General features: G+C 40.5%; 8 protein-coding genes and 1 pseudogene across 9 annotated transcripts in view; 3 read left to right on the top strand and 6 right to left on the bottom strand.

Moving 5' to 3' along the window:
- The window catches only part of LOC110537944 (ferritin, middle subunit), a 7924-nt gene extending 1220 nt beyond the window's left edge, over positions 1-6704 (top strand). Inside the window, exons 4-8 of one of the 2 annotated variants that reach the window (XR_005035067.1) lie at positions 402-658; positions 3501-5063; positions 5446-5564; positions 5793-5918; positions 6339-6704. Coding sequence is in view for 1 of the 2 variants with exons in the window: in XM_021624421.2 (XP_021480096.2) it covers positions 402-557 (156 nt within the window). In the remaining variant the exon portion in view is untranslated. Of the gene's footprint in view, positions 1-401; positions 704-3500; positions 5064-5445; positions 5565-5792; positions 5919-6338 lie in introns of those variants that run through there. The other variant, XM_021624421.2, reaches the window with a different exon arrangement.
- On the top strand, positions 4935-6880 carry LOC118937702 (annotated as a pseudogene).
- A 12066-nt stretch (positions 6881-18946) lies between these two features.
- On the top strand, positions 18947-21079 carry LOC110537954 (ferritin, middle subunit-like). Its single transcript, XM_021624438.2, has 4 exons — positions 18947-19396; positions 19761-19907; positions 20139-20264; positions 20718-21079. Exons 1-4 carry the CDS (start codon positions 19295-19297, stop codon positions 20871-20873), a joined length of 531 nt encoding a protein of 176 aa, XP_021480113.1. The 5' UTR covers positions 18947-19294; the 3' UTR covers positions 20874-21079.
- A 7210-nt stretch (positions 21080-28289) lies between these two features.
- LOC118937700 (ferritin, middle subunit-like) lies at positions 28290-30398 on the bottom strand. Its single transcript, XM_036938015.1, has 4 exons — positions 29947-30398; positions 29421-29567; positions 29065-29190; positions 28290-28651 (listed from the first exon to the last, which is right to left on the bottom strand). Exons 1-4 carry the CDS (start codon positions 30046-30048, stop codon positions 28496-28498), a joined length of 531 nt encoding a protein of 176 aa, XP_036793910.1. The 5' UTR covers positions 30049-30398; the 3' UTR covers positions 28290-28495.
- A 4223-nt stretch (positions 30399-34621) lies between these two features.
- On the bottom strand, positions 34622-36716 carry LOC118937699 (ferritin, middle subunit-like). Its single transcript, XM_036938014.1, has 4 exons — positions 36276-36716; positions 35750-35896; positions 35394-35519; positions 34622-34983 (listed from the first exon to the last, which is right to left on the bottom strand). Exons 1-4 carry the CDS (start codon positions 36375-36377, stop codon positions 34828-34830), a joined length of 531 nt encoding a protein of 176 aa, XP_036793909.1. The 5' UTR covers positions 36378-36716; the 3' UTR covers positions 34622-34827.
- Positions 36717-40940: 4224 nt separating this feature from the next.
- LOC110537949 (ferritin, middle subunit-like) lies at positions 40941-43039 on the bottom strand. Its single transcript, XM_036938013.1, has 4 exons — positions 42599-43039; positions 42073-42219; positions 41717-41842; positions 40941-41304 (listed from the first exon to the last, which is right to left on the bottom strand). The coding sequence occupies exons 1-4, from the start codon at positions 42698-42700 to the stop codon at positions 41149-41151; spliced, it is 531 nt and encodes a 176-aa protein (XP_036793908.1). The 5' UTR covers positions 42701-43039; the 3' UTR covers positions 40941-41148.
- Positions 43040-47269: 4230 nt separating this feature from the next.
- On the bottom strand, positions 47270-49317 carry LOC118937701 (ferritin, middle subunit-like). Its single transcript, XM_036938017.1, has 4 exons — positions 48928-49317; positions 48402-48548; positions 48046-48171; positions 47270-47633 (listed from the first exon to the last, which is right to left on the bottom strand). The coding sequence occupies exons 1-4, from the start codon at positions 49027-49029 to the stop codon at positions 47478-47480; spliced, it is 531 nt and encodes a 176-aa protein (XP_036793912.1). The 5' UTR covers positions 49030-49317; the 3' UTR covers positions 47270-47477.
- Positions 49318-53604: 4287 nt separating this feature from the next.
- Positions 53605-55491, bottom strand: LOC100136295 (ferritin H-3). The gene is given in 4 exon segments (NM_001124549.1): positions 53605-53963; positions 54376-54501; positions 54732-54878; positions 55258-55491. Coding segments are annotated over 4 exon segments (531 nt in total). The 5' UTR covers positions 55360-55491; the 3' UTR covers positions 53605-53807.
- Positions 55492-59928: 4437 nt separating this feature from the next.
- LOC110515900 (ferritin, middle subunit) lies at positions 59929-62038 on the bottom strand. The gene is made up of 4 exons (XM_036938018.1): positions 61587-62038; positions 61061-61207; positions 60705-60830; positions 59929-60292 (listed from the first exon to the last, which is right to left on the bottom strand). Exons 1-4 carry the CDS (start codon positions 61686-61688, stop codon positions 60137-60139), a joined length of 531 nt encoding a protein of 176 aa, XP_036793913.1. The 5' UTR covers positions 61689-62038; the 3' UTR covers positions 59929-60136.
- Between the last annotated feature and the right edge of the window lie 8173 nt (positions 62039-70211).

Here is a 70211-nt window from a genome sequence, read left to right as displayed (position 1 = left end):
AGGTACTGTACCAGGAGATGATCAGGTTGTAAGTCTGCTAATTAATGACATGATTGTGACTTGCTTCACGCAATAGTCCACAGATGCGCACTATGCTGCAAAAAGTGCAGCAGATTGTCTAGTGGTTAGAGCTTTGGGCCGGTAACAAAGGTTGCTGGTTTGAATCCCGGCGCTGAGAAAGTAAAAATATGTTCCGCCCCTGAACAAGGCAGTTAACCCACTGTTCCACATTAGGATGCCAATGTAAATAAGTATTTGTTCTTAACGGACTTGCCTTGTTAAATAATAAACTGCAGACACCTCATTATCTTCGCTTATTCCATTACCACCAGGCTCTTGTGTGTTACTGTATCTACAATGTTCTGTAGTCATTCTCTTTTCTGACCTGTTTCCCTCTTTAGCTGTGTGACTTCCTGGAGACCCATTACCTGAATGAGCAGGTGGACGCCATTAAGAAGCTGGGTGACCACATCACGAACCTCACCAAGATGGATGCTGTCAAAAACAAGATGGCAGAGTACCTGTTTGACAAGCACACCCTGGGAGGCCAGAGCTGAACCACTTTCATCCCCAGGCTACGGCCTCCAGCCTCAGACCAGGACTACTGGCTTCTGAGATCCTCCTGGCTTTCTGTTGACAACACTACTGTATTTTGGAGGCAAGGCTTCTTGTAAAACAATAAAAAAATATCACTGAAGGTTGTTTTCTAAGTGTTGACCTGTAGTAATGGATGTTGTATCAGTCTATTCAGGTTCTTTGCTCTGTCTTACTGAGCATCTTCATACCAGTGACAACCGTAGACCTACTAGTGGCTGAGGGTCATAACAATAGAAGTTAAACATGAGGTTTATAAAGGATCTTACCTCTGACCACAGAGGGTGTCCTTTACTGTATCTTGTAGTAGTGCCATGTCACTTTAGGGACCAACTGTCAACACAAGCGCCATAGGCTTGAAATGGTTAACAACAGTTGATGTAGACCTTGACTCTGTGCATCACAAGCTTATTAGACAGCCTAGAGGTCACTCAAACCTGTTAGCCAGCTGTGATGGTGCATTTCTCTAGTGATGGGAAGTTCGGCTTTCACTGACACCAAATCTACTCATTTTGTTTATTTCAGTTGATAATGCCCAATTGTTCCCCTACAGCAAATTATGAACTGAGTCTTCAAGCCTCTCGTTCACCATAAGGGGCTAATTGTAGCTGTCATATGGTTGCAGAGCTACTGGTAATTTACTGAAGACTATCATTTCGGTAATTGACAGGCAAGCTCAACTTAAACTTTAACTGGAAAAAATATTGGTACACATTGTTAGTGTCCATATGGTACATGAGTTCCTTTTGGATAGACCACCTGGTTAAAGGGGAAAATAGCCTAATCAGCAATTGCATTTTCAATAATTGCTGCTATATTCTTTCCACAACTGCCACCAACATGTACAACCAAGAAGTATTGAGCTATCGCAACAGCAAATGGGGATCCTAATAAAATACCAATTACCATATTGGGACAATTTGGCAGCAGAATGAAGGAAAAGCAGCCAACAAATGCTCAGCATATGTGGGAACTCCAAGACTGTTAAAGCATTCCAGATGAAGCTGGTTGAGAATGCCAAGAGTGTGCAAAGTGTGGCTACTTTGAATCTAAAATGTAAAATATTTTATCTAACACTTTGGTTACTTCATGGTTCTGTTTGTTTTTTCATAGTTTGTTTTCACTGTTACTCTACATTGTGGAAACAAGTAAAATAAAGAAAAGTTGAATGAGTGGGTGTGTCAACTTTTGATTGGTACTGTATATGCTTCAATAGTCTGTGCGAAGGGAGGGGGGGAGGGAGAGGGATGTCAGGACCTGAGCCCTATGACCATGCCTCAGAACTACCTGGCATGAGGGGCCTCGCACAATTGGCCTAGCGTCGTCCGGGTTAGGGATGTCCTTGTCTCATCGCGCACCAGCGACTCCTGTGGCGGGCCGGGCGCAGTGCGCGCTAACCAAGGTTGCCGGGTGCACGGTGTAGCCTCCGACACATTGGTGCGGCTGGCTTCCGGGTTGGATGAGCGCTGTGTTAAGAAGCAGTACGGCTGGTTGGGTTGTGTATCGGAGGACGCATGACATTCAGCCTTCGTCTCTCCCGAGCCCGTACGGGAGTTGTAGCAATGGGACAAAATAGTAGCTACTACAACAATTGGATACCACGAAATTGGGGAGAAAAAGGGGTAAAATTATTTTTAAAAATTTTAAAAAAGAACTACCTGGCATGAAGACTCTCCAGTCCACCTGGTTGTGCTGCTGCTCCAGTTTCTGCTGTTCTGCCTGCAGCTATGGAACCTGTTCACCAGACATGCTACCTTATCCCGGGACCTGTGTTTCGTTTCTCCATCTACCTCTCAATCTCTGAATGCTGGGCTATGAAAAGTTAACTGACATTTACTCCTGAGGTGCTGATCTGTTGTGTCCTCTATAACCACTGTGATTATTATTTGCCCCTGCTTGTCACCTATGAACGTCTGAACATCTTGAAGAACGATCTGGCCTTAATAGTCATATACAGTACATTCAGAAAGTACTGTATTTAGACCCATTGACTTTTTCCACATTTTGTGACGTTAAAGCCTTATTCTTAAACTGATTCATTGTTTTTTCCCCCTCATCAGTATACACACAATATCCCATAATGACACAGCAAAAACAGGTTTTCAGACATTTTTGGAAATCTATATAAAAAAATACAGAAATATAACATTTACATAAGTATTCAGGCCCTTTGCTCAGTACTTTGTTGAAGAACCTTTGGCCTTACAGCCTCAAGTGTTCTTGGGTATGATGCTACAAGCTTGGCACACTTGTATTTGTGGAGTTTCTATTATTCTTCTCTGCAGATCCTCTCAAGCTCTCAGGTTGGATGGGGAGCGTCGCTACACAGCTATTTTCAGTTCTCTCCAGAGATGATCGATCAGGTTCATGTCCGGGCTCTGGCTGGGCCACTCAAGGACATTCAGAGACTTGTCCCAAAGCTGTATGCTTAGGGTCGTTGTCCTGTTGGAAGGTGCACCTTCGCCCCCAGTCTGAGGTCCTGAATGCTCTGGAGCAGGTTTTCATCAAGGATCTCTTTGTACTTTTCTTTGTTCATCTTTCCCTCGATCCTCACTAGTCTCCCAGTCCCTGCCACTGAAAAACATTCCAACGGCATGATGCTGCCATCACCATGATTCACCGTAGGGATTGTGCCAGGTTTCCTCCAGACGTGACACTTGGCATTCAGGCCAAAGAGTTCAGTATTGGTTTCATCAGAACATATAATCTTGTTTCTCATGGTCTAAGTCTCACGCCATGATCTGTTTCACCTGTTCTTGTGATTTTCTCTACCCCCTTCATGTGTCAATTATTTTCCCCGGTGTATTTATCCCTGCGTTTCCTGTTTCCCTGTGCCAGTTCCTAATGTCAAGTCAACCAGCGTGTATTTCCCGTGCCCCTGATTTTTCTTATCTCTCTTTTGCCAGTCCTCCCGGTTTTGACCCTTGCCTGCCCTGGCTCTGAACCTGCCTGCCGCTCTGTACCTCCTGGATTCTGACCTTGTTATGATCTTTTTGCCTGTCCATGACCATTCTCTTGCCTGCTCCTTGGATACTAATAAATATCAGAGACTCAAACCCTCTGCCTCCCGTGTCTGCATATGGGTTTTGCCCTGTGCCCTTATACTAAGAGGCCTTTAGGTGCCTTTTGGCAAACTTTATAGGCTAATGTAATCATCTGACATACCATTTGTCAACCTCAATATGTAATTTGAAACCGAAAGGTGTATTATCAAATACTATTTCTACAAAAGCCAGTCTTTCTTTCTCTGTCCACTACTGTATTCCCATACCTCATATTGAAAAATGAGCTGATTTAAAAATAAAAAAAACTGTGATAAACCCTACAGTTTTTCTTTTGACTGCATTGTGGAAAAGGTAAACAATTAAGCTACATATGCTATTGAAACATGTGCTCATAGAGAATGAAACAGAAGTTTACAGAACTGCGTCTCAAAGTTCAATTCCTTTTATATCCTAAATCAAACGTAAACATAGACTATTTCTAAATTAGCCTAATATTAGAATGAGTGTTCAAATTCTTCCTATTTTCTTCTAAGGATATAACACACATACAATTTTCAACAATAACTTCTGTAGTTAGACCTGTACTGTAGGATTGCTTAAGCTTTTAGCTGATACTACTGCTTTAGTTGTTTCCAATAGAATGTTACTTTGCAATAAACAAAGTAAAAAAAAAATTAACAGTCCGAGATGAAGAGGTCAAGGCGAGAGCATTTACTCTGCTAAAAATCTTTCCGCGTGTGATAAGCCCGTTTTTTTCAAAGTACTTGAGGATTATGATCGAATCGAAGTTTCGTAATGTTTAAGCTTTTACAAATGTACTGATATATGTGGATGCATGTGGTATTCCGGAAACTTTGAGAAAAATGAAGTTTATTTGTGCGTGGTGTTCACACGCGTACCTGCCCAATCATTGGCTAGAATGGTCCCACCTGATCTTGCCTGTCTTCATTCCTTGAGCACATGTATTTCCAGTGTTAGAGTGGTCACTCGGCTTTCTTGTCAATATAATAAATAATCTTTGCTTTAGGGCATGTGCATGAGTGGGATGGTCATCAAATGATCCGCCTAGTTCCTGTTGAAATTCTAAAGGTGATTGGCCACGCTCTGTGAGGGGGGATTTCACTGACGCATTCCGTTTGGAACAATAAATAGAGCGACCAAGGATCCTTCCAGTTCACAAGTCTGAGAAGACGCATGAAGAAGTTCTTGCTTCAACAGTGATTGAACGGAACTCCTCTGCCTTCGTCCCGCATCATAGAACATTACGGATTGATGACAGAACTTTTTTGAACTGTAAATGCAAAATAGTCTGAGAAACTTTTTATTTGTACTTTTCATTTCGATATAAAATAATCTGCTGAGATGGAGTCTCAGATCCGCCAGAACTATCACCACGATTGCGAAACTGCCATCAACCGGATGATCAACTTGGAGATGTTTGCCTCCTACACCTACACTTCCATGGTAAGGAGTCTACCAAGATGACTGTTTTGTTGATCTAACTGTGTATTATTATGCCTGGGCCTAAATGGCGTTTTTTCACTTGACTTTTATGTAGTCCTAGACAATTTAATAGCCAAGGATCTCAACATTTGAGTTTTACTTTGCAAGGCTATTAAGACCCTCCAGGTTGGTATAGCATTCAAATGAAGCCGGGAATCTATCCTACCTTGGACAGAGCGCGTAACAACTCCTTGACAGGTTAATTGTCAGGTTACCAAGTAGACCACAGACTAGACTGAGTCATCCCTATCATCAAGCTTAGTTGCCACAACCTGAACAGAATATCTAGTCACGTTTGGCATGCTTTTTTCCTAACTACAATGTTTTATGTTTATCCACCCAGGCTTTCTATTTCTCCCGTGGTGATGTGGCTCTGCCTGGCTTAGCGCATTTCTTCAAGGAGAGCAGCTACTCTCCTTTCAGAACAAGCGAGGTGGACGCATTTTACTCCAGGACATCAAGGTGAGCTCCTGAGCTTCGAAAAACACATTTAGATTGTAGCATGATAATGTCTTTACCACTTGTACACACACTCCTCCATGGAGTAAGTTGATATAGAGAACCTGTAGTCCTGAACATACTGCCTCTAACCACTGAACTGAAAGTGTAAGGGAACTCTGTTCACTTTATCCTAACCTTAACATCTGCTAGTAGTCATTAACACTTCTGTGTTCACTCTGTCCTGTGTAGAAGCCAGAACGTGATGAGTGGGGCAATGGGCTGGAGGCCATGCAGTGTGCTCTGCAGCTGGAGAAGAATGTGAACCAGGCCCTGCTGGACCTGCACAAGATTGCCTCTGACAAGGTTGACCCCCATGTAAGTTATGGTGGAACCACATGTATGTATCACATAGAACACAGGTACTGTCTCTGGAGATGATCAGGTTGTTGTAGCTCTGATAACTAATGACACAGGATGTTGACCTGCTTCACGCGCACACAATGCAGCTAATGCATAAGGGGCGGCAGGTTGTCTAGTGGTTGGAGCTTTGGGCCTCTAACAAAGGATTGAATCCCCTAGCTGACGAGAACTATTCTGCCCCTGAACAAGAGAACCCACTGTTCCACGTTAGGATGTCATTGTAAATAAGGATTTGTTCTTAACTGACTTGCCTAGTTAAAAAAATAAAAGCTAGAAACACTCTGTCCTTATGCCATTACCACCAGGCTCTTGTGTGTTACTGTATCTACAATAGTCTGTATTCATTCTGTTTTCTGACCTGTTTTCCCTCTTTAGCTGTGTCACTTCCTGGAGACCCATTACCTGAATGAGCAGGTGGAGGCCATTAAGAAGCTGGGAGACCACATCACCAACCTCACCAAGATGGATGCTGTCAACAACAAGATGGCAGAGTACCTGTTTGACAAGCACACCCTGGGAGGCCAGAGCTAAACCACTTCCATCCCCAGGCTACGGTCTCCAGCCTCAGACCAGGACTCCTGACTTCTCTGCTAGAACCTACTGGCTTTGCATTTATAGGGAGGGGAGAGTGTTGAACTGGTTTAGTGCAACACAGCTGTAACATTGGTGTTTCTGTTGACCCCAATACTGCATTTTGGAGGCAAGGCTTCTTGTAAAACGATTAAAAGAACACTAAAGTTTGTTGCTGTTTTCTAAGTGTTGACCTTTAGTAATGGATGTATCAGTCTATTGAGGTTATTTGCTCTTTTACTGAGCATCTTCAAACCAGTGATAAATACTGACAATTGTAGACCTACTAGTGGCTGAGGGTCATAACAATAGGATAAGTTTAATAAAGGCTGTTACGTCTGACCACAGAGGGTGTCCTTTACTGTATCTGGTTATAGTGCCATGTAAATTAAGGACCCAACTGTCAACTCTAGGTCCATAGGAGTGAAATGGTTACCTACAGTTGCTGTAGACCTTTACTGGGCATCACAAGTTTATTAGACAGCCTAGAGGTCAATTAAAACTGTTAGCCAGCTGTTATGGCACATTTCTCTAGTGATGGGAAGTTTGACCTTTACTGATACAAAACAAATCAGTACTCATTCTGTTTATTTCAGTTGAATGCCCAATTGTTCCCCTAAAGCAAATTATGAACTATGCTCCAAATAGTAATGAGTCTTCAAGCCTCTCGTTCACCATAAGGGGATTATTGGCGCTGTCATATACTGAAGACTTTCATTTTGATAATTGATAGGCAGACTTAAACTGGAAAATATTTTGATCGACATTGTTAATGTGTCCATATAGTATGAGTGTCTAGACCACTTGGTTAATAGGGAAAATAGCCTAATGAGAAGTGTCTAATCAGCAATTGCATTTTCAATAATGGCTACCTTTCACAGCGTCCACCATTTACAACTAAGTATTGACGTGGTAAAATTGAGTACATTTCTATGGTAATGGTATTCACCTAGTTGGTTATTTAAGGCAAAATTTCATAACTGTCATTCTATTTGAAAACATATTTAACATGTGAAAAGGCCATACGGAGGGCCAGAGTTTTGTGATAATCTGACGTACCCAAAAAGGCCACTAGTTGGCATCTGATTAAATTGCATAATCCTTAATTTACCAACATCTGTATTTATGGATCCTTTTAGCTGATGTCAAGGCAGCTTCATGGGGTCTGGCAAATTAAAGGCACTTCTATACAATAAAACTAACCTTACATTACAAAACAGATTTCACAACACATTAAGGGTTTGCCCTCAGGCCACTACTCTACTACCATATCTACAACACAAAATCCATGTGTGTGTCTATAGTGCACATGTGTCTCTTCACAGTCCCCGCTGTCCCATAAGTTGTATTTTTATTTAATTTCAAATTATTTTACTGCTTGCATGAGTTACTTGATGTGGAATGGCTCTCTGTAGTACTGTGCACCTCCCATAGTCTGTCCTGGACTTGGGGACTGTGAAGAGACCTGGTGGCATGTCTTGTGGGGTATGCATTGGTGTCTGAGTTGTGTGCTAGTAGTTTAAACTGACAGCTGGGTGCATTCAACATGTCAATAATTCTCACAAATACAAGTAGTGAGGAAGTACATCTCTCTACTTTGAGCCATGAGAGATTGACATTCATAATATTAATGTTAGCTCTCTGTGTACATTTAAGGGTGAGCCGTGCTGCCCATTTCTGGGCCAATTGTAATTTTCCTAAGTCCTTCTTTTTGGCACCTGACCACATGACTGGACAGTAGTCCAGGTGCGACAAAACAAGGGCCTGTAGAACCTACCTTGTTGATAGTGTTGTTAAGAAGGCAGAGCAGTGCTTTATTATGGACATATCTATCCCCATCTTAGCTACTGTTGTATCAATATGTTTTGACCATGACAAAAGTTTATTCTCAACTTGTTACATTTCCACATTATCCATTACAAGATTTAGTTGAGGTTCAGTGTTTTAATTTTAGGTCCCAAATACAATGCCTTTAGGTTTTGAAATTCATGTATTTAGGACTAACTTATTTCTTGCCACCCATTCTGAAACTGACTGCAACTATTAAGTGTTGCAGTGATATCACCTGCTGTGGTAGCTGATGTGTATAGTGTTGAGTCATCAGCATCCATAGACACACAGGCTTCACTCAGCGCCAGTGGCAAGTCATTAGTAAAGATTGAAAAAGTAAGGGACCTAGACAGCTGCTCTGGGGAATGCCTGACTCTTCCTAGATTATGTTGGAGAGGATTACCTTAAAGAACACCCTCTGTGTTCTGTTAGACAGGTAACTCTAGATCCACAATATATTAGGGGATGTAAAGCCATAACACTTACACTATTTCCAGCAGCAGATTTTGATCAATAATGTCAAACGCTGCAGAGAAGTGCTTTATTTATTTTTCTCTTTATTTAACTAGGCAAGTCAGTTAAGAACATATTCTTATTTACAATGACACCTACCCCAGACAACACTGTGCCAATTGTGCAGCACCCTATGGGACTCCCATTCACAGGATGTAATACAGTCTGGATTTGATCCAGGGACTGTAGTGACACCTCTTGCACTGAGATGCAGTGCCTCAGACCCCTGCGCCACTTGGGAGCCCTAACAGAACATCTCCCACAATCTTTTAATTATAAATTTTTCTCAGCCAATCATCAGTAATTAGTGTAAGTGCGTACATGTTGAATGCCCTTCCCTTTAAGCGTGCTGAAAATCTATTGTTAATTTATTTACTGTGAAATAGCATTGTATCTGGTCAATCACTATTTTTTTTCAAAAGTTTACTAAGGGTTGGTAACAGCCTGATTGGTCGGCTGTTTGAGCCAGTAAAGGGTGCTTTGCTATTCTTGGGTAATGGAATGATTTTTGCTTCCCTTCAGGGCTGAGGGTGCACACTTTCCTGTAGGCTTAGGTTGAAGAGAGGGCAAATAGGAGTTGCAATATCGTACGTCCACTGTCAGCTTCAGTCATCTTCCATCCAAGTTGTCAGACCCAGGTGGCTTGTCATTGATGATAGACCATTTTTTTCACCTCTTCCACACTCACTTTACGGAATTCAAAATAACAATGCTTGTGTTTTATAATTCGGTCAGTTATGCATGGATGTGTAAGTTCAGAATTTGTTGTTGGCATGTCATACCCAAGTTTTCTAATCTTGCCAATGAAAAAAACATTACAGTTGTTGGCAATATCAGTGGGTTTTGTGGTGAATGAGCCATCTGATTCAATGAATGATGGAGCCGAGTTTGCCTTTTTACCCAACATTTCATTTATGGTGCTCCAAAGATTTTTTACTATCATTCTTCATATTATTTATCTTTGTTTCATAGTACATTTTCTCCTTATTTTTATTCACTTTAGTCACATGATTTCTCAATTTACTGTACAGTACATGTGCAAGTCAGCTGTGCAGCCAAGCTTATTTGCCATTCCTTTGCCTCATCCTTCTCAACCATACCATTTTCCAACTCCTCATCAATCCATGGGGATTAAACCATTTTTTGCAGTCATTTTCTTAATGGCTGCATGCTTATTAATAACTGGAATAAGTCATTTCATAAATGCGTCAAGTGCAGCATCTGGTTGGTCCTCATTACACACCACAGAACAGCAAATATTCTTTACATCTTCATCATAGAACTCACTACCTTTGCGACCCTAAGCTGTCATTTATGACTGAGACTGTAAAAGCATGCTTTAAGCCATGTACATTTGTTGATTGCTAGGCGTACAAATACCATTATTTCTTGGTATACAGTATTTGAAATAAGGTCTTGTTTGGCTTCAACCGGACTAGATTGTGAACAACTCTTGGCAGAATGCATTACTTTACTACCGTGAAGGTGATCAGCACAATATTGTTTGAACTGCAGCACCCCAAACGATTCGTTCTCCAGTTTGTTGAGCAGAGGCTGTTTATGTTTTGGTTCTACAAAGCTGTGTCCATCATAACATTCAATAATCAATTAATTGCATTCAATATAGTTTTCTTCTCCATGCTGCCTGCAGAATGATCTATTTTGCCTACGCCCATACGACAGACATTTGTTGGTCGGCGCACATCAACAAAGGATCACATATTCATCTTGCTGTATTTTTCATTTGCGGCCGATTTTCATTGCGGCCGTGAGGTCAAACTAACAATTGTTATTTGGGAATTCAGTTCATCTGTGGGGAACATGGCAGCTCTTAACACCCGACAACAGAAAGAGGTGATTGTTAGTGAGGTCTCAGTATCCTGAATATAGGACCAGTCAAAAGTTTGGACACACCTATTCATTCAAGGGGTTTTCTATATTTGACTCCCCAGTCCACCTGGTTGTGCTGCTGCTCCAGTTTCTGCTGTTCTGCCTGCAGCTATGGAACCCTGGCCTGTTCACCAGACAGGTTTCCTTATCCTGGGACCTGCTGTTTCGTTTCTCCTCTGTCTCCATCTACCTCTCAACCTCTGAATGCTGGGATATGAAAAGCCAACTGACATTTACCCCTGAGGTGCTGACCTGTTACGTCCTCTTTTGCCACTGTGATTATTATTTGACCCTGCTGGTTATCTATGAACATCTTGAAGAACCGTCTGGTCTTAATGGCAATATATACAGTGCATTTAGAAAATATTCAGACCCCTTGACTTTTTCCACATTTTGTGACGTTAAAGCCTTATTCTAAAACTGATATATTTTCCCTGTCATCAGCCTACACACAATATCCCATAATGACCCAGCAAAAACAGGTTTTCAGACATTTTTGAAAATCTATTTAAAAAAAAAACCGGAAATGTTACGTTTTCATAAGTATTCAGACCCTTTACTCCAAACTTTGTTGAAGAACCTTTGGCAGCAATTACAGCCTCGAGTGTTCTTGGGTATGACTACAAGTATTGCACACCTGTATTTGACCCATTCTTCTCTGCAGATCCTCTCAAGCTCTGTCAGGTTGGATGGGGAGCTACACAGCTATTTTCAGGTCTCTCCAGAGATGTTCGATCAGGTTCATGTTCGGGCTCTGGCTGGGCCACTCAAGGACATTCAGAGACTTGTCCCAAAGCTTCTCCTGCGTTGTCTTGGCTGTGAGCTTAGGGTCGTTGTCCTGTTGGAAGGTGAACCTTCGCCCCCAGTCTGAGGTCCTGAATGCTCTGGAGCAGGTTATCATCAAGGATCTCTCTGTGCTTTTCTCCATTCATCTTTCCCTCGATCCTTACTAGTCTCCAAGTCCCTGCCACTGAAAAACATCCCCACAGCATGATGCTGCCATCACCATGATTCACCGTAGGGATGGTGCCAGGTTTGCTCCAGACACGTGTCATTCAGGCATTCAGTACATTTGAATGACACTAAGTGGCAGTGTTTTACAACTAATGCCGGTTTGCCTGAGGCTGATGCCATTTGTTCACATGTATATACACACACTCTCATTCAAATCAACACATACAAGAACACACACATACAAGTAATATTGCAAGACATGCACACAAACATAAACAGTTGGCATTGAAGTTATGATTTTAGTTTTCCTTAATGTCCTTTGTTTTAACCTTTCTGATCTCCCCATCCCGGATCCGGGATCGTGAATACAGACTCAAGCTCATTACCATAACGCAACGTTAACTATTCATGAAAATCGCAAATGAAATGAAATAAATATGCTAGCTCTCAAGCTTAGCCTTTTGTTAACAACACTGTCATCTCAGATTTTCAAAATATGCTTCTCAACCATTGCAAAACAAGCATTTGTGTAACAGTATTGATGGCTAACGTAGCATTTAGCATTAGCATTCAGCTGGCAACATTTACACAAAAAAACAGAAAAGCATTCAAATAAAATAATTTACCTTTGAAGAACTTCTGATGTTTTCAATGAGGAGACTCTCAGATAGCAAATGTTCAGTTTTTCCTGAAAGATTATTTGTTTAGGACAAATCGCTCCGTTTTCTGCGTCACGTTTAGCTATGAAAAAACCCCTGTATCCAGGATTGTGTAAATCTATCAGCAAGCTCATTAGCATAACACAACGTTAACTATTTATGAAAATAGCAAATGAAATGAAATAAATATGCCATCTCTCAAGCTTAGCCTTTTGTAAACAACACTGTCATCTCAGATTTTCAAAATATGCTTCTCAACCATAGGAAAACAATCATTTGTGTAAAAGTAGCTAGCTAGCGTTAGCATTTCGCGTTAGCATTTAGCGTTAGCATTTAGCGTTAGCATTAGCGTTAGCATCCAGCACGCAACATTAACAAAAACATAAAAGCCTTCAAATAAAATCATTTACCTTTGAAGAACTTCTGATGTTTTCAATGAGGATACTCTCAGTTAGATAGCAGATGCTCAGTTCTTCCAAAAAGATTCCTTGTGTATTAGAAATAGCTCCGTTTTATACATCACATTTGGCTACCAAAAAAAATCCGAAAATTCAGTCCTCAAAACGCGAACTTTTCTCCAAATTAACTCCATAATATCGACTGAAAACATGGCAAACGTTGTTTAGAATCAATCATCAAGGTGTTTTTCACATATCTCTTCATTGATACATCGTTCTTGGACACATGCTTTCTCCCCTGAATCAAATGGTAAAGTAGAAGCAGCTGGCAATTGCGCACCGAATTCGACGCAGGACACCAGGCGGACACTTGGAAAATGTAGTCTCTTATGGTCAATCTTCCAATGATATGCCTACAAATACGTCACAATGCTGCTAAGACCTTGGGCGAACGACAGAAAGTGTAGGCTCATTCGTTGCGCAATCACAGCCATATAAGGAGAGAATGGAAAACAGAGCTTCAGAAATTCTGCTAATTCCTGGGTGATGCATCATCTTGGTTTCGCCTGTAGAATGAGTTCTGGGGCACTTACAGACAAAATCTTTGCAGATTCTGAAACTTCAGAGTGTTTTCTTTCCAAAACTGTCAAGAATATGCATAGTCGAGCATCTTTTCGTGACAAAATATCGCGCTTAAAACGGGAACGTTTTTTATCCAAAAATGAAATAGCGCCCCTAGAGCTCTAACAGGTTAAATGTATTATTTATTTGTATATTTTTGCATTGTTGCTTGCTGTTTTCTTCTGTCTTTTCCTTTTTTCTCTTTAGTTCATTGTCTTGGTTGTTGGTGCATTGGGGGGTTCTTTGGGGTGGGGAATGGAATTAATAGTAGTTTTTATTTTATTTATTTCTTCCTGGGGGGGATGTGGGAGGGGTCTCGAATGGTTGAGGGACAGCTATTGGGGAACTGTGAGGGGGGTGGGGGGGCAATGGAGGGTTATTGGAGGGTTCAGGTTAACGTTTTTTGGCCTGGTGGTAGATCGGTCAACATGCCCTTGAGCAAAGCATTGACCCTGGATGCTTCTTCTGTGTGTCGCTCTGAATGGGAATCTGTTGGATGACTGGTATGATATAGTTATTGAGCTGCTTCACTGCAAGTATATTGTATGTTTCGAATATTCAATAAATAATCAAAAATACTTTTAAAAAAATAGAGCAAAGAGTTCAGTCTTGGTTTCATCAGACTAGAGAATCTTATTTCTCATGGTCTGAGAGTCTTTAGATGCCTTTTGGTAAAATCCAAGTGGGCTGTCATGTGCCTTTTACTGAGGAGTGTCTTCCGTCTGGCCACTCTATCATAAAGGCCTGATTGGTGGAGTGCTGCAGAGATGGTTGTCCTTCTGGAAGGTTCCCCCATCAACACAGAGGAACACTACACCTCTGTCAGAGTGATCATCGGGTTCTTGGTCACCTCCTGGGCCAAGGCCCATCTTCTCAGATTGCTCAGTTAGGGTTAGGGTTCCATTTTTGAATGACGGAGGCCACTGTGTTCTTGGGGACCTTCAATGCTCCCAACATTTTTGGTACACTTCCCTAGATCTGCACCTCAACAAAATCTTGTCTCTGAGTTCTACGAACAATTCCTTGGACCTCATGTCTTGTTTTTTGTTTTTGCTCTGACATGCACTGGCAACTGTGGGACCTTATATATAAAGGTGTGTGTGCCTTTCCAAATCACGTCCAATCTATTGAATGTACCACAGGTGGACTCCAATCAACTTGTAGAAATATCTCAAGGATGATCAATGGAAACACCTGAGCTCAATTTCGAGTCTCATAGCAAAGGCTCTGTATACTTATGTAAATAAGGTATTTCTCATTTTTGCAAAAATATCTGAAATCCTGTTTTCACTTTGTCATTAGGTCGTATTGGGTGTAGATTTATGAGGGGAAAATGTGTTGTATCCATTTTAGAATAAGGTTGTAACATAAGAAAATGTGGAAAGAGTCAAGGGGTCTGAATTATTTCCGAATGCACTGTATCATTCTAAATGGAAGGATACAAATTGACATCCCAAATCCTACAAATACCACCTGAGGCCCTTGTGCGAAGTCGTTTCACAACAATTCTTAATGCAACCAGGGGAGAAACACACTTTGAAAGCCCCTTTGATGGCCACTGTTAAGAGGAAGATCCCAGCTTCCCATTAATCTTACATTTATTTCTGCTCTTAAAAATAAGTGAACTGCACCATTTTAAAACCTGAGTTTTTAGCAACAGCTTGGTTCAGAAGTTACAGGGGGTATATGTATACAGCAATGCATCGCTTAGCCATGCTAGCAACGCCCAGAATGGCTTGCCAAGTGTTTGTTAGCAAGCTGACAGCAGGTTAGGTTTCAACAGCCAATCCAGTAAGGTTTGTAAACTATAGTGAGCTTCTATTGGTCAATCTCACCATGATATTGCCAAGTATTAGCATTAACTTCATGGTTTCGTTCTGTAAGACAGAACAGTGGGCAGCATTGAATTCAACGGACACGGAACTGTTCTGAACAACCAATAAAAAAAATGGTAATCGCCTTCAGAGGGCAAAATGTATTTTATTTTATTTATATATATTTGTTACCTTCATTTGACTAGTCAAGCTAGTTAAGAACAAATTCTTATTTACAATGACGGTCTACCAAAAGGCAAAAGGTCTCCGGCAGGGACGGGGGCTAAAGTGAATAAAAATATATGACAAAACACCCATCACGACGAGAAAGACAATACAACACTACATAAAGAGACAACAACATAGCATGGTAGGCAGTAACATAATTATGTTGTAACAGATAGGCCTACATTATTCAGTGTTTATACATCCTTGGCTGAGTACCAGTGGAAAGTTAGGGACAGTCAAGTCAGCAATAGCCCGTGTTGCTAGAAACAAGATAATGTTTTGAGTTCATGATCTAGCTAATGATTAGCACACTGGGGTAAATGTAGATGGGCAACCCCATGCAACAGGTTATCATGCTTATTGCTAAATAACACACCTGCCTGATAATATGGACTGATATGGTATTGGGCTTTCTAGAAAGTACAATTATATTTTAGATGGTGTCAGGATACTTTTATTTTCATTCATTTTGGAGTAATACAATTAGTCTGAAAAGTCCAAAGAAATTAGCCTCTCTGTTGGTAGACCAACACAATACTTTTATTCATAATATAATCTTCAGCCTATTAGGACTGGATATGATTTCCTATACAACGGATGGGTCCCATTATGTCTGGCGAAAACCAAACACTGCATTCCACAGTAAGAACCTCATACCAACGGTCAAGCATAGTGGTGGTAGTGTGATTGGTTTTAGATGCTTTGATGCCTCAGGACCTGGATATACTAAAATAGAGAAAATCAGAACCGTGGAAAATACTGTTGTACAGCACTGTATATGTACACTGAGTGTATAAAACATTTAGAACAACTTCCTAATATTGAGTTAAAAACGCCACTTTTTTCCCTCAGAACATCCTCAATTCGTTGGGACAAGGACTCTACAAGGTGTCGAAACATTCTACAGGGATGCTGGCCCATGTTGAGTCCAATGCTTCCCACAGTTGGGTTAAATTGGCTGTATGTCCCTATGTGAGGTGGTTCATTCTTGATACACACAGGAAACTATTGAGTGTGAAAAACTAAGGGGTTTGGTGGTGATTTTCTAAACTGTTAGTGAGACCAACAGTTTAATAAAATGTATTCAAAACTACTTTCTGAAAATGTCTGCTACTTTCTTAGGCTATACAAGTGCTATCTCTTGCTGTAGTACCTTTGGCAATAATAATAATAATATTAATAAACCTCTACTTTAGTAAAGAAAACAATTATGACATGTGTGTTGTAATAAAAATGAGTGGTGTCCACTGATTAAATGCAGTCTTTCTGCATTGTGAAGAAGGAAAACCCAGATATTCACAAAGTGTGTGATGAATGACAGGTTGTTTCTTCATGCAAAATAGATTTGGGGTTTAACATTAAATTAAGCTGCTTTATTTGAGGGGTTTAGTGAAGGCGGGTCATTTTTTACCCTTACGACAAGGGGAGTATACAGAATGCTAAGACTACACAAGGGTTAAATTCAAAGCGTTTTGCTCTCTGAGCATTCAGAGCCTACAACGGACGCTCTGGCTGAGGAGTTAGGTTGACTCGAGCGTTCTGACCTCACAACGGCAGTCAAGTACCCAAGCCAACTGGCTAACTTTGGCTAGCTTGCTAGCTACTTCCAGACACAAATGAGAGAACATCTCACTCTGACCATTTTACTCGCCCTGGCAGAGCTGGTTAGGCTGTTTTCATGTTATCCAGAGCGTTAGTGACTAACTGTGTTGCTGGCAACAATTTAATGTAAAAAAAATTGCAAACGTTTACTGACACTGGTTACATTTAATGGGTGTTACGTTTGTAAATTCATCAATTAATCTGCGATTTGGTACACTCAGATGAGAGTGCTCTGAAATCGGAGTAGATAGCCAGAGTGAATTAACAATGTCCATTGAGAACGCACAATGGCCATACCACTTAGCTAAGCCTGATGTCTTATTAGCCAACTAAATGTATGTTAGGTAGCTAACTAACATAACGGTACATACTACTGCAATGATATGCTATGCGATTCGTAAGGATAGCGTAGCTAAAGAATTGTAACTTAATTGAAAATGTATTACATCGCTGAACTTTTTCTTAACATTTGTCATAATTATTTAAAGCAATGAAATTGTATCCGCTCTCGTCTGACTTCGGCTGAATATTTTACACCTATTTTCTTAAAATCTGAAAATGTTGTGTGGCCACTCCCGTTTTCTGAAGAATTGCATTATGGGCCCTGAAAGCACGAAAATAATGTCCACTGCTTGTATTCTTTGTATTTTGGCTAATTTAGTATGACATCCGGGAACTTTTGGCATACTAACTATATATATACTAGGACCAATAACCATACTACATACTCCACTTACATCACAAGTAGTATGGTTAGTGCGGTTAGTATGAGTATTCGAACACAGATCTATCTATTCTTATGAATACCAATGACGTTTCAACTACATGGCTGTATTGAGCAATAACCCAGCACCCTGAAAGCACCATGTCAACAGTTGTGGAAGATCAGGTCATGTGAACTGAAGTTGTTAGGAAGGTTACTTTATTACTGTAGTCTTTGATTTTCATTAGCTGTAAAAAGATTTCCACTTCACAGTTTTAGCTTAATAACCTATGTATGGTTAGATGTATGTAGCTACTGATTTTGTGTAGTTATTTCTAGGCTAATGTAATCCATTGACATACCATTTGTCAAGTACAATATGTAATTTGAAACCGAAAGGTGTATCATCAAATACCATTTCTACAAAAGCCAGCCTTTCTTTCTCTGTCCACTACTGTATTCCCATACCTCATATTGAAAAATGAGCTGACATAAAAAAAAAAGTGTGATAAACCAGTTTTTCTTTTGGCTGCATTCTGGAAAAGGTAAACAATTAAGCTACATATGTTATTGAAACATGTGCTCTTAGAGAATGAAACAGAAGTTTACAGAACTGCATCTCAAAGTTCAATTCCTTTTATATCCTAAATCAAACGTAGACGTGGACTATTTCTAAATTAGTCTAATATTAGAATGAGTGTTCAAATTCTTCCTATTTTCTTCTAAGGATACAACACACACACAATTTTCACCAATAACTTCTGTAGTTAGACCTGCACTGTAGCATTGCTTTTGGCTGATACTACTGCTTTAGTTGTTTCCAATAGAATGTTACTTTGAAATAAACAAAGTTTGTTTTAAATTAACAGTCCGAGATGAAGAGGTCAAGGCGAGAGCATTTACTCTGCCCAAAATCTTTCTTTCAAATTACTTGAGGATTATGATCGAATAGAAGTTTCGTAATGTTTAAACTTTTACAAATGTACTGATATATGTGTTGTACTGATATATGTGTATGCATGTGGTATTCCAGAAACTTTGAGAAATATGAAGTTTATTTGTGCGTGGTATTCACACACGTACCTGCCCTCTCATTGGCTGGAAAGGTCCCACCTGATCTTGCCTGTCTTCATTCGTTGAGCACATGTATTTCCATTGTTAGAGTGGTCACTCGGCTCTCTTATCAATTTAATAAATAATCTTTGCTTTAGGTCATGTGTATGAGAGGGATCGTCTTTAAATGACCTGCCTAGTTCCTGTTGAAATTCTAAAGGTGATTGGCTACGCTTTGTGAGGGTGGATTTCACTGACGCATTCCGTTTGGAACAATAAATAGAGCGAACAAGGCTCCTTCCAGTTCACAAGTCTGAGAAGACGCATGAAGAAGTTCTTGCTTCAACAGTGATTGAACGGAACTCCTCTGCCTTCGTCCCACATTAGAACATTACGAATTGATAACATAACACATTCTTGAACTAATAATAGCGAAATAGTCTAAGAAACTCTATTTTTGTACTTTTCATTTCGATATAAAATAAAATCTGACGAGATGGAGTCTCAGATCCGCCAGAACTATCACCACGATTGCGAAGCTGCCATCAACCGGATGATCAATTTGGAGATGTTTGCATCCTACACCTACACTTCAATGGTAAGGAGTCTACCAAGATGACCGTTTTGTTGGTTTACCTGTGTATTATTATGCCTGGGTCTAAATGTCTTTTCACTTGACTTTTCTGTAGGTCTAGACAATTAATAGCCAATAATTTAACTCGGTGAAGGCTAAGGCTATTAGACCCTCCGGGTAGGTATAGCATTCAAATGAAGCCGGGAATATATCCTACCTTGGTCAGAGGGCGTAACAATTCATTGACAGGTTAATTGTCAGGTTACAAAGTATACTACGGACTAGACTAGACTGATTCATGCCTATCAGCAATCTTAGTTGCCACAACAATATCAGAATGCTGTCATATTTGTTTCTTCTAACCACACTGTTTTGTTTATCCACGCAGGCTTTCTATTTCTCCCGTGATGATGTGGCGCTGCGTGGCTTCGCGCATTTCTTCAAGGAAAACAGCGACGAGGAGCGGGAACACGCCGACAAGCTTCTCTCCTTCCAGAACAAGAGAGGTGGACGCATTTTACTCCAGGACATCAAGGTGCGCCTTGAGCTTCAAATACTTATATTGTAGACTGATAGAGAATGTCTTTACTCCATGAAGGAAAGTGTCTACAGAGTTAAGTTGATCTGGAGAACCTGGAATAGTCTTAAACATACTGCCTCTAACCACTGATCTGAAAGTGTGAGAGGTATAACTCTGTTCACTTTATCTTACCTTAATGTCTGCTTGTAGCCCCTAACCCTCCTGTGTTCTCTCTGTCCTGTATAGAAGCCAGAACGTGATGAATGGGGCAATGGGCTGGAGGCCATGCAGTGTGCTCTGCAGCTGGAGAAGAATGTGAACCAGGCCCTACTGGACCTGCACAAGATTGCCTCTGACAAGGTTGACCCCCATGTAAGTTATGGTGGAACCACATGTATGTATCACATAGAATACAGGTACTGTCCTAGGAGATGATCAGGATGTTGTAGCTCTGATAACTAATGACACAGGATTGTGTGACCTGCTTCTTCACACGCACACAATAGTCCACATATGCACACAATGCATAAGGGGCGGTAGGTTGTCTAGTGGTTAGAGCTTTGGTCCTCTAACAAAGGTTGCTGGATTGAATCCCCTAGCTGACAAGAGAACTATTCTGCCCCTGAACACGGGAACCCACTGTTCCACGTAAGGATGTCATTATAAATAAGAACTTGTTCTTAACTGACTTGCCTAGTTAAAAAAAAATCAAAGCTAGAAACACATTATCTGCCCTTATGCCATTACCACCAGGCTCTTGTGTGTTACTGTACCTACAATAGTCTGTATTCATTATCTTGTCTGACCTGTGTTTTCCCTCTTTAGCTGTGTGACTTCCTGGAGACTCATTACCTGAATGAGCAGGTGGAGGCCATTAAGAAGCTGGGTGACCACATCACCAACCTCACCAAGATGGATGCTGTCAACAACAAGATGGCAGAGTACCTGTTTGACAAGCACACCCTGGGAGGCCAGAGCTAAACCACTTCCATCCCCAGGCTACGGCCTCCAGGCTCAGACCAGGACTCCTGACTTCTCTGATCGATCCTCCTGGCTTTGCATTTATAAGGGAGGGGAATGTTAAACTGGTTCATTGCAACACTGCTGTGACATTGATGTTTCTGTTGACAACACTACTGTATATTGGATGCAATCTTCTTGTAAAACAATAAAAAAATATCACTGAAGTTTGTTTTCTAAGTGTTGACCTGTAGTAATGGATGTTGTATCAGTCTATTCATGTTCATTGCTCTTTTACTGAGCATCTTCAAACCAGTGATAAATACTGACAATTGTATTCCTACTAGTGGCTCTGGGTCATAACAATAGAAGTTTAACATGAGTTTTATAAAGGACGCTATGACCACAGAGGTTGTCCTTTACTGTATCTTGTAATAGTGCCATGTCAACTCTAGCTCCATAGGAGTTAAATGGTTAATTACAGTTGATGTAGACCATTACTCTGCGCATCACAAGTTTTGACAGCCTAGAGGTCAATCAAAACCGTGAGCCAGCGGTTATGGCACATTTCTCTAGTGATGGGAAGTTCGGCTCTTACTGACAAATCTTCACTACATGTGTTTATTTCAGTTGGTAATCTCCAATAGTTCCCCTACAGCAAACTATGAACTGAATACTCAAAATAGTAATGATTCTACAAGCGTCTAGTTCACCATAAGGGTCTCATTGGAGCTGTCATGGTTGCAACGCTACTGTTACTTTACTGAACACTAATTTTGGTAAATAACAGGCAAGTTAGAGTTTAACACTTGAATGGAAAATAATATTGATTTCAATATATAGATATAGTAAGTTAGTTTCTGGGGGGCGGACCATTTGGTTAAAGGGGAAAATAGGCTAATGGGAACTGTAACCAGCGATGGCATTTTCAATTACTCCTAAACTTTTCTCTTTGTGCAACAAAGTATTGACATGGTAAAATAAAGTACGTTTGTATGGTATTCATTTGGTTTATATTTAGGGTAAAGTTTCACAGCTTTGTCATTCTATTTGAAAATATATTTTACACAAAGCCACACAGAGGGCCAGAGATTTGTAATCTGATGTACCGAAAAAGGCAGCTAGATGGCATCTGATTAAATTGCATATTCCTTAATTTACCAACATTTGTATTTCTTTTCATGGGGTCCGGCAAATTAAAGGCAGTTCTATACAATGAAACTAACCTTATATTACTAAATAGATTTCACAAAACATTAAGGTTTCCCACTCAGGCCACTACTCTACTACCACGCATCTACAACACAAAATCCATGTGTGTGTGTATATATAGTGTATATGTTGTGTTTTTATGGTTTTAAATATGACTTTACTGCTTGCATGAGTTACTTGATGTGGAATAGCAGCCATGTCATGGCTCTCTGTGGTACTGTGCACCTCCCATAGTATGTCCTGGACTTGGGAACTGTGAAGAGACCTGGTGGTATGTATTGTAGCTCTCTGTGTACATTTAAGGGTGAGCCGTGCAGGCCAGTTCTGGGCCAATTGTAATTTTCCTAAGTCCTTTTTTGTGGCACCTGACCACATGACTGGAGAGTAGTCCAAGTGCGACAAAACAAGGGCCTGTAGAACCTACCTTGTTGATAGCGTTGTTAAGAAGGCAAAGCAGTGCTTTATAAATTGACAGATCTATCCCCATCTTAGCTAGTGTTGTATCAATATGTTTTTACCATGTCAGAAGTTTAGTCTCAACTTGTTACATTTCCACATTATACATTACAAGATTTAGTTGAGGTTCAGGGTTTAGTGTTTTAATTTTGTCCCAAATACAATGACTTTAGTTTTTGAAATTCATGTATTTAGGACTAACTTATTTCTTGCCACCCATTCTGAAAATTATTGCAGCTCTTAAGTGTTGCAGTGATTTCACCTACTGTGGTAGCTGATGTGCATAGTGTTGAGTCATCAGCATACATAGACACACAGGCTTCACTCGGCACCAGTGGCAAGTCATTAGTAAAGATTGAAAAAGTAAGGGGCCTAGACAGCTGCTCTGGGGAATGCCTGACTCTTCCTAGATTATGTTGGAGAGGATTCCATTAAAGAACACCCTATGTGTTCTGTTAGACAGGTAACTCTAGATCCACAATATAGCAGGGGATGTAAAGCCATAACACTTACGGTTTTTCCAGCAGCAGATTATGATCAATCTTGTCAAAAGTGCCTTTGTTTATTTTTAATCTTTATTTAACTATGCTAACTAAGTCGGTTAAGAACAAATTCTTATTTACAATGACGGCCTACCAAAAGGCAAAAGGCCTTTCACGACACTACATAAAGAGAGACCTAAGACAACAACATAGCATGGTAGGCAGTAACAGGTCCGTTGTAACAGATAGGCCTACATTATTCAGTGTATATACATCCTTGGCTGAGTACCAGTGGAAAGTTTGGGACAGTCAGGTAAGCAATAGTCTATGTTGCTAGCAACAAGATAATGTTTTGAGTTTATGATCTAGCTCACTGGTTCTCAAACCTAGTCCTGGGGACCCAAACGGGTGCACATTTTTGTTTTTGCCTAGCACTACACAGCTGATTCAAATGATCAACTCATCAAAAGGCTTTGATTTGAATCAGCTGTGTCGTGCTTGGGAAAAAAACTAAAATGTGTACACCTTTGGGTCCCCAGGACCAGGATTGAGAACCACTGATCTAGCTAATGATTAGCACACTGGGGTAAATGTAGATGGGCAACCCCATGCAACCCCATAACACAGGTTATCATGCTTATTGCTAAATAACACACCTGCCTGATAATATGGACCGATACGGTATTTGGCATTTGTTTTTAGTCATTGCAGCTTAAGGTGGCAATACCAGTTATTGAGTGTAAGGGGGAAATTACTTTTTCACACCGGGGAATTAGGTGTTGCGTAACTTGGTTAATTAAATAAATAAAATAAGTATATATTTTTTGTAAACTCATGTTCCCTTTATCTAATATTAGGTTTTGGTTGAAGATCTGATAACATTCAGTATCAAAAATATGCAAAAATAGAGAAAATCAGAAAGGGGGAAATACTTTTGTAAAACACTGTATATATACACTGAGTGTATGAAACATCAAGAACAACTTCCTAATATTGAGTTGCAAACTCCATTTTTTTCCCTCAGAACAGCCTCAATTCGTTGGGGCAAGGACTCGATCTACAGGGTGTCGACAGCGTTCTACAAGGATGCTGGTTCATGTTGACTACAATGCTTCCCACAGTTGTGTTAAATTGGCCAGATAACACTATGTGAGTTGGATCATTCTTGATACACACAGGAAACTATTGAGTGTGAAAAACTAAGGGGTGTGGTGGTGATTTTCTAAACTGATAGTTACACCTACAGTATACAGTAATATTGAAAAATATTGTTACTTGAGTTGTGATTGGGGTATAATACTTGTTGGGTATTACTGCATTGTCGGAACTAGAAGCACAAGCATTTCCCTACACTTTCGCTACACTCGCATTAACATCTGCTAACCATGTGTATGTGACAAATAAAGTGGCACTGGTGTCTGAGGCACTGCATCTCAGTGCAAGAGGTGTCACTACAGTCCCTGGATCAAATCCAGACTGTATTACATCCAGCTGTGAATGGGAGTCCCATAGGGTGCTGCACAATTGGCTGTGTTGTCTGGGATAGGTGTCATTGTAAATAAGAATTTTTTCTTAACTGACTTGCCTAGTTAAATAAATGAAGCACCTCTCTGCAGCTTTTGACATTATTGATCATAATCTACTGCTGGAAAAAGCGTAAGTGTTATGGCTTTACATCCCCAAATATATTGTGGATCTAGAGTTACCTGTCTAACAGAACACAGAGAGTGTTCTTTAATGGAATCCTCTCCAACATAATCTAGGTAGTCAGGCATTCCCCAGAGCAGCTGTCTAGGACCCTTACTTTTTCAATCTTTACTAATGACTTGCCACTGGCGCTGAGTGATGCCTGTGTGTCTATGTATGCTGATGACTCAACACTATACACATCAGCTACCACAGCAGGTGATATAACTGCAACACTTAAGAGCTGCAGTCAGTTTCAGAATGGGTGGCATGAAATAAGTTAGTCCTAAATTCATTAATTTCAAAAACTAAAGGCATTGTATTTGGGACATAATATTAAAACACTAAACCCTAAACCTCAACTAAATCTTGTAATGAATAATGTGCAAATGTAACAAGTTGAGACTAAACTTCTGTCATGGTCAAAACATATTCTTAGCTACTGATACAACAGTAGCTTAGATTGGGATAGGTCTGTCCATAATAAAGCAAAGCTCTGCCTTCTTATCAACGCTATCAACAAGGTAGTGTCATGACGTTGGCCTGGGGGTAGATTTATGACAGTCATAAATACCTCTTCCCCCCTTTTTCCTCTCTCTACCCTACTGATGTTACATTTACAAACCCCTTGGTTAACATAGAGATTCTGGTAACATCAGAAGGTGGCGGGAAATGAACTATATTCTGGTAATCCGACCAAATGAACATATGCGGTGGTACTTAAGGAATGTCATGTCAGTTCGGTTGTCATCTGATACATTCTCATCAATGATAAGATGACAAACTCTACAGTGGAAAGTCTACACATCAGAGTTATCGGATTCACATGGAATTGTTGTTCAATTTAAATGTTTGAATATGAAAGTATTCGTGATGCGATGAAATGTGATTTTAGCTTCTAAAATGTGAGATTTGGGTTTTCATAAGGCTCTGCTCAATCAGTGGCCCGCCCCTGTGAAGGGACATGGGCTATAACACTTTTCAAACACGCCCTCCTCTCCCTACCTATATAAAGCCTTGACGACAATATAACCTCCTGTTCCGAGGATGTGAGGACGACGGTCCGATGTCAGGATGGTTCAGATAATAACTACAGAACGAAGCCAACATCATCGTGAGCTTTGGTTGTGAATGGTATGAACTTTGAACTCTTATTCACTACAGAAGTGATACCTCCTAGCCGTTGAGTTAGCAACAGCAGCTGCAAACGCAGGTTAGGAAGGAACAGACAGAGTATCCCATCTACCACACAATGACGTTACTACAACTTATCCAATTTACCAGCAGAGACATTCTTCAAAGGACAAAGGACTAGGTTGGGCAACACGGCCTTCCATCTACCACCAACCTACCGAAGCGCAGCTCAGAGTAAATATTTATTGCATTTTCCTTTTCCAAATGGGCGGTAATTTAGAATGCATAAGATACTGTATTTATGATAGCACAGCTTCTTCCTTTGATACTCAGTCTTCCCGCTCTTTCACTCAAACCCAGACCCTTTTGTTTTGTGGAACAAGCTGTCATATCTGTTCCGCCCGCTAGGGACGTTTTCCTTTATGACGTAATTTGTAATCGAGGTATAATTCATTCTTTGTATATGTAATTCTGTGTGATTAGTTAGGTATTTGGTACATAAATAATTAAACCCAATATTGGATTGCTGATTCAACTTGTTAGCCAGGGTTCGTGAAGATAACCAAGAATTTACAACTTTCAGATGAGACTGAATTAAGGTGACGATTAATATTGACTGCTATATTGATGTAAAATATTACTAGTTCTTTAAGAGTTTATTCGGAAGAAACAGCTCAAAAATATTATTTTGTGGTGCCCCGACTCTCTAGTTAATTACATTTACATGATTAGCTCAATCAGGTAATATTAATTACGGAGAAATTATTTTATAGAATAGCATGTCATATCACTTAATATGGCATATCCAAAGACACGACAGAAGGTTCTACAGGCCCTTGTTTTGTCGCACCTGGACTACTCTCCAGTCATGTGGTCAGGTGCCAAAAACGACTTAGGAAAATTACAATTGGCCAAGAACTGGGCAGCACGACTCACCCTTAAATGTACACAGAGAGCTTACATTAATATTATAAATATCAATCTCTCATGGCTCAAAGTAGAGATTTACTTCATCACTACTTGTATTTGTGAGAATTATTGACATGTTGAATGCACCCAGCTGTCAGTTTAAACTACGAGCACACAACTCAGACACCAATGCATACTCCACAAGACATGCCACCAGGTCTCTTCACAGTCCCCAAGTCCAGGACAGACTATGGGAGGTGCACAGTACTACAGAGAGCCATGACATGGCTGCTATTCCACATCAAGTAACTCATGCAAGCAGTAAAATAAGATTTAAAATTAGATAAAAATACAATTTATGGGACAGTGGGGACAGTGAAGAGACACATTTGCACTATAGACACACACATGGATTTTGTGTTGTAGATATGGTATAGTGGCCTGAGGGCAAATCTTAATGTGTTGTGAAATCTGTTTTGTAATGAAAGGTTAGTTTTATTGTATAGAACTGCCTTTAATTTGCCAGACCCCATGAAGAGTAACTGCTGCCTTGACATCAGCTAATAGGGATCCATAAATACAATTGTTGGTAAATTAAAGATTATGCAATTTAATCAGATGCCATCTCAAGGCCTTTTGGGGTATGTCAGAATATCCCAAAACTCTGGCCCTCTGTATTGCCTTTTCATGTCAAATATGTTTTCAAATAGAATGACAGTTGTGAAACTTTACCCTAAATATTAACCAACTTAGTGAATACCATTACCATAAAAATGTACTCAATTTTACCATGTCAATACTTCTTAGTTGTAAATGTTGGTGACAGTTGTGAAAAGTAGCAATTATTGAAAATGCAATTGCTGATTAGACACTTCTCATTAGGCTATTTTCCCCATTAACCAAGTGGTCTACTTTAAACTCATGTACTATATGGACACATTTACAATGTCGATCAATCTCTTCCAGTTAAAGTTAAGCCTGCCTGTCAATTACCAAAATGAACATATTCAGTAAAGTACCAGTAGCTCTGCGACCATATGACAGCTCCAATAAGCCCCTTATGGTGAATGAGAGGCTTGAAGACTCATTACTATTTGGAGCATTCAGTTCTTTGATGTAGGGGAACAATTGGGCATTACCAACTGAAATAAATAGAAAGATTAATTTCGTGTCAGTAATAGCAAAACTCCATAAAAAAAGCACCATAACAGCTGGTTAACAGGTTTGATTGACCGCTAGGCTGTCTAATAAACTTGTGATCCACAGCGTAAAATGTATAAATCAATTGTAGGTAACCATTTCAATCCTATGGCCCTAGAGTTGACAATTTCTGCTCTTAATTTACATGGCACTATTACCAGATACGGTAAATGACACCCTCTGTGGTGAGAGGTAACGTCCTTTATTAAACTTCTCCTATTGTTATGACCCTCAGCCACTAGTAGGTCTACAATTGTCAGTATTTATCACTGGTATGAAGATGCTCAGTAAAAGAGCAAAGAACCGGAATAGACTGAAACATCATTACAGGGCAACACTTAGAAAATCCCAACAAAAACCTAAGTGAAATGTTTTATTGTTTTACAAGATGCCTTGCCTCCAATACAGTAGGGTTGTCAACATAAACACCTCAATGTTACAGCTGTGTTGCACTGCACCAGTTTAATACTCCCCTCCCTATAAATGCAAAGCCAGTAGGATCTATCAGAGAAGCCAGGAGTCCTGGTCTGAGGCTGGAGGCCGTAGCCTGGGGATGGAAGTGGTTTAGCTCTGGCCTCCCAGGGTGTGCTTGTCAAACAGGTACTCTGCCATCTTGTTTTTGACAGCATCCATCTTGGTGAGGTTGGTGATGTGGTCTCCCAGCTTCTTAATGGCCTCCACCTGCTCATTCAGGTAATGGGTCTCCAGGAAGTCACACAGCTAGAGGGAAAACACAGGTCAGAAAAGAAAATGAATACAGACTATTGTAGATACAGTAACACACAAGAGCCTGGTGGTAATGGCATAAGGACAGATGAGGTGTCTGCAGTAAACATTTTTAACTAGCGAAGTCCGTTAAACAAACACTTATTTACAATGACATCCTAACGTGGAACAGTGGGTTAACTGCCTTGTTCAGGGGCAGAATAGTTTTACCTTGTTGCTGCATTGAATCCCCTAGCTGACCTTTGTTACTGGCCCAACAATCTAACCACTAGACAAGCAGCGGCCCCTTACGTATTAGCTGCATTGTGCGTGAAGCAGGTCACACAATCCTGTGTCATTAGTTATCATCTCCTAGGACAGTACCTGTATTCTATGTGATACATACATGTGGTTCCACCATAACTTACATGGGGGTCAACCTTGTCAGAGGCAATCTTGTGCAGGTCCAGCAGGGCCTGGTTCACATTCTTCTCCAGCTGCAGAGCACACTGCATGGCCTCCAGCCCATTGCCCCACTCATCACGTTCTGGCTTCTACACAGGCCAGAGTGAACACAGGAGGGTTAGGGACTACTAGCAAACGTTAAGGTTTGGATAAAGTGAACAGTGTTACATCCCTCACACTGTTTCAGTTCAGTGGTTAGAGGCAGTATGTTTAGCAATACTCCAGGTTCTCTAGATCAACTTAACGCTGGACACTCCATGGAGTAAAGACATTTTCTATCAGTCTACAATCTAAATGTGTTCGATGCTCAGGTGCTCACCTTGATGTCTTGGAGTAAAATGCGTCCACCTCTCTTGTTCTGGAAGGAGAGTAGCTTGTCGGCGTGCTCCCGCTCCTCATCGCTGTTCTCCTTGAAGAAATGCGCGAAGCCACGCAGCGCCACATCGTCACGGGAGAAATAGAAAGCCTGGGTGGATAAACAAACATTGTAGTTAGAATGCTGTCATATTTTTTCTCTTTTTCTGTTGTTGTGGCAACTAAGCTTGATGATAGGGATGAATCAGTCTAGTCTAGTCCGTTGTCTACTTGATAACCTGACATTTAACCTGTCAATGAGTTGTTACGCGCTCTGACCAAGGTAGGATAGATTTCCAACTTCATTTGAATGCTAGATCTACCCGAAGGCTCTTAATGGCCTAGCCAAGTAAAACTCAAATGTACTTCACGGAGTTGAGATTGGCTATTAATTGTCTAGGCATACAGAAAAGTAAAGTGAAAAGACATTTAGGCCCAGGCATAATAACACAGGTAGATCAACAGAACGGTCATCTTGGTAGACCCCTTACCATTGAGGTGTAGGTGTAGGAGGCAAACATCTCCAAGTTGATCATCCGGTTGATGGCAGCTTCGCAATCGTGGTGATAGTTCTGGCGGATCTGAGACTCCATCTCGTCAGATTTTATTTTATATCGAAATGAAAAGTACAAAAATAGAGTTTCTTAGACTATTTTGCTATTATAGTTCAAGTCAGTGATATGTTATCAACCCGGAATGTTCGATAACGCGGGACGAAGGCAGAGGAGTTCCGTTCAATCACTGTTGAAGCAAGAACTTCTTCATGCGTCTTCTCAGACTTGTGAACTGGAAGGAGCCTTGTTCGCTCTATTTATTGTTCCAAACGGAATGCGTCAGTGAAATCCACCCTCACAGAGCGTAGCCAATCACCTTTAGAATTTCAACAGGAACTAGGCGGGTCATTTGAAGACGAGCCCACTCATACACATGACCTAAAGCAAAGAGTATTTATTATATTGACAAGAGAGCCGAGTGACCACTCTATCAATGGAAATACATGTGCTCAACGATTGAAGACAGGCAAGATCAGGTGGGACCATTCTAGCCAATGACAGAGGAGGTACGCGTGTGAACACCACGCACAAATAAACTGCATTTTTCTCAAAGTTTCCGGAATGCCACATGCATCCACTTATATCAGTACATTTGTAAAAGCTTAAACATTACGAAACTTCTATTCGATCGTAATCCTCAAGTAATTTGAAAAAAATGGGCTTATCTCACGCAGACATATTATGGGCGGAGTAAATGCTCTCGCCTTGACCTCTTCATCTCGGTCCGTTCTTACTTTGTTTATTTCAAAGTAACATTCTATTGGAAACAACTAAAGCAGCAGTATCAGCCAAAAGCAATGCTACAGTGCAGGTCTAACTACAGAAGTTATTGTTGAAAAATGTGTGTGTGTTATATCCTTAGAAGAAAATAAGAAGAATTTGAACACTCATTCTAATATTAGGCTAATTGAGAAATAGTCTACTTCTACTTTTGATTTGGAATATTAAAGGAATTTAACTTTCAGATGCAGTTCTGTAAACTTCTGTTTCATTCTCTAAGAGCACATGTTTCAATAGCATATGTAGCTTAATTATTTACATTTTCCAGAATGCAGTCAAAAGAAAAACTGTAGGGTTTATCACACTTTTTTTTATGTCAGCTCATTTTTCAATATGAGGTATGGGAATACAGTAGTGGACAGAGAAAGAAAGGCTGGCTTTTGTAGAAATGGTATTTGTTGATACACCTTTCGGTGTATCTTTGCTGATGACTCAACACTATACACATCAGCTACCACAGCAGGTGATATAACTGCAACACTTAAGAGCTGCAGTCAGTTTCAGAATGGGTGGCATGAAATAAGTTAGTCCTAAATTCATTAATTTCAAAAACTAAAGGCATTGTATTTGGGACATAATATTAAAACACTAAACCCTAAACCTCAACTAAATCTTGTAATGAATAATGTGCAAATGTAACAAGTTGAGACTAAACTTCTGTCATGGTCAAAACATATTCTTAGCTACTGATACAACAGTAGCTTAGATTGGGATAGGTCTGTCCATAATAAAGCAAAGCTCTGCCTTCTTATCAACGCTATCAACAAGGTAGTGTCATGACGTTGGCCTGGGGGTAGATTTATGACAGTCATAAATACCTCTTCCCCCCTTTTTCCTCTCTCTACCCTACTGATGTTACATTTACAAACCCCTTGGTTAACATAGAGATTCTGGTAACATCAGAAGGTGGCGGGAAATGAACTATATTCTGGTAATCCGACCAATTGAACATATGCGGTGGTACTTAAGGAATGTCATGTCAGTTCGGTTGTCATCTGATACATTCTCATCAATGATAAGATGACAAACACTACAGTGGAAAGTCTACACATCAGAGTTATCGGATTCACATGGAATTGTTGTTCAATTTAAATGTTTGAATATGAAAGTATTCGTGATGCGATGAAATGTGATTTTAGCTTCTAAAATGTGAGATTTGGGTTTTCATGCTCAATCAGTGGCCCGCCCCTGTGAAGGGACATGGGCTATAAAACTTTTCAAACACGCCCTCCTCTCCCTACCTATATAAAGCCTTGACGACAATATAACCTCCTGTTCCGAGGATGTGAGGACGACGGTCCGATGTCAGGATGGTTCAGATAATAACTACAGAACGAAGCCAACATCATCGTGAGCTTTGGTTGTGAATGGTATGAACTTTGAACTCTTATTCACTACAGAAGTGATACCTCCTAGCCGTTGAGTTAGCAACAGCAGCTGCAAACGCAGGTTAGGAAGGAACAGACAGAGTATCCCATCTACCACACAATGACGTTACTACAACTTATCCAATTTACCAGCAGAGACATTCTTCAAAGGACAAAGGACTAGGTTGGGCAACACGGCCTTCCATCTACCACCAACCTACCGAAGCGCAGCTCAGAGTAAATATTTATTGCATTTTCCTTTTCCAAATGGGCGGTAATTTAGAATGCATAAGATACTGTATTTATGATAGCACAGCTTCTTCCTTTGATACTCAGTCTTCCCGCTCTTTCACTCAAACCCAGACCCTTTTGTTTTGTGGAACAAGCTGTCATATCTGTTCCGCCCGCTAGGGACGTTTTCCTTTATGACGTAATTTGTAATCGAGGTATAATTCATTCTTTGTATATGTAATTCTGTGTGATTAGTTAGGTATTTGGTACATAAATAATTAAACCCAATATTGGATTGCTGATTCAACTTGTTAGCCAGGGTTCGTGAAGATAACCAAGAATTTACAACTTTCAGATGAGACTGAATTAAGGTGACGATTAATATTGACTGCTATATTGATGTAAAATATTACTAGTTCTTTAAGAGTTTATTCGGAAGAAACAGCTCAAAAATATTATTTTGTGGTGCCCCGACTCCCTAGTTAATTACATTTACATGATTAGCTCAATCAGGTAATATTAATTACGGAGAAATTATTTTATAGAATAGCATGTCATATCACTTAATATGGCATATCCAAAGACACGACAGAAGGTTCTACAGGCCCTTGTTTTGTCGCACCTGGACTACTCTCCAGTCATGTGGTCAGGTGCCAAAAACGACTTAGGAAAATTACAATTGGCCAAGAACTGGGCAGCACGACTCACCCTTAAATGTACACAGAGAGCTTACATTAATATTATAAATATCAATCTCTCATGGCTCAAAGTAGAGATTTACTTCATCACTACTTGTATTTGTGAGAATTATTGACATGTTGAATGCACCCAGCTGTCAGTTTAAACTACGAGCACACAACTCAGACACCAATGCATACTCCACAAGACATGCCACCAGGTCTCTTCACTGTCCCCAAGTCCAGGACAGACTATGGGAGGTGCACAGTACTACAGAGAGCCATGACATGGCTGCTATTCCACATCAAGTAACTCATGCAAGCAGTAAAATAAGATTTAAAATTAGATAAAAATACAATTTATGGGACAGTGAAGAGACACATTTGCACTATAGACACACATGGATTTTGTGTTGTAGATATGGTAGTAGAGTAGTGGCCTGAGGGCAAATCTTAATGTGTTGTGAAATCTGTTTTGTAATGAAAGGTTAGTTTTATTGTATAGAACTGCCTTTAATTTGCCAGACCCCATGAAGAGTAACTGCTGCCTTGACATCAGCTAATAGGGATCCATAAATACAATTGTTGGTAAATTAAAGATTATGCAATTTAATCAGATGCCATCTCAAGGCCTTTTGGGGTATGTCAGAATATCCCAAAACTCTGGCCCTCTGTATTGCCTTTTCATGTCAAATATGTTTTCAAATAGAATGACAGTTGTGAAACTTTACCCTAAATATTAACCAACTTAGTGAATACCATTACCATAAAAATGTACTCAATTTTACCATGTCAATACTTCTTAGTTGTAAATGTTGGTGACAGTTGTGAAAAGTAGCAATTATTGAAAATGCAATTGCTGATTAGACACTTCTCATTAGGCTATTTTCCCCATTAACCAAGTGGTCTACTTTAAACTCATGTACTATATGGACACATTTACAATGTCGATCAATCTCTTCCAGTTAAAGTTAAGCCTGCCTGTCAATTACCAAAATGAACATATTCAGTAAAGTACCAGTAGCTCTGCGACCATATGACAGCTCCAATAAGCCCCTTATGGTGAATGAGAGGCTTGAAGACTCATTACTATTTGGAGCATTCAGTTCTTTGATGTAGGGGAACAATTGGGCATTACCAACTGAAATAAATAGAAAGATTAATTTCGTGTCAGTAATAGCAAAACTCCATAAAAAAAGCACCATAACAGCTGGTTAACAGGTTTGATTGACCGCTAGGCTGTCTAATAAACTTGTGATCCACAGCGTAAAATGTATAAATCAATTGTAGGTAACCATTTCAATCCTATGGCCCTAGAGTTGACAATTTCTGCTCTTAATTTACATGGCACTATTACCAGATACGGTAAATGACACCCTCTGTGGTGAGAGGTAACGTCCTTTATTAAACTTCTCCTATTGTTATGACCCTCAGCCACTAGTAGGTCTACAATTGTCAGTATTTATCACTGGTATGAAGATGCTCAGTAAAAGAGCAAAGAACCGGAATAGACTGAAACATCATTACAGGGCAACACTTAGAAAATCCCAACAAAAACCTAAGTGAAATGTTTTATTGTTTTACAAGATGCCTTGCCTCCAATACAGTAGGGTTGTCAACATAAACACCTCAATGTTACAGCTGTGTTGCACTGCACCAGTTTAATACTCCCCTCCCTATAAATGCAAAGCCAGTAGGATCTATCAGAGAAGCCAGGAGTCCTGGTCTGAGGCTGGAGGCCGTAGCCTGGGGATGGAAGTGGTTTAGCTCTGGCCTCCCAGGGTGTGCTTGTCAAACAGGTACTCTGCCATCTTGTTTTTGACAGCATCCATCTTGGTGAGGTTGGTGATGTGGTCTCCCAGCTTCTTAATGGCCTCCACCTGCTCATTCAGGTAATGGGTCTCCAGGAAGTCACACAGCTAGAGGGAAAACACAGGTCAGAAAAGAAAATGAATACAGACTATTGTAGATACAGTAACACACAAGAGCCTGGTGGTAATGGCATAAGGACAGATGAGGTGTCTGCAGTAAACATTTTTAACTAGCGAAGTCCGTTAAACAAACACTTATTTACAATGACATCCTAACGTGGAACAGTGGGTTAACTGCCTTGTTCAGGGGCAGAATAGTTTTACCTTGTTGCTGCATTGAATCCCCTAGCTGACCTTTGTTACTGGCCCAACAATCTAACCACTAGACAAGCAGCGGCCCCTTACGTATTAGCTGCATTGTGCGTGAAGCAGGTCACACAATCCTGTGTCATTAGTTATCTCCTAGGACAGTACCTGTATTCTATGTGATACATACATGTGGTTCCACCATAACTTACATGGGGGTCAACCTTGTCAGAGGCAATCTTGTGCAGGTCCAGCAGGGCCTGGTTCACATTCTTCTCCAGCTGCAGAGCACACTGCATGGCCTCCAGCCCATTGCCCCACTCATCACGTTCTGGCTTCTACACAGGCCAGAGTGAACACAGGAGGGTTAGGGACTACTAGCAAACGTTAAGGTTTGGATAAAGTGAACAGTGTTACATCCCTCACACTGTTTCAGTTCAGTGGTTAGAGGCAGTATGTTTAGCAATACTCCAGGTTCTCTAGATCAACTTAACGCTGGACACTCCATGGAGTAAAGACATTTTCTATCAGTCTACAATCTAAATGTGTTCGATGCTCAGGTGCTCACCTTGATGTCTTGGAGTAAAATGCGTCCACCTCTCTTGTTCTGGAAGGAGAGTAGCTTGTCGGCGTGCTCCCGCTCCTCATCGCTGTTCTCCTTGAAGAAATGCGCGAAGCCACGCAGCGCCACATCGTCACGGGAGAAATAGAAAGCCTGGGTGGATAAACAAACATTGTAGTTAGAATGCTGTCATATTTTTTCTCTTTTTCTGTTGTTGTGGCAACTAAGCTTGATGATAGGGATGAATCAGTCTAGTCTAGTCCGTTGTCTACTTGATAACCTGACATTTAACCTGTCAATGAGTTGTTACGCGCTCTGACCAAGGTAGGATAGATTTCCAACTTCATTTGAATGCTAGATCTACCCGAAGGCTCTTAATGGCCTAGCCAAGTAAAACTCAAATGTACTTCACGGAGTTGAGATTGGCTATTAATTGTCTAGGCATACAGAAAAGTAAAGTGAAAAGACATTTAGGCCCAGGCATAATAACACAGGTAGATCAACAGAACGGTCATCTTGGTAGACCCCTTACCATTGAGGTGTAGGTGTAGGAGGCAAACATCTCCAAGTTGATCATCCGGTTGATGGCAGCTTCGCAATCGTGGTGATAGTTCTGGCGGATCTGAGACTCCATCTCGTCAGATTTTATTTTATATCGAAATGAAAAGTACAAAAATAGAGTTTCTTAGACTATTTTGCTATTATAGTTCAAGTCAGTGATATGTTATCAACCCGGAATGTTCGATAACGCGGGACGAAGGCAGAGGAGTTCCGTTCAATCACTGTTGAAGCAAGAACTTCTTCATGCGTCTTCTCAGACTTGTGAACTGGAAGGAGCCTTGTTCGCTCTATTTATTGTTCCAAACGGAATGCGTCGGTGAAATCCACCCTCACAGAGCGTAGCCAATCACCTTTAGAATTTCAACAGGAACTAGGCGGGTCATTTGAAGACGAGCCCACTCATACACATGACCTAAAGCAAAGAGTATTTATTATATTGACAAGAGAGCCGAGTGACCACTCTATCAATGGAAATACATGTGCTCAACGATTGAAGACAGGCAAGATCAGGTGGGACCATTCTAGCCAATGACAGAGGAGGTACGCGTGTGAACACCACGCACAAATAAACTGCATTTTTCTCAAAGTTTCCGGAATGCCACATGCATCCACTTATATCAGTACATTTGTAAAAGCTTAAACATTACGAAACTTCTATTCGATCGTAATCCTCAAGTAATTTGAAAAAAATGGGCTTATCTCACGCAGACATATTATGGGCGGAGTAAATGCTCTCGCCTTGACCTCTTCATCTCGGTCCGTTCTTACTTTGTTTATTTCAAAGTAACATTCTATTGGAAACAAGTAAAGCAGCAGTATCAGCCAAAAGCAATGCTACAGTGCAGGTCTAACTACAGAAGTTATTGTTGAAAAATGTGTGTGTGTTATATCCTTAGAAGAAAATAAGAAGAATTTGAACACTCATTCTAATATTAGGCTAATTGAGAAATAGTCTACTTCTACTTTTGATTTGGAATATTAAAGGATTTAACTTTCAGATGCAGTTCTGTAAACTTCTGTTTCATTCTCTAAGAGCACATGTTTCAATAGCATATGTAGCTTAATTATTTACATTTTCCAGAATGCAGTCAAAAGAAAAACTGTAGGGTTTATCACACTTTTTTTTATGTCAGCTCATTTTTCAATATGAGGTATGGGAATACAGTAGTGGACAGAGAAAGAAAGGCTGGCTTTTGTAGAAATGGTATTTGTTGATACACCTTTCGGTGTATCTTTGCTGATGACTCAACACTATACACATCAGCTACCACAGCAGGTGATATAACTGCAACACTTAAGAGCTGCAGTCAGTTTCAGAATGGGTGGCATGAAATAAGTTAGTCCTAAATTCATTAATTTCAAAAACTAAAGGCATTGTATTTGGGACATAATATTAAAACACTAAACCCTAAACCTCAACTAAATCTTGTAATGAATAATGTGCAAATGTAACAAGTTGAGACTAAACTTCTGTCATGGTCAAAACATATTCTTAGCTACTGATACAACAGTAGCTTAGATTGGGATAGGTCTGTCCATAATAAAGCAAAGCTCTGCCTTCTTATCAACGCTATCAACAAGGTAGTGTCATGACGTTGGCCTGGGGGTAGATTTATGACAGTCATAAATACCTCTTCCCCCCTTTTTCCTCTCTCTACCCTACTGATGTTACATTTACAAACCCCTTGGTTAACATAGAGATTCTGGTAACATCAGAAGGTGGCGGGAAATTAACTATATTCTGGTAATCCGACCAATTGAACATATGCGGTGGTACTTAAGGAATGTCATGTCAGTTCGGTTGTCATCTGATACATTCTCATCAATGATAAGATGACAAACACTACAGTGGAAAGTCTACACATCAGAGTTATCGGATTCACATGGAATTGTTGTTCAATTTAAATGTTTGAATATGAAAGTATTCGTGATGCGATGAAATGTGATTTTAGCTTCTAAAATGTGAGATTTGGGTTTTCATGCTCAATCAGTGGCCCGCCCCTGTGAAGGGACATGGGCTATAAAACTTTTCAAACACGCCCTCCTCTCCCTACCTATATAAAGCCTTGACGACAATATAACCTCCTGTTCCGAGGATGTGAGGACGACGGTCCGATGTCAGGATGGTTCAGATAATAACTACAGAACGAAGCCAACATCATCGTGAGCTTTGGTTGTGAATGGTATGAACTTTGAACTCTTATTCACTACAGAAGTGATACCTCCTAGCCGTTGAGTTAGCAACAGCAGCTGCAAACGCAGGTTAGGAAGGAACAGACAGAGTATCCCATCTACCACACAATGACGTTACTACAACTTATCCAATTTACCAGCAGAGACATTCTTCAAAGGACAAAGGACTAGGTTGGGCAACACGGCCTTCCATCTACCACCAACCTACCGAAGCGCAGCTCAGAGTAAATATTTATTGCATTTTCCTTTTCCAAATGGGCGGTAATTTAGAATGCATAAGATACTGTATTTATGATAGCACAGCTTCTTCCTTTGATACTCAGTCTTCCCGCTCTTTCACTCAAACCCAGACCCTTTTGTTTTGTGGAACAAGCTGTCATATCTGTTCCGCCCGCTAGGGACGTTTTCCTTTATGACGTAATTTGTAATCGAGGTATAATTCATTCTTTGTATATGTAATTCTGTGTGATTAGTTAGGTATTTGGTACATAAATAATTAAACCCAATATTGGATTGCTGATTCAACTTGTTAGCCAGGGTTCGTGAAGATTACCAAGAATTTACAACTTTCAGATGAGACTGAATTAAGGTGACGATTAATATTGACTGCTATATTGATGTAAAATATTACTAGTTCTTTAAGAGTTTATTCGGAAGAAACAGCTCAAAAATATTATTTTGTGGTGCCCCGACTCCCTAGTTAATTACATTTACATGATTAGCTCAATCAGGTAATATTAATTACGGAGAAATTATTTTATAGAATAGCATGTCATATCACTTAATATGGCATATCCAAAGACACGACAGAAGGTTCTACAGGCCCTTGTTTTGTCGCACCTGGACTACTCTCCAGTCATGTGGTCAGGTGCCAAAAACGACTTAGGAAAATTACAATTGGCCAAGAACTGGGCAGCACGACTCACCCTTAAATGTACACAGAGAGCTTACATTAATATTATAAATATCAATCTCTCATGGCTCAAAGTAGAGATTTACTTCATCACTACTTGTATTTGTGAGAATTATTGACATGTTGAATGCACCCAGCTGTCAGTTTAAACTACGAGCACACAACTCAGACACCAATGCATACTCCACAAGACATGCCACCAGGTCTCTTCACTGTCCCCAAGTCCAGGACAGACTATGGGAGGTGCACAGTACTACAGAGAGCCATGACATGGCTGCTATTCCACATCAAGTAACTCATGCAAGCAGTAAAATAAGATTTAAAATTAGATAAAAATACAATTTATGGGACAGTGAAGAGACACATTTGCACTATAGACACACATGGATTTTGTGTTGTAGATATGGTATAGTGGCCTGAGGGCAAATCTTAATGTGTTGTGAAATCTGTTTTGTAATGAAAGGTTAGTTTTATTGTATAGAACTGCCTTTAATTTGCCAGACCCCATGAAGAGTAACTGCTGCCTTGACATCAGCTAATAGGGATCCATAAATACAATTGTTGGTAAATTAAAGATTATGCAATTTAATCAGATGCCATCTCAAGGCCTTTTGGGGTATGTCAGAATATCCCAAAACTCTGGCCCTCTGTATTGCCTTTTCATGTCAAATATGTTTTCAAATAGAATGACAGTTGTGAAACTTTACCCTAAATATTAACCAACTTAGTGAATACCATTACCATAAAAATGTACTCAATTTTACCATGTCAATACTTCTTAGTTGTAAATGTTGGTGACAGTTGTGAAAAGTAGCAATTATTGAAAATGCAATTGCTGATTAGACACTTCTCATTAGGCTATTTTCCCCATTAACCAAGTGGTCTACTTTAAACTCATGTACTATATGGACACATTTACAATGTCGATCAATCTCTTCCAGTTAAAGTTAAGCCTGCCTGTCAATTACCAAAATGAACATATTCAGTAAATTACCAGTAGCTCTGCGACCATATGACAGCTCCAATAAGCCCCTTATGGTGAATGAGAGGCTTGAAGACTCATTACTATTTGGAGCATTCAGTTCTTTGATGTAGGGGAACAATTGGGCATTACCAACTGAAATAAATAGAAAGATTAATTTCGTGTCAGTAATAGCAAAACTCCATAAAAAAGCACCATAACAGCTGGTTAACAGGTTTGATTGACCGCTAGGCTGTCTAATAAACTTGTGATCCACAGCGTAAAATGTATAAATCAATTGTAGGTAACCATTTCAATCCTATGGCCCTAGAGTTGACAATTTCTGCTCTTAATTTACATGGCACTATTACCAGATACGGTAAATGACACCCTCTGTGGTGAGAGGTAACGTCCTTTATTAAACTTCTCCTATTGTTATGACCCTCAGCCACTAGTAGGTCTACAATTGTCAGTATTTATCACTGGTATGAAGATGCTCAGTAAAAGAGCAAAGAACCGGAATAGACTGAAACATCATTACAGGGCAACACTTAGAAAATCCCAACAAAAACCTAAGTGAAATGTTTTATTGTTTTACAAGATGCCTTGCCTCCAATACAGTAGGGTTGTCAACATAAACACCTCAATGTTACAGCTGTGTTGCACTGCACCAGTTTAATACTCCCCTCCCTATAAATGCAAAGCCAGTAGGATCTATCAGAGAAGCCAGGAGTCCTGGTCTGAGGCTGGAGGCCGTAGCCTGGGGATGGAAGTGGTTTAGCTCTGGCCTCCCAGGGTGTGCTTGTCAAACAGGTACTCTGCCATCTTGTTTTTGACAGCATCCATCTTGGTGAGGTTGGTGATGTGGTCTCCCAGCTTCTTAATGGCCTCCACCTGCTCATTCAGGTAATGGGTCTCCAGGAAGTCACACAGCTAGAGGGAAAACACAGGTCAGAAAAGAAAATGAATACAGACTATTGTAGATACAGTAACACACAAGAGCCTGGTGGTAATGGCATAAGGACAGATGAGGTGTCTGCAGTAAACATTTTTAACTAGGCAAGTCCGTTAACAAACACTTATTTACAATGACATCCTAACGTGGAACAGTGGGTTAACTGCCTTGTTCAGGGGCAGAATAGTTTTACCTTGTTGCTGCATTGAATCCCCTAGCTGACCTTTGTTACTGGCCCAACAATCTAACCACTAGACAAGCAGCGGCCCCTTACGTATTAGCTGCATTGTGCGTGAAGCAGGTCACACAATCCTGTGTCATTAGTTATCATCTCCTAGGACAGTACCTGTATTCTATGTGATACATACATGTGGTTCCACCATAACTTACATGGGGGTCAACCTTGTCAGAGGCAATCTTGTGCAGGTCCAGCAGGGCCTGGTTCACATTCTTCTCCAGCTGCAGAGCACACTGCATGGCCTCCAGCCCATTGCCCCACTCATCACGTTCTGGCTTCTACACAGGCCAGAGTGAACACAGGAGGGTTAGGGACTACTAGCAAACGTTAAGGTTTGGATAAAGTGAACAGTGTTACATCCCTCACACTGTTTCAGTTCAGTGGTTAGAGGCAGTATGTTTAGCAATACTCCAGGTTCTCTAGATCAACTTAACGCTGGACACTCCATGGAGTAAAGACATTTTCTATCAGTCTACAATCTAAATGTGTTCGATGCTCAGGTGCTCACCTTGATGTCTTGGAGTAAAATGCGTCCACCTCTCTTGTTCTGGAAGGAGAGTAGCTTGTCGGCGTGCTCCCGCTCCTCATCGCTGTTCTCCTTGAAGAAATGCGCGAAGCCACGCAGCGCCACATCGTCACGGGAGAAATAGAAAGCCTGGGTGGATAAACAAACATTGTAGTTAGAATGCTGTCATATTTTTTCTCTTTTTCTGTTGTTGTGGCAACTAAGCTTGATGATAGGGATGAATCAGTCTAGTCTAGTCCGTTGTCTACTTGATAACCTGACATTTAACCTGTCAATGAGTTGTTACGCGCTCTGACCAAGGTAGGATAGATTTCCAACTTCATTTGAATGCTAGATCTACCCGAAGGCTCTTAATGGCCTAGCCAAGTAAAACTCAAATGTACTTCACGGAGTTGAGATTGGCTATTAATTGTCTAGGCATACAGAAAAGTAAAGTGAAAAGACATTTAGGCCCAGGCATAATAACACAGGTAGATCAACAGAACGGTCATCTTGGTAGACCCCTTACCATTGAGGTGTAGGTGTAGGAGGCAAACATCTCCAAGTTGATCATCCGGTTGATGGCAGCTTCGCAATCGTGGTGATAGTTCTGGCGGATCTGAGACTCCATCTCGTCAGATTTTATTTTATATCGAAATGAAAAGTACAAAAATAGAGTTTCTTAGACTATTTTGCTATTATAGTTCAAGTCAGTGATATGTTATCAACCCGGAATGTTCGATAACGCGGGACGAAGGCAGAGGAGTTCCGTTCAATCACTGTTGAAGCAAGAACTTCTTCATGCGTCTTCTCAGACTTGTGAACTGGAAGGAGCCTTGTTCGCTCTATTTATTGTTCCAAACGGAATGCGTCGGTGAAATCCACCCTCACAGAGCGTAGCCAATCACCTTTAGAATTTCAACAGGAACTAGGCGGGTCATTTGAAGACGAGCCCACTCATACACATGACCTAAAGCAAAGAGTATTTATTATATTGACAAGAGAGCCGAGTGACCACTCTATCAATGGAAATACATGTGCTCAACGATTGAAGACAGGCAAGATCAGGTGGGACCATTCTAGCCAATGACAGAGGAGGTACGCGTGTGAACACCACGCACAAATAAACTGCATTTTTCTCAAAGTTTCCGGAATGCCACATGCATCCACTTATATCAGTACATTTGTAAAAGCTTAAACATTACGAAACTTCTATTCGATCGTAATCCTCAAGTAATTTGAAAAAAATGGGCTTATCTCACGCAGACATATTATGGGCGGAGTAAATGCTCTCGCCTTGACCTCTTCATCTCGGTCCGTTCTTACTTTGTTTATTTCAAAGTAACATTCTATTGGAAACAAGTAAAGCAGCAGTATCAGCCAAAAGCAATGCTACAGTGCAGGTCTAACTACAGAAGTTATTGTTGAAAAATGTGTGTGTGTTATATCCTTAGAAGAAAATAAGAAGAATTTGAACACTCATTCTAATATTAGGCTAATTGAGAAATAGTCTACTTCTACTTTTGATTTGGAATATTAAAGGATTTAACTTTCAGATGCAGTTCTGTAAACTTCTGTTTCATTCTCTAAGAGCACATGTTTCAATAGCATATGTAGCTTAATTATTTACATTTTCCAGAATGCAGTCAAAAGAAAAACTGTAGGGTTTATCACACTTTTTTTTATGTCAGCTCATTTTTCAATATGAGGTATGGGAATACAGTAGTGGACAGAGAAAGAAAGGCTGGCTTTTGTAGAAATGGTATTTGTTGATACACCTTTCGGTGTATCTTTGCTGATGACTCAACACTATACACATCAGCTACCACAGCAGGTGATATAACTGCAACACTTAAGAGCTGCAGTCAGTTTCAGAATGGGTGGCATGAAATAAGTTAGTCCTAAATTCATTAATTTCAAAAACTAAAGGCATTGTATTTGGGACATAATATTAAAACACTAAACCCTAAACCTCAACTAAATCTTGTAATGAATAATGTGCAAATGTAACAAGTTGAGACTAAACTTCTGTCATGGTCAAAACATATTCTTAGCTACTGATACAACAGTAGCTTAGATTGGGATAGGTCTGTCCATAATAAAGCAAAGCTCTGCCTTCTTATCAACGCTATCAACAAGGTAGTGTCATGACGTTGGCCTGGGGGTAGATTTATGACAGTCATAAATACCTCTTCCCCCCTTTTTCCTCTCTCTACCCTACTGATGTTACATTTACAAACCCCTTGGTTAACATAGAGATTCTGGTAACATCAGAAGGTGGCGGGAAATTAACTATATTCTGGTAATCCGACCAATTGAACATATGCGGTGGTACTTAAGGAATGTCATGTCAGTTCGGTTGTCATCTGATACATTCTCATCAATGATAAGATGACAAACACTACAGTGGAAAGTCTACACATCAGAGTTATCGGATTCACATGGAATTGTTGTTCAATTTAAATGTTTGAATATGAAAGTATTCGTGATGCGATGAAATGTGATTTTAGCTTCTAAAATGTGAGATTTGGGTTTTCATGCTCAATCAGTGGCCCGCCCCTGTGAAGGGACATGGGCTATAAAACTTTTCAAACACGCCCTCCTCTCCCTACCTATATAAAGCCTTGACGACAATATAACCTCCTGTTCCGAGGATGTGAGGACGACGGTCCGATGTCAGGATGGTTCAGATAATAACTACAGAACGAAGCCAACATCATCGTGAGCTTTGGTTGTGAATGGTATGAACTTTGAACTCTTATTCACTACAGAAGTGATACCTCCTAGCCGTTGAGTTAGCAACAGCAGCTGCAAACGCAGGTTAGGAAGGAACAGACAGAGTATCCCATCTACCACACAATGACGTTACTACAACTTATCCAATTTACCAGCAGAGACATTCTTCAAAGGACAAAGGACTAGGTTGGGCAACACGGCCTTCCATCTACCACCAACCTACCGAAGCGCAGCTCAGAGTAAATATTTATTGCATTTTCCTTTTCCAAATGGGCGGTAATTTAGAATGCATAAGATACTGTATTTATGATAGCACAGCTTCTTCCTTTGATACTCAGTCTTCCCGCTCTTTCACTCAAACCCAGACCCTTTTGTTTTGTGGAACAAGCTGTCATATCTGTTCCGCCCGCTAGGGACGTTTTCCTTTATGACGTAATTTGTAATCGAGGTATAATTCATTCTTTGTATATGTAATTCTGTGTGATTAGTTAGGTATTTGGTACATAAATAATTAAACCCAATATTGGATTGCTGATTCAACTTGTTAGCCAGGGTTCGTGAAGATAACCAAGAATTTACAACTTTCAGATGAGACTGAATTAAGGTGACGATTAATATTGACTGCTATATTGATGTAAAATATTACTAGTTCTTTAAGAGTTTATTCGGAAGAAACAGCTCAAAAATATTATTTTGTGGTGCCCCGACTCCCTAGTTAATTACATTTACATGATTAGCTCAATCAGGTAATATTAATTACGGAGAAATTATTTTATAGAATAGCATGTCATATCACTTAATATGGCATATCCAAAGACACGACAGAAGGTTCTACAGGCCCTTGTTTTGTCGCACCTGGACTACTCTCCAGTCATGTGGTCAGGTGCCAAAAACGACTTAGGAAAATTACAATTGGCCAAGAACTGGGCAGCACGACTCACCCTTAAATGTACACAGAGAGCTTACATTAATATTATAAATATCAATCTCTCATGGCTCAAAGTAGAGATTTACTTCATCACTACTTGTATTTGTGAGAATTATTGACATGTTGAATGCACCCAGCTGTCAGTTTAAACTACGAGCACACAACTCAGACACCAATGCATACTCCACAAGACATGCCACCAGGTCTCTTCACTGTCCCCAAGTCCAGGACAGACTATGGGAGGTGCACAGTACTACAGAGAGCCATGACATGGCTGCTATTCCACATCAAGTAACTCATGCAAGCAGTAAAATAAGATTTAAAATTAGATAAAAATACAATTTATGGGACAGTGAAGAGACACATTTGCACTATAGACACACATGGATTTTGTGTTGTAGATATGGTAGTAGAGTAGTGGCCTGAGGGCAAATCTTAATGTGTTGTGAAATCTGTTTTGTAATGAAAGGTTAGTTTTATTGTATAGAACTGCCTTTAATTTGCCAGACCCCATGAAGAGTAACTGCTGCCTTGACATCAGCTAATAGGGATCCATAAATACAATTGTTGGTAAATTAAAGATTATGCAATTTAATCAGATGCCATCTCAAGGCCTTTTGGGGTATGTCAGAATATCCCAAAACTCTGGCCCTCTGTATTGCCTTTTCATGTCAAATATGTTTTCAAATAGAATGACAGTTGTGAAACTTTACCCTAAATATTAACCAACTTAGTGAATACCATTACCATAAAAATGTACTCAATTTTACCATGTCAATACTTCTTAGTTGTAAATGTTGGTGACAGTTGTGAAAAGTAGCAATTATTGAAAATGCAATTGCTGATTAGACACTTCTCATTAGGCTATTTTCCCCATTAACCAAGTGGTCTACTTTAAACTCATGTACTATATGGACACATTTACAATGTCGATCAATCTCTTCCAGTTAAAGTTAAGCCTGCCTGTCAATTACCAAAATGAACATATTCAGTAAATTACCAGTAGCTCTGCGACCATATGACAGCTCCAATAAGCCCCTTATGGTGAATGAGAGGCTTGAAGACTCATTACTATTTGGAGCATTCAGTTCTTTGATGTAGGGGAACAATTGGGCATTACCAACTGAAATAAATAGAAAGATTAATTTCGTGTCAGTAATAGCAAAACTCCATAAAAAAGCACCATAACAGCTGGTTAACAGGTTTGATTGACCGCTAGGCTGTCTAATAAACTTGTGATCCACAGCGTAAAATGTATAAATCAATTGTAGGTAACCATTTCAATCCTATGGCCCTAGAGTTGACAATTTCTGCTCTTAATTTACATGGCACTATTACCAGATACGGTAAATGACACCCTCTGTGGTGAGAGGTAACGTCCTTTATTAAACTTCTCCTATTGTTATGACCCTCAGCCACTAGTAGGTCTACAATTGTCAGTATTTATCACTGGTATGAAGATGCTCAGTAAAAGAGCAAAGAACCGGAATAGACTGAAACATCATTACAGGGCAACACTTAGAAAATCCCAACAAAAACCTAAGTGAAATGTTTTATTGTTTTACAAGATGCCTTGCCTCCAATACAGTAGGGTTGTCAACATAAACACCTCAATGTTACAGCTGTGTTGCACTGCACCAGTTTAATACTCCCCTCCCTATAAATGCAAAGCCAGTAGGATCTATCAGAGAAGCCAGGAGTCCTGGTCTGAGGCTGGAGGCCGTAGCCTGGGGATGGAAGTGGTTTAGCTCTGGCCTCCCAGGGTGTGCTTGTCAAACAGGTACTCTGCCATCTTGTTTTTGACAGCATCCATCTTGGTGAGGTTGGTGATGTGGTCTCCCAGCTTCTTAATGGCCTCCACCTGCTCATTCAGGTAATGGGTCTCCAGGAAGTCACACAGCTAGAGGGAAAACACAGGTCAGAAAAGAAAATGAATACAGACTATTGTAGATACAGTAACACACAAGAGCCTGGTGGTAATGGCATAAGGACAGATGAGGTGTCTGCAGTAAACATTTTTAACTAGGCAAGTCCGTTAACAAACACTTATTTACAATGACATCCTAACGTGGAACAGTGGGTTAACTGCCTTGTTCAGGGGCAGAATAGTTTTACCTTGTTGCTGCATTGAATCCCCTAGCTGACCTTTGTTACTGGCCCAACAATCTAACCACTAGACAAGCAGCGGCCCCTTACGTATTAGCTGCATTGTGCGTGAAGCAGGTCACACAATCCTGTGTCATTAGTTATCATCTCCTAGGACAGTACCTGTATTCTATGTGATACATACATGTGGTTCCACCATAACTTACATGGGGGTCAACCTTGTCAGAGGCAATCTTGTGCAGGTCCAGCAGGGCCTGGTTCACATTCTTCTCCAGCTGCAGAGCACACTGCATGGCCTCCAGCCCATTGCCCCACTCATCACGTTCTGGCTTCTACACAGGCCAGAGTGAACACAGGAGGGTTAGGGACTACTAGCAAACGTTAAGGTTTGGATAAAGTGAACAGTGTTACATCCCTCACACTGTTTCAGTTCAGTGGTTAGAGGCAGTATGTTTAGCAATACTCCAGGTTCTCTAGATCAACTTAACGCTGGACACTCCATGGAGTAAAGACATTTTCTATCAGTCTACAATCTAAATGTGTTCGATGCTCAGGTGCTCACCTTGATGTCTTGGAGTAAAATGCGTCCACCTCTCTTGTTCTGGAAGGAGAGTAGCTTGTCGGCGTGCTCCCGCTCCTCATCGCTGTTCTCCTTGAAGAAATGCGCGAAGCCACGCAGCGCCACATCGTCACGGGAGAAATAGAAAGCCTGGGTGGATAAACAAACATTGTAGTTAGAATGCTGTCATATTTTTTCTCTTTTTCTGTTGTTGTGGCAACTAAGCTTGATGATAGGGATGAATCAGTCTAGTCTAGTCCGTTGTCTACTTGATAACCTGACATTTAACCTGTCAATGAGTTGTTACGCGCTCTGACCAAGGTAGGATAGATTTCCAACTTCATTTGAATGCTAGATCTACCCGAAGGCTCTTAATGGCCTAGCCAAGTAAAACTCAAATGTACTTCACGGAGTTGAGATTGGCTATTAATTGTCTAGGCATACAGAAAAGTAAAGTGAAAAGACATTTAGGCCCAGGCATAATAACACAGGTAGATCAACAGAACGGTCATCTTGGTAGACCCCTTACCATTGAGGTGTAGGTGTAGGAGGCAAACATCTCCAAGTTGATCATCCGGTTGATGGCAGCTTCGCAATCGTGGTGATAGTTCTGGCGGATCTGAGACTCCATCTCGTCAGATTTAATTTTATATCGAAATGAAAAGTACAAAAATAGAGTTTCTTAGACTATTTTGCTATTATAGTTCAAGTCAGTGATATGTTATCAACCCGGAATGTTCGATAACGCGGGACGAAGGCAGAGGAGTTCCGTTCAATCACTGTTGAAGCAAGAACTTCTTCATGCGTCTTCTCAGACTTGTGAACTGGAAGGAGCCTTGTTCGCTCTATTTATTGTTCCAAACGGAATGCGTCGGTGAAATCCACCCTCACAGAGCGTAGCCAATCACCTTTAGAATTTCAACAGGAACTAGGCGGGTCATTTGAAGACGAGCCCACTCATACACATGACCTAAAGCAAAGAGTATTTATTATATTGACAAGAGAGCCGAATGACCACTCTATCAATGGAAATACATGTGCTCAACGATTGAAGACAGGCAAGATCAGGTGGGACCATTCTAGCCAATGACAGAGGAGGTACGCGTGTGAACACCACGCACAAATAAACTGCATTTTTCTCAAAGTTTCCGGAATGCCACATGCATCCACTTATATCAGTACATTTGTAAGAGCTTAAACATTACGAAACTTCTATTCGATCGTAATCCTCAAGTAATTTGAAAAAAATGGGCTTATCTCACGCAGACATATTATGGGCGGAGTAAATGCTCTCGCCTTGACCTCTTCATCTCGGTCCGTTCTTACTTTGTTTATTTCAAAGTAACATTCTATTGGAAACAACTAAAGCAGCAGTATCAGCCAAAAGCAATGCTACAGTGCAGGTCTAACTACAGAAGTTATTGTTGAAAAATGTGTGTGTGTTATATCCTTAGAAGAAAATAAGAAGAATTTGAACACTCATTCTAATATTAGGCTAATTGAGAAATAGTCTACTTCTACTTTTGATTTGGAATATTAAAGGAATTTAACTTTCAGATGCAGTTCTGTAAACTTCTGTTTCATTCTCTAAGAGCACATGTTTCAATAGCATATGTAGCTTAATTATTTACATTTTCCAGAATGCAGTCAAAAGAAAAACTGTAGGGTTTATCACACTTTTTTTTATGTCAGCTCATTTTTCAATATGAGGTATGGGAATACAGTAGTGGACAGAGAAAGAAAGGCTGGCTTTTGTAGAAATGGTATTTGTTGATACACCTTTCGGTGTATCTTTGCTGATGACTCAACACTATACACATCAGCTACCACAGCAGGTGATATAACTGCAACACTTAAGAGCTGCAGTCAGTTTCAGAATGGGTGGCATGAAATAAGTTAGTCCTAAATTCATTAATTTCAAAAACTAAAGGCATTGTATTTGGGACATAATATTAAAACACTAAACCCTAAACCTCAACTAAATCTTGTAATGAATAATGTGCAAATGTAACAAGTTGAGACTAAACTTCTGTCATGGTCAAAACATATTCTTAGCTACTGATACAACAGTAGCTTAGATTGGGATAGGTCTGTCCATAATAAAGCAAAGCTCTGCCTTCTTATCAACGCTATCAACAAGGTAGTGTCATGACGTTGGCCTGGGGGTAGATTTATGACAGTCATAAATACCTCTTCCCCCCTTTTTCCTCTCTCTACCCTACTGATGTTACATTTACAAACCCCTTGGTTAACATAGAGATTCTGGTAACATCAGAAGGTGGCGGGAAATGAACTATATTCTGGTAATCCGACCAATTGAACATATGCGGTGGTACTTAAGGAATGTCATGTCAGTTCGGTTGTCATCTGATACATTCTCATCAATGATAAGATGACAAACACTACAGTGGAAAGTCTACACATCAGAGTTATCGGATTCACATGGAATTGTTGTTCAATTTAAATGTTTGAATATGAAAGTATTCGTGATGCGATGAAATGTGATTTTAGCTTCTAAAATGTGAGATTTGGGTTTTCATGCTCAATCAGTGGCCCGCCCCTGTGAAGGGACATGGGCTATAAAACTTTTCAAACACGCCCTCCTCTCCCTACCTATATAAAGCCTTGACGACAATATAACCTCCTGTTCCGAGGATGTGAGGACGACGGTCCGATGTCAGGATGGTTCAGATAATAACTACAGAACGAAGCCAACATCATCGTGAGCTTTGGTTGTGAATGGTATGAACTTTGAACTCTTATTCACTACAGAAGTGATACCTCCTAGCCGTTGAGTTAGCAACAGCAGCTGCAAACGCAGGTTAGGAAGGAACAGACAGAGTATCCCATCTACCACACAATGACGTTACTACAACTTATCCAATTTACCAGCAGAGACATTCTTCAAAGGACAAAGGACTAGGTTGGGCAACACGGCCTTCCATCTACCACCAACCTACCGAAGCGCAGCTCAGAGTAAATATTTATTGCATTTTCCTTTTCCAAATGGGCGGTAATTTAGAATGCATAAGATACTGTATTTATGATAGCACAGCTTCTTCCTTTGATACTCAGTCTTCCCGCTCTTTCACTCAAACCCAGACCCTTTTGTTTTGTGGAACAAGCTGTCATATCTGTTCCGCCCGCTAGGGACGTTTTCCTTTATGACGTAATTTGTAATCGAGGTATAATTCATTCTTTGTATATGTAATTCTGTGTGATTAGTTTGGTATTTGGTACATAAATAATTAAACCCAATATTGGATTGCTGATTCAACTTGTTAGCCAGGGTTCGTGAAGATAACCAAGAATTTACAACTTTCAGATGAGACTGAATTAAGGTGACGATTAATATTGACTGCTATATTGATGTAAAATATTACTAGTTCTTTAAGAGTTTATTCGGAAGAAACAGCTCAAAAATATTATTTTGTGGTGCCCCGACTCCCTAGTTAATTACATTTACATGATTAGCTCAATCAGGTAATATTAATTACGGAGAAATTATTTTATAGAATAGCATGTCATATCACTTAATATGGCATATCCAAAGACACGACAGAAGGTTCTACAGGCCCTTGTTTTGTCGCACCTGGACTACTCTCCAGTCATGTGGTCAGGTGCCAAAAACGACTTAGGAAAATTACAATTGGCCAAGAACTGGGCAGCACGACTCACCCTTAAATGTACACAGAGAGCTTACATTAATATTATAAATATCAATCTCTCATGGCTCAAAGTAGAGATTTACTTCATCACTACTTGTATTTGTGAGAATTATTGACATGTTGAATGCACCCAGCTGTCAGTTTAAACTACGAGCACACAACTCAGACACCAATGCATACTCCACAAGACATGCCACCAGGTCTCTTCACTGTCCCCAAGTCCAGGACAGACTATGGGAGGTGCACAGTACTACAGAGAGCCATGACATGGCTGCTATTCCACATCAAGTAACTCATGCAAGCAGTAAAATAAGATTTAAAATTAGATAAAAATACAATTTATGGGACAGTGAAGAGACACATTTGCACTATAGACACACATGGATTTTGTGTTGTAGATATGGTAGTAGAGTAGTGGCCTGAGGGCAAATCTTAATGTGTTGTGAAATCTGTTTTGTAATGAAAGGTTAGTTTTATTGTATAGAACTGCCTTTAATTTGCCAGACCCCATGAAGAGTAACTGCTGCCTTGACATCAGCTAATAGGGATCCATAAATACAATTGTTGGTAAATTAAAGATTATGCAATTTAATCAGATGCCATCTCAAGGCCTTTTGGGGTATGTCAGAATATCCCAAAACTCTGGCCCTCTGTATTGCCTTTTCATGTCAAATATGTTTTCAAATAGAATGACAGTTGTGAAACTTTACCCTAAATATTAACCAACTTAGTGAATACCATTACCATAAAAATGTACTCAATTTTACCATGTCAATACTTCTTAGTTGTAAATGTTGGTGACAGTTGTGAAAAGTAGCAATTATTGAAAATGCAATTGCTGATTAGACACTTCTCATTAGGCTATTTTCCCCATTAACCAAGTGGTCTACTTTAAACTCATGTACTATATGGACACATTTACAATGTCGATCAATCTCTTCCAGTTAAAGTTAAGCCTGCCTGTCAATTACCAAAATGAACATATTCAGTAAATTACCAGTAGCTCTGCGACCATATGACAGCTCCAATAAGCCCCTTATGGTGAATGAGAGGCTTGAAGACTCATTACTATTTGGAGCATTCAGTTCTTTGATGTAGGGGAACAATTGGGCATTACCAACTGAAATAAATAGAAAGATTAATTTCGTGTCAGTAATAGCAAAACTCCATAAAAAAGCACCATAACAGCTGGTTAACAGGTTTGATTGACCGCTAGGCTGTCTAATAAACTTGTGATCCACAGCGTAAAATGTATAAATCAATTGTAGGTAACCATTTCAATCCTATGGCCCTAGAGTTGACAATTTCTGCTCTTAATTTACATGGCACTATTACCAGATACGGTAAATGACACCCTCTGTGGTGAGAGGTAACGTCCTTTATTAAACTTCTCCTATTGTTATGACCCTCAGCCACTAGTAGGTCTACAATTGTCAGTATTTATCACTGGTATGAAGATGCTCAGTAAAAGAGCAAAGAACCGGAATAGACTGAAACATCATTACAGGGCAACACTTAGAAAATCCCAACAAAAACCTAAGTGAAATGTTTTATTGTTTTACAAGATGCCTTGCCTCCAATACAGTAGGGTTGTCAACATAAACACCTCAATGTTACAGCTGTGTTGCACTGCACCAGTTTAATACTCCCCTCCCTATAAATGCAAAGCCAGTAGGATCTATCAGAGAAGCCAGGAGTCCTGGTCTGAGGCTGGAGGCCGTAGCCTGGGGATGGAAGTGGTTTAGCTCTGGCCTCCCAGGGTGTGCTTGTCAAACAGGTACTCTGCCATCTTGTTTTTGACAGCATCCATCTTGGTGAGGTTGGTGATGTGGTCTCCCAGCTTCTTAATGGCCTCCACCTGCTCATTCAGGTAATGGGTCTCCAGGAAGTCACACAGCTAGAGGGAAAACACAGGTCAGAAAAGAAAATGAATACAGACTATTGTAGATACAGTAACACACAAGAGCCTGGTGGTAATGGCATAAGGACAGATGAGGTGTCTGCAGTAAACATTTTTAACTAGCGAAGTCCGTTAACAAACACTTATTTACAATGACATCCTAACGTGGAACAGTGGGTTAACTGCCTTGTTCAGGGGCAGAATAGTTTTACCTTGTTGCTGCATTGAATCCCCTAGCTGACCTTTGTTACTGGCCCAACAATCTAACCACTAGACAAGCAGCGGCCCCTTACGTATTAGCTGCATTGTGCGTGAAGCAGGTCACACAATCCTGTGTCATTAGTTATCATCTCCTAGGACAGTACCTGTATTCTATGTGATACATACATGTGGTTCCACCATAACTTACATGGGGGTCAACCTTGTCAGAGGCAATCTTGTGCAGGTCCAGCAGGGCCTGGTTCACATTCTTCTCCAGCTGCAGAGCACACTGCATGGCCTCCAGCCCATTGCCCCACTCATCACGTTCTGGCTTCTACACAGGCCAGAGTGAACACAGGAGGGTTAGGGACTACTAGCAAACGTTAAGGTTTGGATAAAGTGAACAGTGTTACATCCCTCACACTGTTTCAGTTCAGTGGTTAGAGGCAGTATGTTTAGCAATACTCCAGGTTCTCTAGATCAACTTAACGCTGGACACTCCATGGAGTAAAGACATTTTCTATCAGTCTACAATCTAAATGTGTTCGATGCTCAGGTGCTCACCTTGATGTCTTGGAGTAAAATGCGTCCACCTCTCTTGTTCTGGAAGGAGAGTAGCTTGTCGGCGTGCTCCCGCTCCTCATCGCTGTTCTCCTTGAAGAAATGCGCGAAGCCACGCAGCGCCACATCGTCACGGGAGAAATAGAAAGCCTGGGTGGATAAACAAACATTGTAGTTAGAATGCTGTCATATTTTTTCTCTTTTTCTGTTGTTGTGGCAACTAAGCTTGATGATAGGGATGAATCAGTCTAGTCTAGTCCGTTGTCTACTTGATAACCTGACATTTAACCTGTCAATGAGTTGTTACGCGCTCTGACCAAGGTAGGATAGATTTCCAACTTCATTTGAATGCTAGATCTACCCGAAGGCTCTTAATGGCCTAGCCAAGTAAAACTCAAATGTACTTCACGGAGTTGAGATTGGCTATTAATTGTCTAGGCATACAGAAAAGTAAAGTGAAAAGACATTTAGGCCCAGGCATAATAACACAGGTAGATCAACAGAACGGTCATCTTGGTAGACCCCTTACCATTGAGGTGTAGGTGTAGGAGGCAAACATCTCCAAGTTGATCATCCGGTTGATGGCAGCTTCGCAATCGTGGTGATAGTTCTGGCGGATCTGAGACTCCATCTCGTCAGATTTTATTTTATATCGAAATGAAAAGTACAAAAATAGAGTTTCTTAGACTATTTTGCTATTATAGTTCAAGTCAGTGATATGTTATCAACCCGGAATGTTCGATAACGCGGGACGAAGGCAGAGGAGTTCCGTTCAATCACTGTTGAAGCAAGAACTTCTTCATGCGTCTTCTCAGACTTGTGAACTGGAAGGAGCCTTGTTCGCTCTATTTATTGTTCCAAACGGAATGCGTCAGTGAAATCCACCCTCACAGAGCGTAGCCAATCACCTTTAGAATTTCAACAGGAACTAGGCGGGTCATTTGAAGACGAGCCCACTCATACACATGACCTAAAGCAAAGAGTATTTATTATATTGACAAGAGAGCCGAGTGACCACTCTATCAATGGAAATACATGTGCTCAACGATTGAAGACAGGCAAGATCAGGTGGGACCATTCTAGCCAATGACAGAGGAGGTACGCGTGTGAACACCACGCACAAATAAACTGCATTTTTCTCAAAGTTTCCGGAATGCCACATGCATCCACTTATATCAGTACATTTGTAAAAGCTTAAACATTACGAAACTTCTATTCGATCGTAATCCTCAAGTAATTTGAAAAAAATGGGCTTATCTCACGCAGACATATTATGGGCGGAGTAAATGCTCTCGCCTTGACCTCTTCATCTCGGTCCGTTCTTACTTTGTTTATTTCAAAGTAACATTCTATTGGAAACAAGTAAAGCAGCAGTATCAGCCAAAAGCAATGCTACAGTGCAGGTCTAACTACAGAAGTTATTGTTGAAAAATGTGTGTGTGTTATATCCTTAGAAGAAAATAAGAAGAATTTGAACACTCATTCTAATATTAGGCTAATTGAGAAATAGTCTACTTCTACTTTTGATTTGGAATATTAAAGGATTTAACTTTCAGATGCAGTTCTGTAAACTTCTGTTTCATTCTCTAAGAGCACATGTTTCAATAGCATATGTAGCTTAATTATTTACATTTTCCAGAATGCAGTCAAAAGAAAAACTGTAGGGTTTATCACACTTTTTTTTATGTCAGCTCATTTTTCAATATGAGGTATGGGAATACAGTAGTGGACAGAGAAAGAAAGGCTGGCTTTTGTAGAAATGGTATTTGTTGATACACCTTTCGGTGTATCTTTGCTGATGACTCAACACTATACACATCAGCTACCACAGCAGGTGATATAACTGCAACACTTAAGAGCTGCAGTCAGTTTCAGAATGGGTGGCATGAAATAAGTTAGTCCTAAATTCATTAATTTCAAAAACTAAAGGCATTGTATTTGGGACATAATATTAAAACACTAAACCCTAAACCTCAACTAAATCTTGTAATGAATAATGTGCAAATGTAACAAGTTGAGACTAAACTTCTGTCATGGTCAAAACATATTCTTAGCTACTGATACAACAGTAGCTTAGATTGGGATAGGTCTGTCCATAATAAAGCAAAGCTCTGCCTTCTTATCAACGCTATCAACAAGGTAGTGTCATGACGTTGGCCTGGGGGTAGATTTATGACAGTCATAAATACCTCTTCCCCCCTTTTTCCTCTCTCTACCCTACTGATGTTACATTTACAAACCCCTTGGTTAACATAGAGATTCTGGTAACATCAGAAGGTGGCGGGAAATGAACTATATTCTGGTAATCCGACCAATTGAACATATGCGGTGGTACTTAAGGAATGTCATGTCAGTTCGGTTGTCATCTGATACATTCTCATCAATGATAAGATGACAAACACTACAGTGGAAAGTCTACACATCAGAGTTATCGGATTCACATGGAATTGTTGTTCAATTTAAATGTTTGAATATGAAAGTATTCGTGATGCGATGAAATGTGATTTTAGCTTCTAAAATGTGAGATTTGGGTTTTCATGCTCAATCAGTGGCCCGCCCCTGTGAAGGGACATGGGCTATAAAACTTTTCAAACACGCCCTCCTCTCCCTACCTATATAAAGCCTTGACGACAATATAACCTCCTGTTCCGAGGATGTGAGGACGACGGTCCGATGTCAGGATGGTTCAGATAATAACTACAGAACGAAGCCAACATCATCGTGAGCTTTGGTTGTGAATGGTATGAACTTTGAACTCTTATTCACTACAGAAGTGATACCTCCTAGCCGTTGAGTTAGCAACAGCAGCTGCAAACGCAGGTTAGGAAGGAACAGACAGAGTATCCCATCTACCACACAATGACGTTACTACAACTTATCCAATTTACCAGCAGAGACATTCTTCAAAGGACAAAGGACTAGGTTGGGCAACACGGCCTTCCATCTACCACCAACCTACCGAAGCGCAGCTCAGAGTAAATATTTATTGCATTTTCCTTTTCCAAATGGGCGGTAATTTAGAATGCATAAGATACTGTATTTATGATAGCACAGCTTCTTCCTTTGATACTCAGTCTTCCCGCTCTTTCACTCAAACCCAGACCCTTTTGTTTTGTGGAACAAGCTGTCATATCTGTTCCGCCCGCTAGGGACGTTTTCCTTTATGACGTAATTTGTAATCGAGGTATAATTCATTCTTTGTATATGTAATTCTGTGTGATTAGTTAGGTATTTGGTACATAAATAATTAAACCCAATATTGGATTGCTGATTCAACTTGTTAGCCAGGGTTCGTGAAGATAACCAAGAATTTACAACTTTCAGATGAGACTGAATTAAGGTGACGATTAATATTGACTGCTATATTGATGTAAAATATTACTAGTTCTTTAAGAGTTTATTCGGAAGAAACAGCTCAAAAATATTATTTTGTGGTGCCCCGACTCCCTAGTTAATTACATTTACATGATTAGCTCAATCAGGTAATATTAATTACGGAGAAATTATTTTATAGAATAGCATGTCATATCACTTAATATGGCATATCCAAAGACACGACAGAAGGTTCTACAGGCCCTTGTTTTGTCGCACCTGGACTACTCTCCAGTCATGTGGTCAGGTGCCAAAAACGACTTAGGAAAATTACAATTGGCCAAGAACTGGGCAGCACGACTCACCCTTAAATGTACACAGAGAGCTTACATTAATATTATAAATATCAATCTCTCATGGCTCAAAGTAGAGATTTACTTCATCACTACTTGTATTTGTGAGAATTATTGACATGTTGAATGCACCCAGCTGTCAGTTTAAACTACGAGCACACAACTCAGACACCAATGCATACTCCACAAGACATGCCACCAGGTCTCTTCACTGTCCCCAAGTCCAGGACAGACTATGGGAGGTGCACAGTACTACAGAGAGCCATGACATGGCTGCTATTCCACATCAAGTAACTCATGCAAGCAGTAAAATAAGATTTAAAATTAGATAAAAATACAATTTATGGGACAGTGAAGAGACACATTTGCACTATAGACACACATGGATTTTGTGTTGTAGATATGGTAGTAGAGTAGTGGCCTGAGGGCAAATCTTAATGTGTTGTGAAATCTGTTTTGTAATGAAAGGTTAGTTTTATTGTATAGAACTGCCTTTAATTTGCCAGACCCCATGAAGAGTAACTGCTGCCTTGACATCAGCTAATAGGGATCCATAAATACAATTGTTGGTAAATTAAAGATTATGCAATTTAATCAGATGCCATCTCAAGGCCTTTTGGGGTATGTCAGAATATCCCAAAACTCTGGCCCTCTGTATTGCCTTTTCATGTCAAATATGTTTTCAAATAGAATGACAGTTGTGAAACTTTACCCTAAATATTAACCAACTTAGTGAATACCATTACCATAAAAATGTACTCAATTTTACCATGTCAATACTTCTTAGTTGTAAATGTTGGTGACAGTTGTGAAAAGTAGCAATTATTGAAAATGCAATTGCTGATTAGACACTTCTCATTAGGCTATTTTCCCCATTAACCAAGTGGTCTACTTTAAACTCATGTACTATATGGACACATTTACAATGTCGATCAATCTCTTCCAGTTAAAGTTAAGCCTGCCTGTCAATTACCAAAATGAACATATTCAGTAAATTACCAGTAGCTCTGCGACCATATGACAGCTCCAATAAGCCCCTTATGGTGAATGAGAGGCTTGAAGACTCATTACTATTTGGAGCATTCAGTTCTTTGATGTAGGGGAACAATTGGGCATTACCAACTGAAATAAATAGAAAGATTAATTTCGTGTCAGTAATAGCAAAACTCCATAAAAAAGCACCATAACAGCTGGTTAACAGGTTTGATTGACCGCTAGGCTGTCTAATAAACTTGTGATCCACAGCGTAAAATGTATAAATCAATTGTAGGTAACCATTTCAATCCTATGGCCCTAGAGTTGACAATTTCTGCTCTTAATTTACATGGCACTATTACCAGATACGGTAAATGACACCCTCTGTGGTGAGAGGTAACGTCCTTTATTAAACTTCTCCTATTGTTATGACCCTCAGCCACTAGTAGGTCTACAATTGTCAGTATTTATCACTGGTATGAAGATGCTCAGTAAAAGAGCAAAGAACCGGAATAGACTGAAACATCATTACAGGGCAACACTTAGAAAATCCCAACAAAAACCTAAGTGAAATGTTTTATTGTTTTACAAGATGCCTTGCCTCCAATACAGTAGGGTTGTCAACATAAACACCTCAATGTTACAGCTGTGTTGCACTGCACCAGTTTAATACTCCCCTCCCTATAAATGCAAAGCCAGTAGGATCTATCAGAGAAGCCAGGAGTCCTGGTCTGAGGCTGGAGGCCGTAGCCTGGGGATGGAAGTGGTTTAGCTCTGGCCTCCCAGGGTGTGCTTGTCAAACAGGTACTCTGCCATCTTGTTTTTGACAGCATCCATCTTGGTGAGGTTGGTGATGTGGTCTCCCAGCTTCTTAATGGCCTCCACCTGCTCATTCAGGTAATGGGTCTCCAGGAAGTCACACAGCTAGAGGGAAAACACAGGTCAGAAAAGAAAATGAATACAGACTATTGTAGATACAGTAACACACAAGAGCCTGGTGGTAATGGCATAAGGACAGATGAGGTGTCTGCAGTAAACATTTTTAACTAGCGAAGTCCGTTAACAAACACTTATTTACAATGACATCCTAACGTGGAACAGTGGGTTAACTGCCTTGTTCAGGGGCAGAATAGTTTTACCTTGTTGCTGCATTGAATCCCCTAGCTGACCTTTGTTACTGGCCCAACAATCTAACCACTAGACAAGCAGCGGCCCCTTACGTATTAGCTGCATTGTGCGTGAAGCAGGTCACACAATCCTGTGTCATTAGTTATCATCTCCTAGGACAGTACCTGTATTCTATGTGATACATACATGTGGTTCCACCATAACTTACATGGGGGTCAACCTTGTCAGAGGCAATCTTGTGCAGGTCCAGCAGGGCCTGGTTCACATTCTTCTCCAGCTGCAGAGCACACTGCATGGCCTCCAGCCCATTGCCCCACTCATCACGTTCTGGCTTCTACACAGGCCAGAGTGAACACAGGAGGGTTAGGGACTACTAGCAAACGTTAAGGTTTGGATAAAGTGAACAGTGTTACATCCCTCACACTGTTTCAGTTCAGTGGTTAGAGGCAGTATGTTTAGCAATACTCCAGGTTCTCTAGATCAACTTAACGCTGGACACTCCATGGAGTAAAGACATTTTCTATCAGTCTACAATCTAAATGTGTTCGATGCTCAGGTGCTCACCTTGATGTCTTGGAGTAAAATGCGTCCACCTCTCTTGTTCTGGAAGGAGAATAGCTTGTCGGCGTGCTCCCGCTCCTCATCGCTGTTCTCCTTGAAGAAATGCGCGAAGCCACGCAGCGCCACATCGTCACGGGAGAAATAGAAAGCCTGGGTGGATAAACAAACATTGTAGTTAGAATGCTGTCATATTTTTTCTCTTTTTCTGTTGTTGTGGCAACTAAGCTTGATGATAGGGATGAATCAGTCTAGTCTAGTCCGTTGTCTACTTGATAACCTGACATTTAACCTGTCAATGAGTTGTTACGCGCTCTGACCAAGGTAGGATAGATTTCCAACTTCATTTGAATGCTAGATCTACCCGAAGGCTCTTAATGGCCTAGCCAAGTAAAACTCAAATGTACTTCACGGAGTTGAGATTGGCTATTAATTGTCTAGGCATACAGAAAAGTAAAGTGAAAAGACATTTAGGCCCAGGCATAATAACACAGGTAGATCAACAGAACGGTCATCTTGGTAGACCCCTTACCATTGAGGTGTAGGTGTAGGAGGCAAACATCTCCAAGTTGATCATCCGGTTGATGGCAGCTTCGCAATCGTGGTGATAGTTCTGGCGGATCTGAGACTCCATCTCGTCAGATTTTATTTTATATCGAAATGAAAAGTACAAAAATAGAGTTTCTTAGACTATTTTGCTATTATAGTTCAAGTCAGTGATATGTTATCAACCCGGAATGTTCGATAACGCGGGACGAAGGCAGAGGAGTTCCGTTCAATCACTGTTGAAGCAAGAACTTCTTCATGCGTCTTCTCAGACTTGTGAACTGGAAGGAGCCTTGTTCGCTCTATTTATTGTTCCAAACGGAATGCGTCAGTGAAATCCACCCTCACAGAGCGTAGCCAATCACCTTTAGAATTTCAACAGGAACTAGGCGGGTCATTTGAAGACGAGCCCACTCATACACATGACCTAAAGCAAAGAGTATTTATTATATTGACAAGAGAGCCGAGTGACCACTCTATCAATGGAAATACATGTGCTCAACGATTGAAGACAGGCAAGATCAGGTGGGACCATTCTAGCCAATGACAGAGGAGGTACGCGTGTGAACACCACGCACAAATAAACTGCATTTTTCTCAAAGTTTCCGGAATGCCACATGCATCCACTTATATCAGTACATTTGTAAAAGCTTAAACATTACGAAACTTCTATTCGATCGTAATCCTCAAGTAATTTGAAAAAAATGGGCTTATCTCACGCAGACATATTATGGGCGGAGTAAATGCTCTCGCCTTGACCTCTTCATCTCGGTCCGTTCTTACTTTGTTTATTTCAAAGTAACATTCTATTGGAAACAACTAAAGCAGCAGTATCAGCCAAAAGCAATGCTACAGTGCAGGTCTAACTACAGAAGTTATTGTTGAAAAATGTGTGTGTGTTATATCCTTAGAAGAAAATAAGAAGAATTTGAACACTCATTCTAATATTAGGCTAATTGAGAAATAGTCTACTTCTACTTTTGATTTGGAATATTAAAGGAATTTAACTTTCAGATGCAGTTCTGTAAACTTCTGTTTCATTCTCTAAGAGCACATGTTTCAATAGCATATGTAGCTTAATTATTTACATTTTCCAGAATGCAGTCAAAAGAAAAACTGTAGGGTTTATCACACTTTTTTTTATGTCAGCTCATTTTTCAATATGAGGTATGGGAATACAGTAGTGGACAGAGAAAGAAAGGCTGGCTTTTGTAGAAATGGTATTTGTTGATACACCTTTCGGTTTCAAATGACATATTGTTGTTGTCAAATGGTATATCAAAGTTGATTACAATAGCCTAGAAATCACTACACAAAATCAGTAGCTACATACATCTAACCATACATAGGTTATTAAGCTAAAACTGTGAAGTGTAAAACTTTTTACAGCTAATGAAAATCAAAGACTACAGTAATAAAGTAACTTATAAATAAATTAACTTTATAGGAGTCGAGGCACTCAAAGTCAAGAAACTGCTGACAGGATTACACACTTTAATTGCAGTATCAATTCATTAAAAAGTGAGTGCCGCGATGCCCACTTTGGACCAACTACATTAATACGTGTAAAAGGCTTGGATAGGCCTATGGCTCAGAATATGGAATATAATGTGAATGGGGGGCTACTCTCTCAAGTACTAATTCAAATATGCAACTATAGGTTGTGGGCGGAAGCCGGAAAAATGTGAAGTTGATCGATCCCCATCGAGGGACGAGCAGATTTCATATATATGACAGTAAAACATTCTTATAATAACTATAACATTTGTTGGCACCTTCAATTCTTGCACATTTTCTCATAAAAAGTATATTTTAACACGGTTTCTATCTAGGATGTAAAGACAGCCTCAAGTGAGGTCTGAAAACTCAAACTGTTTGAGTTAAACATCTGTTTTTGAGTGCACTTGAAAAATGCAGCATGCAATACAAATTGTCCCATGAAGAGGTAACTCCGTTCACCATTTAGACAAAACATTTTTTAAAGCTAGCCAATGTTAGTTTGACTAGCCTAGCCTGCTACTGTAACTGTCAATTTGCCTGCTCATGAGGCTAGTGTTTTATTAGCTGTCTGTCAGGGACATTTTTTGTTATGTTTTGGGCTGATTAGATGTATTTTTTCAAGTGAGAAGCTGCAGGCTTAAAGAAACATTCAATCATATACTTTGATTAGAAATCCAAATAAAAGCGTGTAGATAAATATGTGTGTGTCATGTATGCTAGAATGGAGGTTTAAAAACTAGGCATGCGTAATGTTGGAGGCGTTGGAGAATGATAAAGAATCTGCAGGATTATAGAAAAAGAGGTCGATTTTCAAATACTAAATGTAAGTGAACGTGAATATCTTTACTGTAGGTGGTTGAAATTATTAGCCTAACTATCCTGCTAATCTTCTAAAAGTTGAAGCTGCCAAATTCTTGCCAATCCATGATTCTACTACTAATTATGACTGAGTTTGAGGCATGTTTTCCATAATGTACATTTCATGCATATACATTCGAACAAAGAACACCATAAATTGAGTATTGAGACATACAGCAAAGGTGTCTCAGGCAGTATTTGAAGTATCTAAATATAGTGTAAGCTACGAATCAAAGTACAGTATATAGCAAGTCAAGTGCCATGGGGGGGGGCACAATCGTACAATGTTGCAGTCCAGAATGGAGAGCTTTACCATCTATGCCAAAAGCATAAGCCTCTAATGGAGACAGTAGAAATGTCATCAATACATGCTTTACTATTCCCCCCTCTCTCTAGGAGCATTCTGGTGTCCAGGGCCAATATGTGTATGAAAAGGATCCCAATCTGGATCCCACCCTGGTCACCAACGTAGCTAACTGATGTAAAGCGAGAGAAGTGCCTTAGCGGAATGCAAAATTGTGTGGTCCAGGGACAAGAACAATATAATCTACGGCAAAATCCTGGGCTCCTGACGGGGACAATATAATTCCATTCACTGCGTGTTACAATAGTAAAACAATCTCTTTGTCACCTCGTCACACTGATTCTATATTGAATTTAGTCTTCGAGATGGTCTAGCGAGCATCTGTGGTTGGTGCTCTTCAACTCTAAAATGCACTATAACCCTCAAACTCAACTCTGGACTTAGAAGCCAGTTCCACTGCTTCTAAGGTCTAATGATTTAGACCTGGACACCAGCTGTGTGCAATTAATTATCAGGTATAACAGATAACCAGCCGGCTCCGGACCTCGTAGGGTAAATTGAATACTCCTGCACTAGATTGTGTAAGGCAAAACCTGCAAAGAAACGGAAACAGGCAAGTGCACAAACACCAGAGAAAACTCAGATATTTTTATTTACTATCAATCTGTGTTTTCTCTGGTATTTCTAGAACCATTTGCAACTGGAAATGGACATGTTTAGGATAACTAGTAGAGTACTGCCAATACCAGGTTAGTTGTAGAGTCTATTGCAGTGTTTTGATTAGGCTTACCTGTAATGTCCAGAAATGCTGGATAACAACAACCTTTGGTTATATCATATTTAGTGTAGCTACAAGCTATTAATTTTTTTTTGCCATGGGGCAGAGATAACTTTTACTGTTTTAGAGCTCAGGGGTTCTTAAAAGATGGGACAATCAACTTTTTTATACAGATTTGTTTTTGTTAAGATTATATTTTGACACACCAAAGTATCAGCTATTAACACCATGTAAAGGAACAACCTATTTTTTTCAGTAAATGCAACTAAGTGGATTTAGTCAATTTTGCCAGACACCATAAAAAGGCATTTCATCTGAAAAATTATTGTCCAACAAGTGTTTAAAGGCCTTGAATGTGTAATGCTAACATTAGATTATTCATTAATGTGTAATGCAAATCTCCAAACATATTTTGTTTTGTTTTATAGCTATATTAAATGCTCCAGGGCTAACTTAGTTAGCAATCTGGCATGGTTTTCTAGATTTTGAACATAAAAGAACAATTATAAAGCTAACATTATCCCTTAGGTCTAGCACAGCAAATGCATTCATTGTTGAAGCATATGTTGCAGAGCAGTGATTACAATATTTGTTCAGAATATTGTCAACAACAACAAAAATCAATTTTAAGGCAGTTAGTTCCTCTGTAGAGATGGGAGAACCTTCCAGAAGGACAACCATCTCTGCAGCACTCCAATCAGGCCTTTATGGTAGAGTGGCTAGATGGAAACCACTTCTCAGTAAAAGCACTTGACAGCCACTTGGAGTTTGCCAAAAGGCACCTAAAGGACTCTCAGTTTAAGTGCACAGGGTGAGATGCAGACATGGGAGGCAGATGTTTCCAGTCTCTGATATTTATTAGTATCCAAGGGGCAGGCAAGAGAAGGGTCATGGACAGGGAAAAAGAGGTCGGAGTCTAGGAAGTACAGAGTGGCAAGCAGGCTCGAGGTCAGTGCAGGCAGGCGGGTTCAGATTGGCAGACAGGCAAGGTTCAAAACTGGGAGGACAAGCACAAGAGAGATAAGAAAGCAGGGACATGGGAAAAACACGCAGGTTGACTTGACAAGACAAACTGGCACAGAGAGACGTGAAACACAGGGATAAATACACTGGGGAAAATAAGCGACACCTGGAGGGGGTGGAGACAATCACAAGGACAGGTGAAACAGATCATGGCGTGACACTTAGACCATGAGAAGCAAGATTCTCTGGTCTGATGAAACCAAGATTTAACTCTTTTTCCTGAATGCCAACCGTCACATCTGGAGAAAACCTGGCACCATCCCTATGGTGAATCATGGTGGTGGCAGCATCGTGCTGTGAGGATGTTTTTCAACGGCAGGGACTGGGACACTAGTCAGGATCGAGGGAAAGCTTAACAGAGCAAAGTACAGAGAGATCCTTGACGAAAACCTGCTCCAGAGCACTTAGGACCTCAGACTGGGGCGAAGGTTCACCTTCCAACAGGACAACGGCCCTAAGCACACAGCCAAGACAACGCATGAGTGGCTTCGGGATAAGTATCTGAACGTCCTTGAGTGGCCCTGCCAGAGCCCCTACCCGAACCCGATCGAACATCTCTGGAGAGACCTGAAAATAGCTGTGCAGCGATGTTCCCCATCCAACCTAACAGAGATTGAGAGGATCTGCAGAGAAGAATTCGAGAAACACCCCAAATACAGCTGTACAAAGCTTGTAGTGTCACACCCAAGAAGATGTGAGGCTGTATTCGCTGCCAAAGGAACAAACTGTAATGTGTCACAAACTTTGTGATTATCCGGGTTTTCCCCTCTACACACAGCAGAAAGACTGCGTTTAATTAGTGGACACCACTTGTTTTATTACAACTATCATAATTGTTTTATTTACTAAAGTAGAGGTTTATTATTATTATTAAGGTACTGCATAGGTATAAACGTAATATTATTGGCAAGAGATATTACTTGTATAGCCTAAGAAAGTAGCAGAAATGTGCAGAAAGTAGTTTTGAATGTATTTTATTGAAGGGAAACAATAAGTCTTGAACTTTTTTGTCAACATAGTGATATATTCTTATGTACTGTACAATGAGGAATTCAACTACAAAATGCTAGTCTTCTCCCATTTTTAACCTTTGCCCCCACCCACAAGGTGTATAAACAACAACAATAAATATGAATTAAATAAGATAATAGATACAAAACAAAAACATAAAGAACATAAATCAACCAACTCTAATTATCACATGTAGGACAGTATGTAAGTGTGTGCATGGACTTTGCAGATGTATTTCTCACATGTGCAGCACATATTATTTGTTTTACAGTTCTTCTTTGGGGGGCAGAATTGGCATCTCCTCCTCTTGCTTGGCCCAGCTGCAGCCTCAGGTGGATCAGGACAAGATTCAGCCCCCTGAACAGCTTTCACAAGCGCTGCAGAGGGTGCTGGCTGCTGTGCGGGGGAGGCGCTCCCTTCTTTGATTGTATGGGGTTACAAGTGCTTTTCCCAGTTGCTCCAGGAACACCCTCCTCTTGTTCTGCTTATCAGGCATCCAGGTAGGATTGATCTTGTTCCATATCACGAAGGCAATGTATGAGGACACATTAATGATGTTTTGGAAGATGACCAGGGGCCAGCGGGCAGTCATCCTCTTGCAGCTGTAAGTTCCAATCACCGTGCCCAGGTTGTCCACACCACCTTTGTTGTGGTTGTAGTCCAGGATGATGGCTGGCTTCCTGTCCTCACGATCACTGATCTCAGCCGTTTTGTGCAGTGTGCTCAGGAGGACCACATTCTTAGAGTGATGGTGGGGGTGAAGGCAACCTTTGATGAGAAGGCCTCTCTCCCCCTTGTTGCGAGGATATTAGGGTGGAGCTCAGGCTTGTTCTTTCTACCTGTGCCAACCATGGTGATCTTCCTCTTTAGGAGCTGCTGGCTGAGTTCATAAGAGGTGAAGAAATTGTCACACGTGACATTGTGCCCCCTCAGTCCATCTGTCACATCAAGCACAACCCCCAACCCCTGGTTCTTCTTCGGGCCTCCACCGGTTGGCTTCCCTTTGTACTGTAGACTTGCATCTTCCAAGCGTAGCTGGATTGTGCGTCACAGGCCACTCATATCTTGATGCCATACTTTTCTGGGTGATGTGCTTTTTTGAATATGTGACATCCGCCAGGCTCTGGAGAGGAAACCTGCTCCTGCTACCTGCACTCCAGAATGCATCTACTTCCTTATGGCGGTAAGAGATCAGCTGTTGACCTGGGCGCACACATTCCTCACCGCTGGACACCCAGCTATCACCCACGCTATCCAATCCCTCTCTGATAAGTACTGTTGGCCCACCTTTGCGCAGAACGTCGCCCGCTATGTCAACTCCTGCTCCATATGTGCCCAACCAAATCCCCCCGGCACACTCCAGCAGGAAAACTACTTTCCCTTCAATTGCCTCAGCGGGCTGGGTCCCATCTGTCCATAGACTTCGCTACTGATCTCCCTCTGTCTGATGGTTTCACCACGGTTATGGTTGTGAACAGATTCTCCAAATCCTTCCATTTTATCCCTCTCTCTGGTCTCCCTACCGCTATCCAGGTTGCTGAGGCACTGTTTCAGCAGGTCTTCTGGCACTATGGCCTTCCGGAGGACATCGTTTCCGACCGTGGAGATGAGCTGGGGGCCAAGGCCAATCTCACATCGGGTACCGGCCTCAGTCCAACGGGGAGGTAGAAAGGACCAACTGGGAGCTGGGGAGGTTCCTAGGGAGTCACTGCCAGGACCGACAGGGGGAGTGGGCCCGGTTCTTTCCCTAGGCGGAGTACTGACAGAACTCACTTCATCACTCCAACACCGGGCTGACTCCCTTCTAGGTCATCCTGGGAAATCAGCCGGCCCGAGCTCCGTGGACTCCGAGCCAGACCGAGGCCCCTGCAGTCGACGAGTGCTTCCGGCGCCTTGATTTACCATCCCATTATTTAGCCCTCAGTAGCCTCAGTCATTAGGCAGTATTGTTCTGTTTTCATGTTCAGTACGCATCCCCTATTTTGTTCATTTGCCTTGTATCATTGTTATTAAGCCCCCCTTCTGCACCTGCTTCCTGACTCTGCGTATACATTACAGTATGTAAATGTTAAGTTGTAAATTGTTTTTGTCCATGTTTTTTGTCAAAAGAAATTAATACATATGTACGATTGATTACATGGACAGGGAGGACCTGATCCTATATCAGCACTTCTATTCTGACAACAAAATTTAAACAACCCCTAGTTTGTCATGGCCAAGTGTGCTAATCCAGTTGTTTGAGTACACAATCCCCTTTTATTCAAGTATGTAACCCAAAACCGTCTCTATTAGTTTGTCATAGCTACTATCTAGGTTTATTGTTTGTTTTAAAATGATAATGATGCTTCTAACGGGGAAAGGGTTGAACATAGAAAGCCCTTGAAGTGTGTTCTCTGCTCTCTGTTACTTTGACCAACTCTTAAACTGAACCTCACTTTATAGCCTAATGTTTTCATTATGTGTGCAAACAAAGTTTTGGAGACAATGAGACGAAGCCCCTTCAGACTTTTGGGAGTGACAGTCTTACTGTATGCTTAAACCGGTGTTGCAAAAGGCCTGTGACATACCTAGCGTTCTTTTTCTTTGCGATAAGTGACATCACTTTTGAACTAAATTATGTGTCATGCATAAAGGATAAGTTTGTTGTTTTAAACCAAAGCATATAGGCCTAGCTATAAATCCTTACCCTGACAGTAAACCTAGTCTATGGGCCAGGAGAGATTGTAATCCAAGGTTCAGATCAGGATGATTGAGATCTTGAGTCATTTGCATAGTATCACAAAAGGACCAACGAACCTGTAATTTCTGTCATCTTAACTGTTGATAGTCAGCAGAAACCCTCATGAACTGTTGTTAGTCAGCAGAAACCCTCATGAACTGTTAGTCAGCAGAAACCCTCATGAACTGTTGCTAGTCAGCTGCAACCCTTACTCATTCAAAGTGACCTTGTTTTTGCTGAAGGGCCAACTTCAGGAGTAAACGTTATTTATAATAAGGGTTACACAGAGATAATCGGACATCTCTGAAATGGAAATGGATGTCTCTACCTTCAGCAAATTATATTTGACCTAAACCCTCCCTGAACGCTTTGTGAAAAAAACAAGTGACACTCCTCAGACCCCAAAAAATGATTAAAA

This window comes from Oncorhynchus mykiss, chromosome 12 (genome assembly GCF_013265735.2).
Source record: "Oncorhynchus mykiss isolate Arlee chromosome 12, USDA_OmykA_1.1, whole genome shotgun sequence".
In the NCBI taxonomy this organism is placed as follows: domain Eukaryota; kingdom Metazoa; phylum Chordata; class Actinopteri; order Salmoniformes; family Salmonidae; genus Oncorhynchus; species Oncorhynchus mykiss.
Note: the sequence above shows the minus strand (reverse complement) of the source record. Positions and strands in the feature narration are given on the sequence as shown.

Coding starts and splice junctions, on each gene's coding strand:
- LOC118937699 (XM_036938014.1), bottom strand. CDS start 36,377: ATGGAGTCTCAGATCCGCCAGAACTATCACCACGATTGCGAAGCTGCC. Junction 35,520..35,749: donor TTTTACTCCAAGACATCAAG/GTGAGCACCTGA, acceptor TGGCCTGTGTAG/AAGCCAGAACGTGATGAGTG. Junction 34,984..35,393: donor CTGACAAGGTTGACCCCCAT/GTAAGTTATGGT, acceptor TTTTCCCTCTAG/CTGTGTGACTTCCTGGAGAC.
- LOC118937701 (XM_036938017.1), bottom strand. CDS start 49,029: ATGGAGTCTCAGATCCGCCAGAACTATCACCACGATTGCGAAGCTGCC. Junction 48,549..48,927: donor CCTACACCTACACCTCAATG/GTAAGGGGTCTA, acceptor TTATCCACCCAG/GCTTTCTATTTCTCCCGTGA. Junction 48,172..48,401: donor TTTTACTCCAAGACATCAAG/GTGAGCACCTGA, acceptor TGGCCTGTGTAG/AAGCCAGAACGTGATGAGTG.
- LOC110515900 (XM_036938018.1), bottom strand. CDS start 61,688: ATGGAGTCTCAGATCCGCCAGAACTATCACCACGATTGCGAAGCTGCC. Junction 61,208..61,586: donor CCTACACCTACACCTCAATG/GTAAGGGGTCTA, acceptor TTATCCACCCAG/GCTTTCTATTTCTCCCGTGA. Junction 60,831..61,060: donor TTTTACTCCAAGACATCAAG/GTGAGCACCTGA, acceptor TGGCCTGTGTAG/AAGCCAGAACGTGATGAGTG.
- LOC110537954 (XM_021624438.2), top strand. CDS start 19,295: ATGGAGTCTCAGATCCGCCAGAACTATCACCACGATTGCGAAGCTGCC. Junction 19,397..19,760: donor CCTACACCTACACTTCAATG/GTAAGGAGTCTA, acceptor TTATCCACGCAG/GCTTTCTATTTCTCCCGTGA. Junction 20,265..20,717: donor CTGACAAGGTTGACCCCCAT/GTAAGTTATGGT, acceptor TTCCCTCTTTAG/CTGTGTGACTTCCTGGAGAC.
- LOC118937700 (XM_036938015.1), bottom strand. CDS start 30,048: ATGGAGTCTCAGATCCGCCAGAACTATCACCACGATTGCGAAGCTGCC. Junction 29,568..29,946: donor CCTACACCTACACCTCAATG/GTAAGGGGTCTA, acceptor TTATCCACCCAG/GCTTTCTATTTCTCCCGTGA. Junction 29,191..29,420: donor TTTTACTCCAAGACATCAAG/GTGAGCACCTGA, acceptor TGGCCTGTGTAG/AAGCCAGAACGTGATGAGTG.
- LOC110537949 (XM_036938013.1), bottom strand. CDS start 42,700: ATGGAGTCTCAGATCCGCCAGAACTATCACCACGATTGCGAAGCTGCC. Junction 42,220..42,598: donor CCTACACCTACACCTCAATG/GTAAGGGGTCTA, acceptor TTATCCACCCAG/GCTTTCTATTTCTCCCGTGA. Junction 41,843..42,072: donor TTTTACTCCAAGACATCAAG/GTGAGCACCTGA, acceptor TGGCCTGTGTAG/AAGCCAGAACGTGATGAGTG.